Below are 72,089 nucleotides of genomic sequence, written 5' to 3'. Positions count from 1 at the left end.
GCTGCCATGAGAAAAACTGCGACTTTGTGGTCGCTATTCTGGCAAAAGCTCCAACAACCACAGCTGGTGCAGGCCATCAATCCGGCGGTTGTCCGGCTATCTAAGCAGTGATTGTGAAACTGTCAAGCAATTCGTCAAGATTCTAGGTTTTGATTTTAGGAAGAAGACTTGGGGGTATTTTTGTAGTCCAACGAAGATGAACTGTTTTCATTAGAATCCTCTATAATCAAAACTCTTTTTGCTCAATTGCTTCAAAATTTGCTGATTAGTGCATCCAATAACTGATATTATAGAAGAACCAAAACCAACTATTTTCATTATAACTGTTTTCATCGAACTAGGTGAAGAAGACTCAGGGTATTTTCATAATTTTACAATAATATTATAAGTTTTAAATTTAACAATTAAATTATAGGGGTAGTTTTGTCATTTTATACCGATTTGGGGGCAATGTGTTGACGTTTTATAATTCAGGGGGGTGTTTAATTGTAGTGGGGGCTTTTTGGACTAAAATAATAGTATGGGGGGGTTATGTGATTTTTTTCCCTTTTATTTATTCTTATTTATCATATTTGTATTCTGTATTCAATTATTACCAATTTGTTTTTGATATCCTTGGGTATTCGGGCGTGCGCCTGGCCAACCTGCATTCGAAAATTCGGGGGTATTACAATTGTTGACATGGAACCTTAGCCTCCATTGCTCATTTTCAATCCTTTTCCATTTGCCTTTTGATCTTCCACCCTGAAGACAAAAGCTTTCTCACATCCATCTCTACCACACCTTTACTTGGTTTCACATTTTGCTTCCATTTCTTTAAGGTTTCTAAAGATACAATTTTCTAGTGAGGTAGGGGTTGCCTTATGTTTGTATTTTTTGTGTATCTTGTGTTCTTTGAGGTTGATATAGATTGTATGCATGTTATATGAAGTTCTAGGGTTGTATTTAAATGAATGTTGTTATATCTAACCTAGGGTTTCATTTTGTGCAAGACTTGTATATGATTAATCTCTTGTGCAGTTGTTGTTTCATTTAGTAGAGAATTAAATTATAGTATTATTTTGTTGTTATAACTATAATATTCTAGGATTATTCTTGTTATTGATTATGTGTGAAATTAAACTATGTTGTTGTCTAAAATTAGGGGTTTGAGCTTACTTTGATTGCATGAATAAATTGCTTATGTTGACAACCTTGTAGTAGTGTAGTTGTATCCACATTGTAAACTTGATATTGCAAATGTCATTATAGCTTGAGGACTTAGGGCATGGCTTGTGTGGATTTCGAATTTGGGTATGCTTGGAAGGTGATTAAATGCATTGTATAACTATATAATTGTTGTGACACTATTGTTGGTTTTGGAAATACTTGGGGCAATGAAACATTGACATGGCTAGGGTAAGGCCCTAGTGCGGGAGGTACGAGTTCTCCCCAATATAGTCCGCATTTAGGTGGTTCCTTGTGGGCGAGTAGCCCAAAACAACTAATTATCTTGTGTTGTGAAGTTTATAACCAGACGCCGCTTCCAAGTTTTCCCTATTGTTGATTTTACATTTCAATTTACAAGTTGACATTACTTTGGATTGGTGACTTGTTGTATTTCATTGGAGATTCCAATATTATTAAGTATATTACCTATTGTGGATTGCTTTTAAAATGTTTCAAATATAGTTTAGGAAGATCCCTTAGCTCCTCCCTTGAAACTAGACATTAGGAGGCATGATCCACATGTATTTGGTTTATATTACACTTACAAAAATCATTGAAACTTTAGGGTATATGCATACGCTTCATCCTACTGAGTAACTCGTTTACTCACTGTGATACCTCTTGATTTTTGGATGCGGGTTGGCCACGCCCACACTCTAATACCCGAGGATATAAAAAATAAATCGGTAATAATCGAACACAGAATACAAATATGATAACTATGAATAGATAAATTGCTGAAAGAACTAAAATGATAATCCATTAATAAAATCTTCAGAATAAATTTTCATTAAATAATAAAATATTCTGATACATCCCATCCTCCAATATACAACTCGGGAATCTATACTATGTGGAACCCTAGAAAATTCCAAACTGAATAAGTAATAACGATAACTGTATATAACAGAAAATTAGAACATAAATAAATCTCTTATGCATAATCAGAAGAATGAAGTAGACTGATCCCTGCTCAGCACGAACAAACTTTACTCCTGATGAACCTGAAAAATAATGGTGGGTCAGGCTCACAAACAAGTTTTACTCTACTACAGTCCAAACAGAGATCCGATACACGTATACATCCTAGTCAACTTAACAATAACTAAGTAGTCCATATATATATATACACACACACATTATATGATGCTCATTAAACTATAGGTCTGTCTCAACCTGAATAGAAGGCAATATGCAAATCACACATAAAGCGGGCATGTGTACCTAGACCTACCAGGGCACCCAGATGTTTACTATATCCAGTTATCCATCCTAGGCAACATCCACACCCTAACCATAATCTTGAGACTCAAGCTCATATCATGGCAACATAAACACACACACACACACACACACACACACACACACACATAATCCTCCTATCTGAAAACAAATTAAAATATCCAGCCACAGTCTTTCAATGACATGTCATCCAACTAATTTCATTGACCTGACACGAATAAGAAGGACTTAACTCTATGGTTCATTCATTCCCTTATAAATAAATAGGTAGGATTTAACTTCTTTGGTTAATCCGTTCCTAGAATAACAGAGATAGGTAGGACTTAACTTCTTCGGTTAATCTGCCCCTAAAATGCCACCGTCCTATACCGGTGCATTAAACCATACAATCCATAAATATGTAGGACTTAACTTTTATTAGTTAATCCATCCTTAAGATGCCACCATCCCATACTGGTGCATCACATCCATACAGTCCAATAATTGATGAAATAATTAGAATAAAACATCAATTAATCCAGAATACGCATAATAAAAATCTGTAAGTAACATGATTATATTATACCGCTGATACATGATTAAAATTATATAATCATACATAGAAAATTGCTAGAATAAAAATAAGCAATTTAAATTATCCATATCCAACAACAACATGTAAATTTATTTTGAAATTTCATATTGTTCAAGTTCTTAGTATACTAGTGTTCATTATGCATTCTAGGATATTGCCATGTCAATATTAAACATTTAGAAAGTTCCACGAATATCCAAATCAACCCCAGAACTTCAGAAAACCAAAATAGAACCCGAGATTTGTTAAAATTCCAACTAGCAACAAGGGAGCCGCCTCTATTGGAAATGGAACAGCCTACATTGAAGATGGATATGATACCCCTCGTTTCTAGAGCCACGGGTGATCAAGTCCGAGCACAGATCCGAATGATATCAGACAATTAATATGTAAACAAGCAAGAATACAAAAGATTTAAAAATTGAATAATAAGCTGAAAAGAATTCTAAATACGAGAATCCTCCAAATATAAATATTAATATAATTTAATTTTCCCAATCCATACAACTTGGGAATCCATCCAGTGGACCCCTAATAATTCCAAATGAAAGTAAATTACATAACCAAAATCCCATCACTAAATACGAAAGGAAATCCTATGTAGTCGGAAGAATGAGTGTCTGTATCTGCATCATCACGATCAAACTCTATGCGTAGTACTGACTAACACCTGAAAAAAAAGAGAGTGGGTTAGGCCCACATGCAAGTTCCATCCTATTACAATCCATACATAAACCCGATATGCAGATACATCCTAGATAGCTCGGCAATAACTAAAATAGTTCATATATATATAGATACACACTATAGGATGCTCACTAGCCTATAGTGTAGTTTAGCCTGTATAGAAGGAAACATGTAAATCACACTTTCCAGTAACCATGTGCATCTCCTGTCAGGGAACATCAGGTATATCTAGTTACTCAACCTTTATGATATACGCACCCTAACCATGATCCTGAGACTCAAGCTCATATCACAATACCATAAGTATATATATAAATCCTTCCTAATGCAGAAAAAATAAAACAAACATCCGTTATATTGTTCAACTATTTTAGTTGACAGGACATGCATCCATGTAGGATTTAACTATTTTAGTTAATTCATTCCGTATGTATGAAGAGGTAGGACTTAACTTTTTGATCTAATCCATCTCTAATATGCCACCGTCCCATACCGGTGCATATAATGTATATGATTCATAAATGATGTACACTTAAATGAACATTAAGTATATCCAGAAACAAACATAATAGAAGTCAAATATATGCAAGGTTCTATTATGTATCCAGTATATAATTCTAACCATATATTCTCCATTTAAATTGCTTAAGTACAATAAACAATTTAAATCATCCATATCCATATAATTGAATGAACAGAAATTATAACAGTTCATCAATTTACATCCATAGCATGATATAATGATGGAGAGAATTATAACTGAGCACATTATATTAGAATGCCAAAAATACCTCCATATTAGTCCATTTGATTTGCTAAATTAAACCAGAAATCAAATCCTCCTCAACTCTTGACAGCATGCAGATTACTATTCAAATCTCACGATGTCCATTCAATCCTTAACTATAAAACCTGTGCATGATCTAATGACACTTAGAAGTCTAAATTGCACATTATGAAACCCTAATAGTATTTTGATACTAATCCATTTAAATTAGTTAAAAGACAACCAGCGAGTAAAACTTCTTTAACTTTTGATAACATGTAAATTAATATCTAAATTTCATGACGTCCCTTTCCAGATCACACACCCAAATTCCTGGGCCTTAATTACATGTTATATATCTTTGATATAACATACCTAAAATATCTTTCATTTTAGTCCATTCAATTGGCTAAACAATCAAGAAATTCCTCCTTCCTGGACAGCATGCACATTAATCTTTAAAAATTCATGATGTCCATTAATATTAACACACTAGCATATACTAACTATTTTAAGGTTTTAATAGGTTAATTTTAAACATTTAAAACCCCATATCACTTTCCAGAATTTACATTTAAGCCCCTGTAATAAAAAAAATCAACAAAGCGCACTTACTGTGCATTTACAAAAGAGGAGACGGCTCCACAAAAGTGTGGAGCCTGCTCTACCCTCTTGGAGCCACCTCCACAAGAGTGTGGAGCCTGCTCCACTTCAATGGAGCCTCCTCCATTGAAGGTTGGAGCCACCTCCACTCTCCCAGCCTCCGTCTTCTCCAATTCCGGACACTTTCTGACTTTCCGGTTGCCCCTGTTAAAGTTCCTAACCCTCTGTTTTAAGTTCCAGACTATCCCAACTAATTATAAGAAGTAATTTTGCATCACTACATGAATCAAAACAAGTGTACATTCAAGAGAAATCAAGGTTAAAATAGGAACATAATCGAACCGTAAAAGCAGTCTTAAAACAATTCAATTCCATGCAATTTAAATCCATTAAATTCAAGCATGCTAATTAAATAAATTTTAATGTCCGTTTAAGTCCTGGAGACTACCTAGGCATGCACAGAACATAAGTTTACTGGAAGGAGATAGAATGAAACTTGCCTTTAGGTTTCGGTTTGAAACCTTTCAACGATGTCTCTAAATTCTCCGACGAACTGACGACTACCGGCAACCCTCCTACTGCTCCAATTCCATCTCACAATCAACCTCTTCCTTTGTCTGTGGTACACCTTCAATCCATAGCTGAAAGCCTAATTGGCTCTCCCAGTATCCCTCTGTGTTTTCTCCTCAAACCCTCTCTATTTTCTCTCTACTTCTAGTTACGGGAAAAAGGGTTCTAAAACCCTTACAGACATATAACGTATATATATAGGCTCCTGTAAAACCCTAATCCTAATTCCAGCCTAACCATAAGTCGGTTAACCTAATTACATAAAATAAAACCTTAAACTTAATTCTAACGCAAATACTGTATTAAATAACCGACTAAACAATTACGTCACCATAAATATATCTGTAATTACAATTAAATACCTAATTAAATAATTACACTTAAAACAAATAAATAATTATAATTAAATAAATCATTCAAAACACATAAACAATCACAAATCAATAAATAATTAAATAAATACACAATTATTCAATTACGCAAATAAACACATAAGTCAAATAACCAAATAAAATGCACCAAAAATCAAACTTAAATTCCCATTTTATCTTTTTAAAAATTAGGGGTATTACATTCTTCCCTTTTGACAAAAGAAATACCGTCCTCGGAATTCACTAAACTTTGAATTAATGTCTTTTCAAAACTCATTGCCGTTTTCGTGTGGCACAACCTCTTTATATGAGCTCCACCAAATTCCAACACATCTAACAATATACAAGGTTTCTATGTATAAGAAATAGCATAAATGTACATGTAATGACCCGGTCATTTTCCTTCCTTTCCCTTTTCCTCAGAATTTTACGGATGAATTTTTTTCGTTGAAATCCCTTTTCTAAGTTATTTTTCTCGTCGTTTAGTGTCGTCTTGAGTGCTCGAAAATGGTTTCTGAGACTCTTTCCTTTGGATTGACAACTTCCTTCGTGGACCGAGTCATTTCCATATTATCACTTTTCGGACACTATTCACTTTTCGTTTTTTTTTTTTTTTCTGTTTTGTCCTCTTTCCTATTTTGTCCTTTCTCGTTTGTCACTTGGTTGGCATAACCTCACTCTTTGTGTTCGGAGTTGGCTTTTGAATTCACATATCTTTATCATAAGTAGTTTTCACGAAATACGTATCTTTACTTTTGTAGAAAGGTACTCTGGTTGCTCCGGTGTCCATAGGGGCATGGATGCACAGTTTTTTAGAATCTTTTTCTTTTTTTGGGGTATTTTTCATAAATATCTTTTGAAGATATTTTATTTTAGGGGTATCTAAGAAAATATCTTTTGGAAGATATTTTCATTCTGGGGCAGTTTTGCAATTAACCCTTTTTGTAGGGGCCATTGTGCAATTAACGAAAGTTATTGCAAAATACCTTATTTTGAGCGAGGATCCTCGTACGGGATTCATTTTCACATTTCGTCAAGTCGTGTACTCATAGAATTTTCTTCTGGTCATTTTTCTCCAGTTTCAGGGTTTCTGGACCCGGTTACCGCCGAACTTGTTTGGGGCATATCTCTCTACTCGGGACTCAGTTTTTGACACCATTTCTTTTGTTATTCATATTTTCTCATTTTGAATCCTTTTCATTCATAGAGTTTTGTCATTTGAGTGCGTCTGCTCAAATTTCACTTTTCCGGACCCAGCGGGGCCCTTTCAGGGCACTTTTAGGGTTTTTCTATAAATAGGGTGACTTAAGAAGAAAAATCAGATTTTTCTCTTCTGCTTCCTCTCTTGGCCGGCAGCCATGGAAGGCCATGGGGATTCCACATTCTCTCTCCTCTTTTGAACCATTTTTCCTTGATTAAAAGTCTTCGGCTTTAACGTTTAATGCTTGCCTTGGCGGCGCGCATCTTTCCCCCTTATTAGAACCCATTTCTGACCATTTTTTGAGTTGGGTTTAAGGTTAAGTTTGGATTTTCATGGTACCTCCTTGGTGTTTAATGATCACCTTGTTGTCCCCGACAAAACCTAAGAGTATCAAAGGATTCAGAGCACATTTCTTTCGGTGTGGATTTGAGATTTCATCTCAAAATGAGGTAGGGGATGTCTTAGGGTTATATTAATGTTGTATGGATTGTTATATGAGCATATACAATTTGTACGCATGCCTTTGTTCAAGTTTTAGAATTTAATTTAATTATTTTATATGATTAAGATTTAATTCACATGGATGTATGTTGCTTAGAATTAAATTATGGCATGCTAGTAATTTAGGTCTTGGTATACTTGTTGACATATATTAAATTGGGAGCATTTGAATAAGAATTGCAAAATTTATTTAATATTTATTTTTTGTGAAAGATTAATTTACATAGTTGTATCAAGTATGAAATTAACTTGTAATGTGATATTAAAGTAGGCCTTGGTGAGTTCTTTAACATATATTAAATTGAGGACATTTGGATATGTTTGAAAATCTAGAGAAAAATTAATTAATTAGCTTAATTAATTTTGTTTTAAGTGTTGTGGTCACTTAAATTGCTTTTGGGCATAATGTATGTGAAGACCATGTTATGACCTTTAACATATATTAATTTGAACCTAGTTGGAATTGACTTGAAATTTAGAGACTTTTCATGATTAGGTTGATAATCTCTTGAAATAGAATATGTTTAATTACCTTGTGAGCATGCTATTAACTTGTTGTAGAATTAGTATTTGTAGTCTCTAAAGATGGTAATTTGACTTAGCACGATAGGCGATATTGTTGTCTTGAATAGCTTGTTTAAATATATCTTGTGTAGGTATATAGCTTGTTAGAATATTACAATTGTTTACCTTGAAAGCTTGATACTAAATTGTAACCTACTTAGTACTTATGGCTTAGGATGGTAATGTGGCTCAATTGTTGTAAAATATTTTTATTTTGTGTATAAATTGCATATTGAGGACATGACATGTCATATGCTATATAGAGTTGAATTCTAGGACATAAATTGTGTGGATTCAACTTTACTTGTGCATGGAATGTGGTAACTTGTATTTAATTTTGTATAAGTTTTGAACTTATTGGTTTTGGAAAGCTTGTGAGGACATAATTATGTGATGGCTAGGGTTTGGTTTTAGTACGGAGACAAGAGTCTTCTAAGTCATAAGTACGCACTAGGTGGTACCTTGTGGGTCGTAATTACCCGAAAATACCTGCTTGGTTTAGTGACCACATGTCCTAGTTTTTCCACTATTTGTTTTTGCATTCAATTTCAAGTTGTTAATCATGGATTACTTGTAGCTTGAGAATTGATGCTTGCTTCGGATATTTGAATCTTACTTAGTATACTTGAACTTGTATACTTGCTTCGTGATTTAAACTTCATTTAGTATACTTGTGCTAGGTATACTTGTCATGTGCGAAATCCTATTGGCTTAGCCTACTTATGTTGTGTACTTAATTTACGAGATTTCCATCTAAAATGCATACTTGTGTAAATATGCTTAGACATTGCATGACTTGTCTTAAAAAGGTTTAATATACTTGGAAATGTATGCTTGTATGTTGTAGAACATGTTTTAACATTGCTTAGTATACTTGAGCATGTATACTTGTATGCCATTGTTCACTTTAAATTGCATGAGTAGCTTAGGATGATCCCTGAGTCTCACTTTAACATAGACGTTAGGTGGCATGAGCCCCTAATGTTTCACCTTAAGGTGATATAATTGTAAAATGCTAGGCCGATGCATGCTCATCTCCTACGAGTAGCTTTATGTTACTCACGCACGTAGTGGGGACATTTTTCAGGTATCGGGACTTTGATTTGGGATGCACACTATGCCATGGAGGTTTCGTACACTTGGAGTATCATTCTTATGAAGATGTTAGCATGAAGTGCCCTTTTGTAGTGTATATGTTAGAACTTGTATTTTTGTTCTAAATATGTAATGTGTACATAAGTACACTTTTTATAACGTATTTGACATGTATGACATGAGGTCAAAGGTCACAAACTTTAAAGTTCAAGTGTATATATGTAAACTTTAAGTTTTGCTTAAAAATGTATTTTTATCAACTTGGAGGTTTGGCATGTCAAATTTTGTAAATGAGATGTAATGAGGCCGTAGGCCATTAGAACATGTTTAAAATGTCATATTGCACTTGCGTGTATGTTCACACCATCACACATTGTATATAAATTGAACATGCCATGGGGGATTCAAATGAAGCTTAGGGACTTCTTTTCATTTCTAGTGCATAACAGGAAATTTTGCACTTTCTCGAGTCATTTCGGCCGACCTAAATGCTATTTTGGTCGACCGAAACCTTTTGGACTTCATTTGTACAGTAAAACATGCATTCTAGTAGTTAAAATCAAGTTTCAGGTCCATTTCGGTCGACCGATTCATTATTTTGGTCGACCTAAGTGATTTTTCTTCACTTCCAAGAGTTTTGGAGTTTTCCTGGTCATTTTAGTCGACCGAAATGGCTATTTCGGTCGACCTAAATAGCTTGCCTTCAGTTGCCTCCCAGTTTTGTATCAGCACTGTTGTTTCAACTTCAAACGGCTATATCTTCTTCATTTCTAACCCAAATGGGGTGATTCTTGAGCCTAAATTCATGGATTTTGAGTCAGATTTCCAATGGTACCAATTCCATTCTCAAATTCCAATTAAAGTGGGAGTTATTCATATTTTAGTGAGGTCGTGTCGGTTTTTGCTTAAACCGGGAAGGGGCGTTTTGTGGGATTCTTGTCCAAAGTTTTTAGAATCTCTTAGAATGTTGTGAAATGATTAGTATAGGTTGTATGGACCTTATTTGAATTGTTTGGAGTCAAATTTCTCGTCTTAGTTGCAAATTGACCAATTTGCCCTTGATTAACGGGTTTTCCTCATTTTTCTTCATCTTGTCATTTCTTCTTCGTTTGGACTCCGAATCTTGTGATTCTTGAGTCCATATTTATTAGTTTTTTGTTATCTTTTCAGTGGTGTGCTCAGTCACACTTAAATCCATACTTTTAGAAATAAATACTTTGACCCTGGGGGCTTAGTTGTTATTTATTTATTTATTTTTTATCTTTTGCTTTCACACTTTGTTCTTTTGGGTTCCATGAACTCATAAAAGGCCATTTTAGGGTCTTAGAGGTGTGTTGTGCCTTGGGAGACCATTGTCTTATTTCTTGCTTCCGCATCTGGATCTATTATCGGGTCAATATTTGGTTCATCACTGTTGCTCCGGGTCGAATAAAACCTGGGTCGTTACAGTATAACTCCTAGGTTGAATCTATCAACGATCCAATCTTACCCAATATCTAGTAAAGGATAATGATCCCTTTCCCTCTAAGTTTCATAGAACAGACACATAAAATTTCGATGCATCCAGTGCTAAGTAATTAGTAACGCTAAGCAATAGGTTACTGCCTAAATCGATAAACAAAATCCTTGAAAAGTCAGTGTAATACGTAAAACTGACCTTCCTCCAAAACACATTGCTTCCTACACGGAAGTCCTCCCAAACAACCATTTCCTGATAGAAAACTTCCATGTACGAGTTCAACTATTTACAAAATCTGACTGTCAACTCCGAACCACATGCAATCATTACAAAAGAGAGTATTTGTCTCCGATGTATCCTTAAATAAAGGCCAGGTCTTATTATATAACCTCGCTTCCATTCCAGACCAACGAGTGAGAGATCTGTCCTACGTAATAACCAAAACCCCAAGCGTTGTCGCACCACCCTCCTTGGCTATCAATCGCACAGAAAATAATTAAAAAGCGAAGTAACACTTTCAATTACCCATGCCAACCTAGGATATATATCGTAAGCATATTCGCCATGATCAAATATAATATCTCGATCAAATTTCCCATCTAGAGATGCGAAGCATAGTTATTGCTCCAACACCTTCAGAAAATTCCTTTGAGACAGCACTGTTAATCGACTAGACGAAATAAGCACATGCTATAACCCCGTTTTTAGTGCAATGTAGCACTGACATGAAACGCCAAGGTAAACACCACTAAAGTGACGTTCCCAAGCGAACTTGCTCTATCCACCACCCTTAATCCACATAAAATTAAAATTCCAAATAATGTCGGTAATTTCTGCCAACCCTCCCCTCCTGAGTAGTCCTACTCCCATTTTGAGACAAGAAGTGGCTACAACATCCAATAACATCCAAGTATCAAATTTTCACCTTTGCAAACAGGTGTTACCCTTGGAGACAGTGATATACATGTCTCTATCCGTACCGGCTCACCAAAATGAACCTAGTATGTCGTGCTGTAACTCCTAACCATTTGACTGCACCGTAAAATTTATGAATTTTACATCTCAGTCACTCCGACCTTCCTGGAATCAGTAAGACAACGACCAATCCTCCTTCAGTACCCTAAACTCATTTGAGTAAGGTACTACCTCCTGTGGGGTCAGCTCAAATATTCCAAGTTGACCGCCTCCACTTCCCTGCTAATAGCAAGTGTTATTATTTCCACACGCTAAAATGCAACGGATTGCGCAATAACTACCGAAAGTTCCAATTACCATATTGGTTGATAAGATCATCCTCCACCCAATTATTTCCACCAGACGAAACTTAATGCAAATTGTGAATCACCACATCTATCCATCTAAGCTATCTCGTGATCCGTGCTATTCATACTAGTTTCAAAATAGACAAAGTGAAGCTGATTTAATTTCATCAGTCAAATAATATTCCAACCAGAATCATGACCCTTGTGTAGAATCAGCAACCGCTCGTCAAAATCCGTGGAAACAACTCTATCATTCCCACTTTAATATGAGAAACGGCTGCAAGGATCTAACGATTCTGATGGTCCATCTAAGTTATTTAATAGATATCAGACTGTGTGACAAAAATCATTGTGTCCCTCCTCCTGCCTGTCCTCCAAACATCTGCTTCATTATGTGAAGCATCATGTTTCCTCCAGGATCAATAAAGAACTAAGAGTTGTGAACCTCAGTCCTTACATCTTCCTTCCAATTTGTCTAACGAAAGTATCGTTAGTCTGGTAGCACCAGCTTCCATATTTAGATGTTCGGCCACACCTACAAGTCTTTGACATCCTACTTCTCTAACACAAGTAAGTGTCTATTAGACTTCCTGTCTAACTGCAAAAGCATATGGAATCTTTCCATCCTCCAAATAGTCAACAATTTCCTAGCAACAACTGTTTGTTGCGAACTGTGACCTAAAAAAAAAAAATTCCATATTATTTGTGCCAGTGAAGAGACTTGCTTCCTTCTTGATATACAACTCCGGTAACTCCTCCTAATGACACCCCCTCATGAATAAAATTCTTGATTAAGAATTTACTAATAACTAGTTAGTCCGTCTATTATCCTCAGTCGGTGCCATTCTAAAAAGTTTTTAAACCGGTACAAAATCGTTCTGCAGACTTGGGAACCTTTTAAAATTTCCAAGAAGGTATTTAGCAAAGTTAGTTCTTCCGATAAATCATCGTGGTGTTAAGTATATCAAATGAATCTATATCATTTAACTCAAACTGCTGGTTTACTTATCCCATCCTGAAAACATACTATAACCACGCATGTCTAGGTTCATTAGATTGGCTAAAGGTAGGTATACTTACCAAATCCTATGACCACATGCTCAAAATCCTAGCGTAACTAATGCTATTCCTCCAAAACGGTAATTGGCTGATCACACACTTGAGTCCCCAACTAAACCGCATTCCCGATCCTGAATAATTTACGAAAATGAAACACATAATGCACACACTATAAAACACAATATAATCCTACGTAAAACATCGTTCCTCCCAGAAAAGAAAGTTTCTTTCGAAAATCAACTTTACTTGATTAGTTCACAATCTCCTTTTACAGTTTCGGAGGTAATCATCCAACCTCGAAACATAAGCTCAAACCATAGCTCAACAAAATCCATTTGCCTCAGCAAATTCCAAAGGCTTAACCTTCATCCTCCGTATACACGAAATACAAACCATCTAATGTAGCTTAATAAAGCCATCTAGACCGTCACAACCTAATCCCCATACTCCCCGGAACATGATACAAAATTATTGCTTCGTTCTGAGAAGAACTCCATTCGATCCTAATCTCCAGAAGTATATTTTTTTATCTACCTCTTTTAAAGGTAAAATGAAAGGTTAACTATATATAGGTCGATCCACACCACCTCTACAAGTTTCATTCACTATACTATTAACGAACCACATCACCCTCGTGTGATCTTTGATTTTCAAGACTCAATACCCTCTTTCTTGGGTATGTTGAAATCTCCTCCACTAGAATCCTCTTCGGACTCTTAATCCTCATTTGTCTCCTTTATGAGAACAACTACAATCGTATTGGTCCCTTTATGCGGTGACCTAAAACACGCTCCTAAATCCTTCCTTGGCTTATACTTCTAAAAGTAACGCTAACCGTAACTAAACCTTCGATCCCAAGTTATGCTTCTGACAAAGAACTCGATAACGTACTCCTTTACTCCTTTGGGTTTGTATCAATTTCGCTTTGGACCCTATCCTCCTCCTAGTGTCAACCATTCCATAATTATAAAATATAATTGACATCAGCTGCTCCTCCAAACGAACCGTAAATAGAGTACAACGAATCCTAACATAGCTCTAAGTTTTAAGAGACGCAATGCGGAAGCCATATAACGAAAGACACTCCTAAGGACACTAGAACCTAGAGCGCTCTGATACCAACTATGATATCCCTCGTTTCTAGAGCCACGGGTGATCAAGTCCGAGCACAAATCCGAGGGATATCAGACAATTAATATGTAAACAAGCAAGAATACAAAAGATTTAAAAATAGAATAATAAGCTGAAAAGAATTCTAAATACGATAATCCTCCAAATACAAATATTAATATAATTTAATTTTCCCAATCTGTACAACTCGGGAATCCATTCGGTGGACCCCTAATAATTCCAAATGAAAAATAAATTACATAACCAAAATGCCATCACTATATACGAAAGGAAATCCTATATAGTCGGAAGAGTGAGTGTCTATATCTGCATCATCACGATCAAGCTCTAAGCCTGGTATTGACGAACACCTGAAAAAAAAAAGTGGGTCAGGCCCACATGCAAGTTCCATCCTACTACAATCCATACATAAACCTGATACGCAGATATATCCTAGATAGCTCGGCAATAACTAAAATAGTCCATATATATATAGATACACATTATAGGATGCTCACTAGCCTATAGTGTAGTTCAGCCTGTATAGAAGGAAACATGTAAATCACACTTTCCAGTGACCATGTGCATCTCCTGTCAGGGAACATCAGCTATATCTAGTTACTCAACCTTTGTGATATACGCACCCTAACCATGATCCTGAGACTCAAGCTTATATCACAGTACCAAAAGTATATATATAAATCCTTCCTAATACAGAGAAAATAAAATAAGCATCCATTATGTCGTTCAACTGTTTTAATTGACAGGACATGCATCCATGTAGGATTTAACCGTTTTAGTTAATCCATTCCGTATGTATGAAGAGGTAGGACTTAGCTTTTTGATCTAATCCATCTCCAATATGCCACCATCTCATACCGGTGCATATAATGCATATAATCTATTAGTGATGCATCCTCAAATGAACATCAAGTATATCTAGAAACAAATATAATAGAATTCAAATATATGCAAGGTTCTATTATGTATCCAGTGTATAATTCTAACCATATATTCTCCATTTAAATTGCTCAAGTACAATAAACAATTTAAATCATCCATATCCATATAATTAACAGAACAAAAATTATAACAGTTCACCAATTTACATCCATAGCACGATATAATGATAAACAGAATTATAACTGAGCACATTATACTAGAATGCTAAAAATACCTCCATATTAGTCCATTTGATTTGCTAAATTAAACTAGAAATCAAATCCTCCTCAATTCTTGACAGCATGCAGATTACTATTCAAATCTCAGGACGTCCATTCAATCCTTAACTATAAATCCTGTGCATGATCTAATGACACTTAGAAGTCTAAACTGCACATTATGAAACCCCAATTGTATTTTGATACTAATCCATTTAAATTAGTTAAAACACAACCAGCGAGTAAAACTTCCTCAACTCCTGACAGCATGTAAATTAATTTCTAAATTTCATGACGTCCATTTCCAGATCACACACCCACATTCCTGGGCCTTAATCATGTGTTATATATCTCTGATATAACATCCCTAAAATATCTTTCATTTCAGTCCATTCAATTGGCTAAACAAACTAGAAATTTAAATCTTCCTCCTTCCTGGACAGCATGCACATTAATCTTTAAAAATTCATGATGTCCATTAATATTAACCCACTAGCACATACTAACTATTTTAAGGTTTTAATAGGTTAATTTTAAACATTTAAAACCCCACATCACTTTCCAGAATTTACATTTAAGCCCCTGTAATAAAAAAAAATCAATAAAACGCACTTACTGTGCATTTACAAAAGAATAGCCGGCTCCACAAAAGTGTGGAGCCTACTCCACCCTCTTGGAGCCACTTCCATAAGAGTGTGGAGCCTGATCCACTTCAATGGAGCCGCCTCCACTCTCCCAGCCTCCGTCTTCTCCAATTCCGGACACTTTCTGACTTTTCGGTTGCCCCTGTTAAAGTTCCTAACCTTCTGTTTTAAGTTCCAAACCATCCTAACTAATTATAAGAAGTAATTTTGCATCACTACATGAATCAAAACAAGTGTACATTCAAGAGAAATCAAGGTTAAAACAGGAACATAGTCCAACCGTAAAAGCAGTCTTAAAACAATTCAATTCCATGCAATTTAATTCCATTAAATTCAAGCATGCGAATTCAATAAATTTTACTGTCCGTTTAAGTCCTGGAGACTACCTAGGCATGCACAGAACACAAGTTTACAGGAAGGAGATAGAATGAAACTTGCCTTTAGGTTTCGGTTTAAAACCTTACAACGTCGTCTCTAAATTCTCTGATGAGCTGACGACTACCGGCAACCCTCCTACTGCTCTAGTTCCATCTCACAATCAACCTCTTCCTTCATCTGTGGTACACCTTCGGTCCATAGCTGAAAGCCTAATTGGCTCTCCCAGTATCCCTCTGTGTTTTCCCCTCAAACCCTCTCTGTTTTCTCTCTACTTCCAGTTACGGGAAAAAAGGTTCTAAAACCCTTGAAGACATATAGCGTATATATATGGGCTCCTGTAAAACCTAATCTTAATTCCAGCCTAATCATAAGTCGGCTAACCTAATTACATAAAATAAAACCCTAAACTTAATTCTAACGCAAATATTATATTAAACAATCGACTAAACAATTATGTCACCATAAAAATATCTTTAATTACAATTAAATACCTAATTAAATAATTACTCTTAAAACAAATAAATATAGTAATGCAAATAAATAATTATAATTAAATAAATCATTCAAACACATAAACAATCACAACTCAATAAATAATTAAATAAATACACAATTAGGCAATAACGCAAATAAACACATAAGTCAAATAACCAAATAAAATGCACCAGAAATCAATAAAATTCGCATTTTATCCTTTTGAAAACTAGGGGTATTACAATGGAGCCGGCTCTATTCCAATGGAGCCGCCTCTATTCGAATCGAGCCGCCTCCACTCCTGCTATTCTCCCTCTTTCCTGTCTCCGGCGAGTTCTAATCCCTTTATACCTCATTGCTAATGGTCCCAAGAGTCTAAACCTTATCCCATATTATCCCAGTAATATATATGAAATAGATATGCATCTTAAACACAGATTAAAACAACTATATTATAAATTATTTCAAGCTTAATCAAGAACACAAAATAGCACATAAAATCAATTTTAAATCAATTTAAGCATGTATAAATGATCAATTCATTCTCTATTTACTCCTGGAATTAACCTAAGCATGTATAGAAACACAAATCTAAGGTAAAGAGTTAGAGCAAAACTTTCCTTAAGGGTTTGAATAAACCCCAACTCCTTATTCTTCCTAAGCTTTTCCGGCGACCTTTGGCTGCCGTCAAAATCCACTATGTTGCTCCTTGTTCACCCACAAGCCTACCTCTTTCTCCCTCCTAGGGTTCGGCCCTAAGCCTTAGCCTAGTCCTCTTCTCTTTCCTCTCTTTCTCTCTTTGTTTATCTCTCTGTAAAACTCTCATTCTCTATGAATAATATATTGTTAGACCAAGAGGGGGAGGGGGTGAATTGGTCTAAGTAAATTCTTTCCTCTTTTCTAGAAAACTTCTGAATCAAAACACACTCTAGAGAAGACAAATAACCAAAGCACAACACAACATAAGATTTACAAGGAAACCTTCTTAATAGGGAAAAACCTTGGTTCTTGGCTCCTGCCAATAAAAGCTCCACTAGGTGATGTAAGTTGTTACATACTCAACTGTCTTACTCTCAGTACACTCTTTGTACAAGTAAGAACATTGACTTTCACACCCACTACACACACACTAGCTCTTCATCTTCACTTGTTGTATGTAATAGTTACTCACTCAGCTGCCCCACTTTCCACACACCTTGTACTAGCTAGGACACTGACTTTCACTCCCTTTACACACACAAGCTTTAACAATGTGCACAGAAGCACTCCCCCTGTCCTAAGCAACCCTGCTTGGACTCATAAACCCTCAACAACAAAGTCAATAATAGAATGAGGTGTCAATTCACCAAGTACAAGATACGTCAGCTGCACCACAAGATAAGATTGAATACACAGCACAAAGTACACAATAAGATGAAACCCTAGCTTTTACACTGCTGCAATTAGTGAGATAATGCTTCCAGAGTACAATGCAGCTTCAATGAAGATCACACTAGGTTTCCACAGCCTTGGATAAGCACAATAAACTTGCTTAAATTAAACTTGGACAGTGAGCTGCAAGTCTACAATAATTTCAGCACATAAAGCTTCAAACCCCTAGACAAGGGTAAATCTGTCAAATCACCCTGTAGGTTCAACACTGACTGTTCTTCTATATTCACAGCCTTGATATCACACAACAAACTTGCTCAATAGGTTACAACATTGAATAGAGCAAGGAATAACAATTTTAGTTCACATAGGCTTAGAGAACAATAAACCTTAGTTTCTAAGCTCTCAAGGGTAATTATGTCACAACACTTGAGCCTTGATCAAATACAGGTTCTTACAGCTTCATATAGTCACAATACACTTGCACAAACACAATCTTCAATAAGCTCAGTAAGATTGAGACATTTCAGTATAAATCAATTATAAATAGGCTCAACATATGATCTGTTTTGGTGCCACTTTGATGCCTCTGAACCGAGGGTATTAATGGTATTCTGGAAGGTTTCAAGCTGGAAAATGTTCTCTTATTGGTTCATTTTCTCACAAAAGTATAGAGTTTAAGTACTTCATTAGATAAATCAAATTCAACCCCAAAACTTGTTAGAAACCAGTTTCTGCAGAATAATTTCAACTAGCAGCAATAGGCAACACTGTCAATGTAGCCTTTCTATTCAATTCAAACCTTAGCAATCTCACCTCTCAAACAGTACTTTACACTTGATTACCATATTAGATTCAAGAACCAAGCAAGGTAAAACTATTTAATGCAAAATTCAGAATCTCACAGCACACACAAGATTTGTTTAATCTCAGGAGAGCAGCAACATGACTCTAAAGGCAGTTATGGAATTTTGACCCGGTTCAGTACTTGTTTAGCTTCTCACAGACTTATATAATCAATATACTCATGTTCAAATGAAAATAATAGATATTGAACCATGGTATCACAAATCAGTTCACCAATTTCAGCAAAAACAAGGATAAAACCTTAGTTAAGTGTGCTTCTTAAGGTCAATACTGAAACAAACCAACTTTCTGAAATAAATCCAATTTTAACAGCTCTAGATCAACAAATTAACTATACTCAGATGTTAAACAAAAGTCTTATAGCATATTAAATCAAGAAAGTAGACCACAACAGCTATTTCATCTCAAAATACTCAAATATCAAGCTCTAGGGTACCAAATTCCGAAGTTGTGTGTATTTGAGTTTATACCTGATCGCAGTAGATGTAAATAGGTGTATTAAAATTGCTTCAACCTTTACTAAGCACCTTAAGCCTCTTGAACCACACTTGACCCTCAAATCAGCCTTGACTGCAGATTCATTTCAGTTGTAACATCAGTGTTGCAGATCCTCACAAGTTTAGCTTAAACATGATAATTTCTGATATTAAAATGAGCTTACATAGATGAATTAACACTTAGAAACACTCATTTAACATCTCTTCACATTTCACTCAAGAGCAGCCTCACTCAAAACTTTAGAAATGTATTTTTTAGGCCCTAAACCTAGCAGCAGCTGTAGCATTGCTTTTATACTCAAACCCTTTGATGATGCAGCCCTAAAACAAATGGATAGGATTGAGCTGCGGTCCTCCAATCCGTGAGAAAAGGTATTCTGACATTGTAGTGATGATTGTACAATTTTGCCCCTTGCCAACTTACCTTGAATAACATGCATTTTACAGCTCACAATCTTGAGCCCCAGGAATTGTAAAGTTGACCCTAGTCTCTCACTCCAGGACCACGGTGCACGTGTCAGCAATGTGGAACCTAACATAGAATTACACAAATACCCTTGCATATTCCTTTTGACAGAAAGATTAAAAGCACACTACTGCAACTTCAATTGGTCTATCATATTGAATATTTGAGCTCACATACACAATGTAGCTTCTCAGACAATTGAAGTATGAATATTGAAATATGTATGAAGGCCATAATGCCCTTAACAAGTGATGTAGGCAGAATATAAGTGCTGTCACAAAATTCACAACATACAGGGGCTGCATTGACTTCTTTGAGAATTTCTGTGAGCAATGTACCTTTATCAATTGATAATTCATTGAGTAAACATCCACCACATGCTAATCTTCACTTGCACTTGACCATGCCCTAGCATATTAATGTACCATTATCAAATTGCTCATTAAACCATTTTACATGCATTTTGTCATTAAAAGAACAAAACTCAAGGTAAGTTTCTTAGGACCAACAATCTCCCCCTTTTGCCTTTTAATGACAAAAACCCTAACATTCTCCCCCTTTTTAACATTGAAAGTCAAAAAGATTAAGGGACCAACAATGAACAGTTGTGGCAAATAAGAAAACCCAATCCTCGAAGTGTCAATTTAATAAATAAAATTGCCCTTCCTCCAAAAATTATTTTGCTTCTTATATGGAAGACAACATGAGCAAACTACTTACTGATAGAAAACTTTAATTTACGAGTTTGACTACGTACAAAAAAAAAAAAAAAAAAAATCCGTTGTCGCTTCCAAACTGCACGTAAACCATTACAAAGAGTATTTCTCTTCGACATGTCTTTAAATGAAGTCAAGGTCTGATTGTACAATCCTTACTTCCATTTAAAACCAACCAATGAGAGGTCTGCACTATGTAATATACAAAACCTCAAACGTTGTCACACCAACTTTCTTGTGCTAACAATATCACAGACAAGATTTTAAAAAGCAAAGTAAATACTTCTAATTATCCGTGAAAACCTAGTATAGATATCCCAAGCATGTCCTCCATGATCAAATATAATTTCTCGATCAAATCCCCCATCTAGAGATATGAAGTAAAGTTACTGCTTTAATATCTTCAGAAAAATCCTCCTTCTAGATAGCACTTTTCATCCACTATAATGAATATCCACATGCTAAAACTCTATTATTAGTGCAGTATAGAACTGATACGAAGCTTTAAGATGAACACAACTTGAATTAATGTCTACAAGCGAACTTGCTCAATCCACCACTCTTAATCCATATGGAATTAAAATTCCAATCAATATCGATAATTTTTATCAATCATCCACTCCTGATTAGTCCACCAGGCAGAACGTGATGCAAAGTAGGAATCACCACTTCCATCCATCTAAGCCGTCTTGTGATCTATTCTATTCGTATGAACTAATGTCTCACTAGTTCAAAATGGACAAGAATTAAGCTGATTGAATTTATCAGTCAACCAATATCCTAACCAGAATCCTGACCCTTGTGTAAAATTAGCAATCCCTTAACTAAATCCGTGGAAAATACTCTGTCATTTCCACTTCAGTTTAAGAAATGGCTGTAAGGATCTAGTGATCTCCGATGATCCATCTCGATTATCTAATAAATATTAGAATGGGAGACAAAATCACTATGTCCCTCCTCCTGCCTGTCTTCCAAACATCTACTTCATACCGTGATGCATTATGTTTCCACCAGGATATATAAAGAACTAAGAGTTGTGAATCTCAGTCTTTACATCTTCCTTCCAATTTATCTATAGAAAGTACCGTTAGTCTTGTACCACCAGCTTTCGTCTACACCTATTGTTTAAATTGGAGCATCTTCAAAAGCTAACTCTACAACTGAATCCATGTACCACTAATTCGTCATAAACTTACCGATAAATAAAATCAACTAGCAATTCAATTCATCAAAAGGCAACTAGCTATAACTGTTCCACACACACCATGCACCTTTTCCTTATTATAGGTGATAGGTTAAACCATCTTGTTTTTGACACACCCTTCTTCTTTAACATAAGTAAGTGTCTATTAGACTTCTTGTTTAACTTCAAAAGAATATGGAACCTTTCCATCCTCCAAGTAGTCATCAATTTCCTAGCAAAAACTATTTGTTACGAACTGTTACAAAAAAAAAAAAAAAAAAATTCTCCATATTATTTATACAGTGTAGAGACTTTGGTTCCTCCTCCAAGTGCAACACCGGCAACTCCTCCAAATGACACGCCCTCATGAATAATGTAACGAACCGGTCATTTACCTCCCTTTCTATTTTCCTGAAATTTTACGGATAAATTTTTTCCATTTAATTTTCTTTTCTGAGTTTTGTTTCTCGTCGTTTAGTGTCATCTCGAGTGCTTGGAAATGGTTTCTGAGACTCTTTTTCAGGGATTGATAACTTCCTTTGAGGATCGAGTCATTTCCGCATTTTCATTTTTTTTTTTACACTATTCATCTTTCGTTTTTTTCTCGGTTGTCACTTTGTTGGCATAACCTCACCTTTCGTTTTCGGTTTTGCTTCCACTTTTGCATGCACTCATGATATATGATTTCTTAGAGATGTGTGTTTTTACTTTCCTAGAAATGCATGCCATTTGTGCACTTTCTTCTTTAGGGGCATGGATGCACACTTTCCTTAGAATTTTGCTTTCTTTTGGGGTCACTAGTGTAATTACTGAAAGTAATTATTTTTCATCTTAGGCACCATTTTGTAATTTAATTTGGAAGATATTTTCAAAGAGGACCTTTTTGCAATTTCCAGAAAGTGTGACAAGTGTCACACTCTCATTGGTCCACTTGTTGACATTTGTGTGGAGACACTTTGATGCCTTGGATGATGACATTTGGAGGGTGGAGATTCACCCACTTGTTGGCCTAGGATTGGTGCACTTGTTGGCTTAGATGGTTGACAAGTGTAGGCTTGAGATTAAGCCTAGAAAGGAGCCATTGATTTATAACAAGTGTATGCTCCAAATTAAGTCTTGCAAATTACTTTTTGGGCCACTTTGGGATTATGGTTTTAAAGAAAGGTTTTTGTGCAATTGACCAAACTAGTGTGTGTTGACCATGGTGTAAGACCACATAGTGAGTGGAGGATTTCTAATTCCTCCACTCATATTCCATCACTTTAATTTCTATCTCTTCCCTCTCTTATAAAGAAAGCCACCATTAGAGAAGCTTGATGCTTAAGTTTTGACCTTGATTTTGAGGGCCTTCCACTCACCTTAGACCATGAAGCTTGGAACATTTTTTTGCCATTTTGTGTTGATTTGCCTTGGATTCTAGGGAGACACTTCTTTAGTGAGGTAGGGGATGTTATAGGTTTATATTTTGTTGTCTTGCATGCTTTTGATACTTATACATGTTGTATGCATGTCTTTTATTAATTTGAGAAATTAATGATTGTTGTAACTTGCATATAACTCACTTTTGACTTGGTATATGGCATGGCCTTCACTTGATCTTTGTTATATATTTATTTGGGAGCATTTGAATGAGTTTTCAAATTTAGAGAATTAATGAATTTAATTTGATTTAAATTCTAGTTAATTGTACCTTGTTTGTTTTCCATTTTTGACTAGATATATGGCATGGCCATGACTTAATCCTTGATATATATTAATTTGAGATCATTTGAACAACTTTTGAAATCTAGAGATTTAATTAATTTAAATTAATTAAATCCCACATGATTATGTCTTGCTCCTTTTGTGAAATTAATGTGATATTTGCAATCACCATGGAATGGACATTCACATATATAAATTTGAGAATTTTTGGACAACTTTGATTTCTCGAGAAATTGATTAATTTGGTTAATTAATTTCCACTTAGTGTTCTAATGATATGGACATCTATTTCATGGGGCTTTTGCCTATTTATCATGTATCATGACTTGTTGCAACTTAGCTCCATTAATGTAGTTAATGAACTTGCACCCTTACATCAATGGATTCCATGTGCTATATATATCTTGGTTGTAGTTTACATAGATGCACACTATGATTTCTTGACATTTCACATGTCATGGTAGTTGATGAACTTAGGGCATGACTTGTGTATTCCAAAATCTTGGTTGTGCATGGAATGTGGCTTAATGCATTACTTGTATCTTGATACTATCTTGACTTGCACAACTTGTTGATTTTGGAACTTGGGATATCAATCAAGAATTGACATGGCTAGGACTTGGTTCTAGTATGGGGGAACGTCCTTCTACAACTATAGTGCGCACTAGGGGAAAGGTACCCATAGGTTAGTAGCCCTAAAGTGATCTCAAGAGTACGGTTTTAATCCGGGCGATATCCAAGTTTTCACATTGGTTGATTTCACTCTTTAAATTTCAAGTTGTTATTCCTTGAAGATTTAAACTTGTCATGCATGTGAAATGCTCCAATCTTATTTCATTGCATAGATTTTATGCTTCATTCGTGATTTAACTCCTTAAATTTCAAGTGTTGTATTCTTTGAAGATTTAAAACTCTTTTCGTGTTGTATGGAGTATTTCATTCTTGTTTAGTTGCATAGATTTTATGCCTTGTTCTTGATTCCACGTGTGACTCTTTCGTGTTTCAAGTAACATCCCATTCTTGTTTAGTTGCATAGATATTATGCCTTATTCTTGATTTCACGTATGACTCTTTTCGTGTTTCATGGAATGTTCCATCCTTGTTAATTGCATAGACATTATGCCTTGTTCTTGAATCCTTGTTTACTTGTATAGATATTATGCCTTGTGTTCTTGAATCCGTGTTTAGTTTGCATAGATACTATGCCTTGTTCTTGAACCCTTGTATAACTCTTATCGTGTTAATCAGAATATCCTAATCTTGTTAATTGCATAGATATTGTGCCATATTCTTGATTTCGTGTATTAAACTTTTCGTGTCATGTGGAATGATCTAACTTGCTTAAATTGCATTGATAATGTGATTCTTGTTTTCTAGTATCATCTTGTCGTGTTGAATGAATATTTCTAAACCTTGCTTAATTCTATTGAAAATGCAAATCATGTTAATCCATGTTCAAGCATTCTTCTTGTCATGTTCCTTGGATTATCCCAAACTTGACTCGTTTCATATTTGTATATATATCATGATTCTTGTTGATTAGACTCTAAGATAGCTTAGGATGCTCCCTGAGTCTCATTTTGATATAGACATTAGGTGGTATGAGCCCTTTAACATGTTTCACCTTAAGGTGATAAATTTGTAAAATGCTAGGTCGATGCATGCTCATCTGCTACGAGTAGCTTCATGTTGCTCACCCCTACGATACTAGGGCATATTTCAGGTACGAAGACTTGGTTCGTGACATTTAGCATTCCTTGGGTGGTGTGGAGATTTGAAGTCATTTTAAATGCATTCTTGATCACATGCAAGTGTTAGCATCCTTAAGTCCAGTTTTTGAATTGTATTGTGTAAGTAGGCCAAAATGTCATTTTTTTGCCTTTGACTTGTAATTTGTGCTTAAGAACACTTTTTGGCACTCATTCTATGTGTATGATATATGGCCGAGAGCCAAACTTCATTTGAAATCCTTGCGTATTGAAAAATGTATAAATTTGTCTCTAATGTGAATGCTATGAAAACCATGTGAATTACCATGTCATTTTTGCACTGGAGTGTACATCGAGTGTGTAATTCATCCTTTAGTATCCATTTACCATGTATGAGGTGTGGCCAAGGGCCAAACACCAATTTGTCTTCACTTTTGCATTTTAGTCTCATACATTGCATTTTGGGCCAAAATAGTTAAAACCGAGCCTTTAAGGGTTCATTTTCAAATCAGGAGGTACAAAGTGTGTTCTGGCACCTCCACTAGGTCTCACTAGTCATGTTTGAAGTATGGCCAAGGGCCAAATGGTCATTTGAAATCATTTCCTAATTTTGGATTTCAAAATTTTCCATTCCAAGTTCATTTTCGCCTTTTTGGTCGTCGGGGGGGTCGGATTTTGACTCGGCCATTTCCGGGAGCCGCAGACCGTTCCCGCGGGCTTAAAGTCACTTATTACGTTTGCGTGCATATTCGTTTCAGCTTAGAAGTGCATTTGGGGTAAAATGTATGTTTGGTGCCAATTCACATTTTTGTCGTTTTGAGCCTAAACTGAGCATAAGGGCATTTTGGGGTTTTCAATTGAAAAATAAAGTTTTCTTTTGGCATGATTGGCTAGAAAACATGATTTTGAGGGTAGTTTCTTCTTTGTGTTTTTCTCAAAAAGGTCCGAAATGTCCTCAAAATCACATTTCAAACTCAGATTTCTGCTAAGCTTTTAGCAGTTCGAGCGCTCTAAAGGGGGTTCGAGCGCTCTAACTTTGGGCAGAACTCTCGGGGCAATTTTTGAGCACTCGAAGCCCTTGCTCGAGCGCTCAAGGTACTATTCACGGGTGTATGTGTGTCTTGGTTCAGCACTGCACCTCCGATTTCGAATTATCATATCTTCTTTGTTTTAACTCCGAATCAAGCGATTCTTGAGTCTAAATTGACCGCGTTGAAGTAAGCTTTCCAATGGTACCAATTTCAGATTCAGATTATTCTTGTAGCTCAAGATATTCAAGTTTTAGTAAGGTAGTGTCTGTTTTTGGTTCGAACTGGGATATGGTTTCCCCTCCTTCAACTTCAGAACTTGATATCTTTGCCGTCCGGACTCCAAATCAAGTTGTCTTTCCAATGGTGTGCATGGTGGTACCCATTTCAGTGTGGAATGACCATTTTGCCCCTAGGTTCATTCTTATCCATTTTTGAAACGTTGCTTCCGCATTTTCTTCTTTTGGGTTTCGTGACCTCGTTGAGGGTCACATTGGTGTCTTAGAGGAGTGTTGTATCTCTAGAGACCATTGTTCTACCTTTTGCTTCCGCATTTTGGATCCGTTTTGGGTCATCACAGGACACACTGGGTTGAAAAATTCAGGGTCATCACAAATAAAATTCTTGATTAAAAATAGACTAATGAAGATTTATTTAGTCAGCTATCCTTAAGTGGCATCATTCCAATTGGTACCAAAACCAGTACGAAATCCTCCTTCTTACTTGCTGACAACTTTTAGAATTTTCATGAAGATGTTCTGCAATTCTGACACCCTTGATAAACCATCGTAGCGTTATAGTGGTCTTTATTTACCACAACCTCATGAATACCGAAGTATAAACAACCACCATTATCAAGGCGTTGTAAAATGATACGAATCCATACCTAGCGTAAAGTATATCAAACTAATCGTTCTAGATTATTTGACTTGTAGTGATGGTTTAACTATCCCATCCCAAACAACATACCATAATGACGTATGTCTAGGTCTAATAGATTGGCTAAATTTATGTGTATCTACCAAATCCCACGACCGCATGCTTACAAATCTAGCGTAAATAGCGCTAGTACTCCATGTTATTAAAAAACAATAGTTGGCTGATTACATACTTGTGTCCCCAACTAAATCACATACCAAATTCTGAATATTAAATGAAAATAAAACACGTATAACAAACACAATAACACAAAATATACTCCTACTTAAGACATCGTTAAATCTACAAAAGAAAGTCTCATTTGAAAATCAACCTTACCAGATTGTTTCACAATTTCCTTTTATAATTTCGTAGGTAATCATCCAACCTCGAAACATATCCTTTAAACATAGCTTAAAAGCAACATATTTTTGCCTATGCAAATACCAAGGGCTCAACCCTAAGCCTCTTTATACGTGGAATGTAGACTGTCTAACTTGGCTTTATAAAGCGAATTAGAACGTCACAACATAATCCCCTTATTCTCCTAAATGTGATATAAAATCATATATTTCATTTTGATAAGAACTTCATCAGATACCCAAACTCCTGAAGAGTACCCCTTATATATCTCTTTTAGAGATGATAATAAAATAATTAACTATATGTAGATTGGTCAACACCAATTCTACCAATATCATTCCATATACTACTAGTAAAAAAGATCACCTTCGCGCGATCAATGATCAACAAGATTTAGTACCCTCTTTATTCGATACTCTAAAATCTCTTCCATTTGGATCCTCTTCGGACTCCTCCTCTTCGCTGTTCTCTTTTTTAAGAATAATTAAAGTCATGTTGGTCCTGATATGCAGTGACCTAAAACACACACTTAAATCATTCCTTAGCTTATATATATATATATATATATATATATATATATATATATATATAGCGCAATCCAGAACTAAACCTTCGATCCTTAATTCTGCCTTCTAGCAAAGAATCGATAACGTACTCCTTTACTTCTTTGAGTCTTTATCGCTTTCGTCTTGGACCCCATCCTCTTCCTAGTGTCAACCATTCCGTAACTATGAAATATAATTGACATCAGCTCCTCCTAATAAACCGTAAATAGAGTACAACGAATCATAATATGGGTTCTAAGTTTTAAAAGACGTAACGCGAAAGTCATATAACGAAAGACACTTCTAAGGACACTTGAACCTGGAGTGCTCTGATACCAACTGTGATATCCCCTAATTTATGGATGCGGGTTGGCCAGACCCACGCCCCAATACCCAAGGATATAAAAAACAAATCAGTAATAATCGAATACAGAATACAATTATGATAATTAAGAATAAATAAATTGCTGAAAGAATTAAAATGATAATCCATTTATAAAATCCTCAGAATAAATTTTTATTAAATAATAAAATATTATGATTCATCCCATCCTCCAATATACAACTCGGAAATCCATACTATGTGGACCCCTAGAAAATTCCAAACTGAATAAGTGATAGCGATAACTGTCTATAACAGAAACTGGAACATAAATAAATCTCCTGTGTAGAATTAGAAGAATGAAGTAGACTGATCCCTGTTCTGCACAAACAAACTCTACTTTTGACGAACACCTGAAAAATAATGGTGGGTCAGGCTCACAAACAAGTTCTACTCTACTACAGTCCAAGCAGAGATCTGATATACATATACATCCTAGTCAACTCAACAATAGTTAAGTAGTCCACATATATATACACACACACTATAGGACGGTCACTGGATTATAGGTTTGTCTCAACCTGAATAGAAGGCAACATGCAAATCGCACATAAAGTGGGCATGTGTACCTAGACCTACTAGGGCACCCAGATGTCTACTATATCCAGTTATCCATCCTAGGCAATATACGCACCTTAACCATGATCCTGAGACTCAAGCTCATTGATAAACGCCGAATATTGCATATTCAAGCGCCTTTATTTGCATTAGTTAAGTCCATTAGTTGATTATACTGTATATATTAGCTTTATTTGCATGCTGTTGTCTATTTCCAGGTTGGTTCCCTAAAGAGAGTTAAAAGTGACGCTTTGATAAGTTTTGAAGATTAAAGTACGCCGTTGCCAGGGACCGTTTTTTTAACCAAGTCAGGTAATCCATGGAACTCATAACACTCTATGCAATGTTCTAGGAAGAAGAGTTGTGTCATCAGTCCGCGTAAAAGAGCAGTTCAAGAGTAAAACTCAGAGTAAGAACTCCAAGTTGCAGGTGCTTGCCTATAAGCCGCGGGCTCCCGCCGTTTTGGGCCGATAGTCTGCGAAGGTGCGGGTGCCCGCAGGGATGCCGCAGGCGCCCACCGTTTTGACTAGGGGCATCATGCTTTCGCGGGTGCCTGCCCATTCGGGTAGAAACTTCGAGCTTCCGCGGGCACCCGCCCTGTGCATGTAGACGCTCGCCAATTTGCAGACAAGTGGGCATGGTCTGCATTGTTTCATTCAAGGCTATCCCCTTGACCCATTTGTGTGGTTCTGCACTCTCCTAGAGATTATGGACCACAAAATTGGAGTGGTTAGGAGTCTATGGTGGCTTATAGAAGGCTAGGAGGGTTGTATTATGGGATATCTCACATTTTTGTAAGGTTTAGAGAGAGAAATATTGGGTTCTTGAATATTTGGGCTGTTCTTGAGCTCTAGCTGCGAAAATGGAAGGGTTCTTCATCATTTCTCCTTCCTCCATTGCTCATATGGGTAACTAACTCCCTTTCTAAGGAGGTGATAAAGCCCTACTTTGTAAGCATACTCTAGTTTTTGGTTTATTTTGGGGGAATGATGTATATATATGGTTATTCCACAATCTAGAGCATTCATTTTGATGTAATGAATTCTAATCTCTATAAATGATTATGTTGAACCTATTGTCTTGTCTTAAATTATAATTTCTTATGATTATATGGCTTGCTTTTTCATAGCGACAATGAAAATAAGATTGTGGAATGGTTTTAATGGCATGATGTTTAGGAAGGTTGATAGTCTATAGCTTAGGGCCTTCCTTTGTAGACTATTCCTAATTTCTAAGTTCATGTGCTTTTATCATTTGATTAAGGGCTTGATAATCTCTAGCTTAATGAGCATATCTAAGGCTACACCCTAGTTTAGGTAGTCAAAGCATGTAAAACTTTGATAGGTTCATCTTGCCTATTGATTTCATGAATTTCTTGAAGGTAATGTAGCAACTGTGTGTCGTTGCATTCCATGGTCATATATATATGTTGTTTCCCCAAGTTAATCATATTTTAGCATGTTTAGAAGGTTGGTAGTGGATTCACTTTCCTAGTCCTCTCTACCTATATTTATGTCCTCTTTAATTTCCTTGCAATTATTGTTTGTGCACATTTTCAATTCTAGTTTCAAGTGACAAACCAAACAAAACTTTATACCCTATTTCATTAAACTAAAAGTGAATTTAAAGACCTTGGTAGCCATAAACTAGCAATCCCAGTGGTTCGACTTACCCGTTCAATAGCCCTATTTTACAATGATTTGTGCTATTGCAAAGGGTTGATTATTATTGATAGTCGACGAGATCCATCACTCATATCATGGCAGCATAAACACACATATATAAAATTCACCTATTTGAAAACAAATTAAATATCCAGTCATAGTCTTTCAATGGCGTGTCATCCAACTAATTTCATTGGCCTAACACGAATAAAGAGGACTTAACTCTATGGTTAATCCATTCCCTTATAAATAAATAGGTAGGACTTAACTTCTTTGGTTAATCCGTCCCTAGAATAACAGAGATATGTAGGACTTAACTTCATTGGTTAATCCATCCCTAGAATAATAGAGATAGATAGAACTTAACTTCTTTGGTTAATCTGTCCCTAAAATGCCACTGTCCCATACCGATGCATTAAACCATACAATCCATAAATAGGTAGGACTTAACTTTTATTAGTTAATTCATCCTTAAGATGCCACCATCCCATACTGGTGCATCACATCCATACAGTCTAATAATTTATGAAATAATTAGAATAAAACATCAATTAATCCATAATATGCATAATAAAAATATGTAAGTAACATGATTATATTATACCGTTGATACATGATTAGAAATATATTATCATACATAGAAAATTGTTAGAACAAAAATAAGCAATTTAAATTATCCATATCCAACAACAACATGTAAATTTATTTTGAAATTTCATTTTGTTCAAGTTCTTAGTATACTAGTGTTCATTATGCATTATGGGATATTACCATGTCAATATTAAACATTTAGAAAGTCCCATGAATATCTAAATCAACCCCAAAACTTCAGAAAACCAAAACAGAACCCAAAATTTGTCAAAATTCCAACTAGGAGCAAGGAAGCCGCCTCCATTCCAATGGAGCCGCCTCCACTCCTGATATTCTCCATCTTTCCCGTCTCCGGCGAGTTCTAATCCCTCTGTACCTCATTGCTAATGGTCCCAAGAGTCTAAACCTTGTCCCACATCATCCCAGTAATATATATGAAATAGATAAGCATCTTAAACACAGATTAAAACAACTATTGTATAAATTAATTCAAGCTTAATCAAGAACACAAAATAACACATAAAATTAGTTTTAAATCAATTTAACCATGCATAAATGATCAATTCATTCTCTATTTACTACTGGAATTAATCTAGGCATGTATAGAAACACAAATCTAAGGGAAAGAGTAAGAGCAAAACTTGACTTAAGGGTTTGAATAAACCCCAACTCCTTCTTCTTCCTAAGCTTTTCCAGCGACCTTTGGCCACCGTCAAAATCCACTCAGTTGCTCCTTATTCACCCACAAGCCAACCTATTTCTCCCTCCTAGGGTTTTGTGATACCCCTCGGATCCGAGACACGGGTTGATCAGGCCCAAGCCCAAACTCGGGGGAATATCAAACAATTAATACTTTAAAACAAACACAGAATATAAAAAGATTTAAGAATTTAAATAATGAAGCTGAAAGAAATAATAAATATAAAATCCTCCAAACTTAAAAATTTATAAAATCCAATTCTCCAAAACCTCCAAGAGTACAACTCAGGAACTTATCTAGTGGACCCCTAAATTAAATCCCTACTAAATATAAAATAACTAGAAGTAAAACCAAATCTAAAACATGGAATGAAATCCTACGTTGTCAGTAGAGTGAATGATAGTCTCTACTCAGCATGATCAAGCCTAAGACTGGAACCGTCCGATACCTGAAAAATATAAGAGTGGGTCAGGCCCACGAACAAGTTCTAATCTAACTACAATCCATTCAGTGACCCGATACGCAGATACATCCTAGATATCTCACAATATCTATCTAGTCCATAAATATATATGTATATATATATATATATATATATATCCACACTAAGAGAAATTCACTGGACTACGAAGGGGTCTTAACCTAAATAGAAGGCAACATTCAAAAATGCACCCGAAAGTGGCATGAGTACCTTGTCTTAACAGGGTACACCTCAACCTATCATAGCCAGCTACGCATCCACTGCATATATGCGCCTTAACCAACAACTTTGAGACTCAAGCTCATATCGTGGTACCATAATCATATATCTAAAGTCTGTTTGAAACCAGAGTATGTCATTTAATTATTCATTGATCTGATATACGATTTATAATCCAGTTAGTCACTCAACTTATTCAGTTGATATGACTTAACTACAAATAATAATTAATCCATGTAGTCACTCAACTTACTCAATTGATCTGACCTAAATATAAGTAGGATTCAATTTTTACAATCCATTCCCTTATTCCAATAGGTTAGGTCTTAGCGTTTTGAGCTAAGCCATCCTCGGTATGCCACCGTCCCATATCGGTGCATATGATGCACAATATCCAGATAATTGACAGAATTTAATATATTAATTCAACAATTAAAAATCTCACATATAAATCCACGTAATTGATAGAATATAAACCATTAATTCATCAATTAAACATCCAAGTTAACTCCCATGTAAATTACAGAACCTGTGTAACAGTTCAGCAATTTAAGTCCAAAACCATGTAAACTACAGACTCATAAATCACAGTTCAACATCTAAAATCCCAAAACCATAATCCAAATAATTGCAAAATAGTGTATAATATCTCAGCAATCAATTCCAATCCTTAACTCATGCAAATTGTAAAAAAAAAGACAGATATTTCATCAATTTAAAATCCAGAGCATGCATAGGTCAAATCTGTTAAATCAATGACCCTATTGTGCATCTAAAACAAGATTTAAAATCATGTTATAATTCATTAAATTGCCAAAACTTAACTAGGCAACTCATTTCCTTCCAATCGTTAACAGTATGCAAAGTTGTTAAATTTTACACTGTTCATTCCATTAATATAACGGAGAACTTAGGCAATTAGAGGTCTTAATAACATCTAAATTTAACCATTTAAATCCTCTGGGAAGTCCCAAAACCCATCAGAACAATCCAAATGCTCAAACAGTATCAAATAGTACTGTCGAAAAAGTTCCAGATCGCACAAAAATGAAAGAGCTTGCTCCATGAACTTGGGAATAGGCTCCCTAATGCATGGATCCAGCTCCATGCCTCTTGGAGCTGGCTCTAAGGGTGTGGGAGCCGGCTCCCACTTCCATGGAGCCAGCTTTCTCCGTATCTAAGAGCCTCTGATCCAGTTCTCCTTCGTTTCCGACCATCCGCTTCGTCTCCGGCCTCTTCTAACTTTACTGTTCTTCATTATTACTGATTCTAACAGTCTATTATATGTCTAGTATCATCCCAGTCCTTTATTTATAACAGTGAGAGTTAATACCACAATTAAAACAATACAAATTTGTAAGCTTTAAAACTGCCGACGAACACCAAAGTTGCAAGAATTATTTCAGACAAAAGAAACACATACAGATGGTCAAGTTGACATATAATAATCATTCAAGATTTAGTTAATGATCAATTAAAACCCTAGAGACTATCTAGGTATGCACAGAACACAGGCCAACGGGAGAAAGAAAGAAAAGAACTTACCTGTGATTTTAGTTATGAAATCTTGGCGTCGTCTCTAAATTTTCGGCAAGTACTGAATACTGTCAAGCCTCCCACTGCTCCGGCTTTAACCCACAATCAACCTCCTTGGTCCTCTCTGTTTTCCTCCTTGACAGCCCTTATGGTGCCTCTGTTTTCTCAACCCTCTCTTACGTGAACACAGCTATGTTTATGTTTTTGTTTTAAAACCCTAAACCACCGTAATGACATATTTATAGGCTTAGAACAATAAAACCCTAGGCCATATATAATTAGAGACAAAACCCTAACTAAACCCTAGTCGGCCCATAGAACAACCTAAGTTATAATATATGCCAGATGCACATACGTGACGTCTCAAAGAAAACCCTAAATAATTAACATATTTAAAATACTCATTTAACTTATTTACATAATTAAACCATTATAATAAATCAATTAAGGACACATAATAAACAAAAATAATTTACCAATTAAATCAAATAATTCAATTAAATCAAATAATCTAAATAATTCAAATAACCAAGCAACAAAACAATTAAATAATTAAAAATACAGCAAAATACTTAATTAAAGTACCAGGACTATCTTTTAAAATTAGGGGTATTACAGGTTCGGCCCTAAGCCTTGGCCGAGTCCTTTTCTCTTTCCTCTCTTTCTCTCTCGGTTTATATCTTTGTTCCCTCTCTGTAAAACTCTCATTCTCTATGAATAATATATCACGTAAATAATTCCAGCCCCTCTCACAGACCTAATACTTACATATATATAGGCGAACACAATTCAACCCTAATCCTATTTTATCTCCAATTCCTTCCTTAAAACTAATTAAAAGAAAAAGGAAAATAAAAGAAATACATATATATAAATAGTAGTTTGATATGTGATGCATATATATAAATATACAATTTATAATTATATAAATATATTAACCATCCTAATATTATTATTATTACCATTAATAATAATATTACTCTATCCTTATATACTCAATTAATCACATAAATCACATTACATAAATACACATCAATAGGACACACAATACACATCAAACAATTCAATCTACTAAGTAAATAAGCACATACACATAGTCACGTAAACAAATAGCCACACAATCAATTAAAATATACTAAAATAAATAATTAAATTCCCTTTATATCCTTTTGAAAACTAGGAGTATTATTTGTTTTTCAGGCAAGGAGACTCTCTTTTTGGATGCACAATATCCTTAGCTTGGCTTGAGTTTCATTTAGATACCTTTTGTATATTTTTGACATGCAAGTGTTAGCATGATTTTGCTCTTTTGAAGTTGTTAATGTATAACTTGTTTAGAAGCATGCCTTACTTCCTTTTGGATGTGTAAAATGAACTTAAATACTCTATTTTTATGCTACTTTAATTTGTATGTAATGAGGCTAAGAGCCAAGAACTTTTTATGTATATAAAGGATGTCATTTTTCAGCATGTTTTTATCTTCGACATACCTTTCACTCGGGGGCATTTAGGTCATTTTATATTGCTTTTTATTTCTGGTTTGGATCATAGTTGATCAGATAACTCATTTTTAGGAGGAGGGGGGGGGGGGGGGGGTTACTTCACAAACTTGTTCCAAAAAGTCCCAATTTAGCCCTGAAAATCAAGCGTTTTCAAAAAATGACTACTTGCACCCAAATGCTTTTTCTTCTTGATATACCTTGCATTTGGGGGCACTTTGGTCATTTTATGTTACTTTTTATTTTTGGTTTGGACCATGTTTGATCATAGGACTCATTTTTAGGGGAGGTTTCTTCATAAACTTTTTCGATAAAGTCCCGTTTCAGCCTTAAAAATCACGTGTTTTCAAACAAATGACTGCTTGCAGCCAAATCGATTGTACCAGGCACATTTTGGCAACGTTTTTGTAAAATTTCATAAATTCATATATTTTTCGTTTTAACTCCAAATCAATTGATTTTTGAGTCAAAGTTTATTAATTTTTCGTTGTCTATCCAATGGTATGCATAATAATATCCATTTCTATTTGAAATGACCATTTTACCCCTAGTGCATTCCTTGACCGTTCTAAACCATAGTTTCCGCATTTATTTCTTTTAGAGTTCCGTGACTTCTTGGGAAGTCATTTTAGAGGAGGTGGTGTCCATATCTTGTGATACCACTTGCGATGGGTTTGGGTTCATTTCATCCTTCTTGTTAACATGCTTTGATGTGTTCACATGTTTACGTGCATAAAGTGCTTAAGTGTTTAATACTTATACTACATAACTTAATATGATTTAAGTGCTTATGTGCTAACTTGTTTGGTGCTTTTACTATGTGACTTAACATGATTGGAATACTTATTTTAAAGCATTGATTATGTGATGTCGTATGATTTATGCGTCTTTATGTGTATTTTCATATTTCATTCATACTTTCATTTGATGGGGTTGCACTGGGTTGCATTTTGGTCTTTATGTATTGTTAAGTGCATTTTGTAAAAGAGCATGCTAGTTGCAACTTGTATATGCTATGTGCGTATGCTAATTGTCTCACGTTTTTTGATTTTAAAGTATTAAGCATGACATATGATGTATGGTAAATTTGACTTGTATATACATGATTGTTGTTGCATGTTTGGCATGACATGGGATTGGTCATAGAAGTCATAAGACGAGGTTGTGGTGCGTGGTAAGTTAGGCACTTAGCATGATGGCATAGGTGTTTGGTTATTGCTTCAGCACTGTTCCTTGAAGTTTGGTAGTGATTGTTGTCACAGTTTCATAGTAGTGTAGGTTGTTGTTGACCTAGCATTGGTTTTGGGTTAGGTGGAGAGACACCTTTCATTTAGGCTCTTGTGAGATGAGTTCTTTTCTTAACTTTAGTGCTTTATGGATTGTTTACATGATTGATGGTTTTGGACTCGCGATATCGGAAGATATTGTCGGTTTTGGGCCATTACGAGGTATGGATGTTTTGGGTTCATTGTTGTTGCTAGCTACGGGTGCAGTTTGAATGGAATCAGTGTTGACCTTTGTTTTGATAGGCGTATTCCCTTTGATTGATGAAGATATGAGTTTGAGGTTGTTAGAGGTATGAGATCTCTTGAGTTTTGTTTCCAGTGTCCTATGTTAAGGCGATGATTGATGGTTGTCTTGAGGTCAGTCATAGTGATCGATTTGATTGTTTGATGGTATAGCAAGGGTTGCCATTTCTTTTGAGTTCTTTTTGCGTAAAGATGCTTTTGGGATTGAGTCGATTGATAGATGTTCCGGGTAGTGAGATCATTAATTGCATTGTTAGTATCACTTATAGTGTCGCCTTGAAGTTTAGAGATTGATTGTCTGGGTCTTACCATTGTGGTAAGGACTTATGTCAGTCCCTATTCTTAAAAAATATGCAAATACCCACCACTGACCACTTTTAGCGAAAAGTAAACTTTAAAATTCAATTTTGCCCTTTTTGCCTCCCCATATTGCCCCTCCCACATTCTGTGTATAAAACCCCCTCCCTACCCTACACCCCTCTCTCTCTCTCAAATGCACATGCTGCTTGTTACTCCATTTTTTAAGTTTATATCAATTGAAACTTGTCATGGGACTAGAATATTGTACATACTAGTAAAGTAGTAAGGACTTGAAAGGGTAATTGGCTTTAACTGTTTCAAGCATGTGTCAAAGAGATGTTAAAAACGTTAGTAACTTATTCCTGCCCATTAGAAACTAATGGTAGAGTTTTGCTCACAGAAATACTTCAGATTTAGATGGACGAGTTACAACACCATCGAGTGGTGGTTTGCACTGTTTTTTTTTTTTTTTTTTTAAAAAAAAAAAAATGTTGAAGCAATTGATTCAAAAATTATTGGAGATAACCAGACCTTCTCAAGCACACTGATGTTAAACAAAATACAGACTTTGAGGCGTGTATTCACTTTCCTTAAAGTGTTATTTGCCCCCACTCAAATTGAGTTTGCTAACGGGTTCTGTAGCAAAACACCCCCAGGATACAACAAAGTCTGAATTCCTGCAGTTAGCAATACTGAAGGAATTCCCTAAACACTCGTTGAAATTGTTATGACTAGAAAACACAAGAAAGAGAACAGAAAAGTGTATATAGAATGTGTGGCACCATCACTATTTATAAACTTTCAAAAGTTGCAAACCAAAAGTCACATATCTTCTGAATAGTTGTAACCTATTCAAGAGTTGTACCCAAAAGTCACATATCTTCTGAATAGTTGTAACCTATTCAAGAGTTGTAAACTAAAAGTCATATACCATCTCAATAGTTGTAACCTATTCAAAAGGTGTAAACCAAAAGCCATGTATTATCTGAATAACCTAAAATCAAAAGTCACACATACACACACACACACACACACACACATATATATATTATAATATATTTAACAATCCCCCACTATATTGTAATATATTGGTATCCAGTGGATGTGATATTATCATACATACAAGAAGGTATCTATCGATTTAAACCTTCAATTAGTGTAAGCAATTCAAAGTTTTAATGAAGAACAATGGTGGCCTTAGCTTAAACCAAGTCTCCTTTTATTAAAACCAGAAATACCACACACATTATTCTATCCAGTTTCTATGAGATGTCTATATTTTCTTTAGCACTATTATGGCCATGTGCTCATCCTTGTTTCATGAACATTTACAAGAGTAAACCCTAATAACCCTTGCTAGAAGTGGCACCACTTCTTATGTTCATATAGGAGAAGTTCCAATATGTGTCCCTGCTACTATAGACACTTCAAAATTTTGAACTTGTTTAAGAGTATATAACTCATCCTCAAAACGTAGTAGTCTGCACTGAACATCCTGGAAGGGGCATAAATATATATATTTTTTCAGTGCTTATACAACCATATATCAGTAACTTGTTATTACGCATTAAACTTTGGACTAGTGGTATTCTAGTACAAAGTCGAGTTACCATTACTGGTGATTTTTAACAAAGGGTTTCAGCCCCATTCCACTAGACGTAATTTTTACCGAATCACTTGAGAGTCCTTTAGTAAGAGGATCTGCTAAGTTATTACTTGACTTAACATATATTATGTTAATAACTCCATCATTTATTAATTGTCTAACATACTCAAGTCTCAAACTGATATGTCTAGACTTTCCATTATATATTTTATTATATGCTCTAGACATAGTTGCCTCACCATCGCAGTGCAAAGAAATAGATGGCATCGGTTATGGCCACAACTCTATATCTAATAATAAATTTCTTAACCATTCTGCTTCCTTGCCGGCTGCCGCTAATGCAATAAACTCAGATTTCATTGTTGAATGTGTTATGGACGTCTGTTTCTTAGATACCCAAGAAATAGCTCCTCCACCAATTGTAAATATCCATCCAGACGTGGACTTATTATCACTTGCACTAGTAATCCAACTAGCATCTGAGTATCCTTCTAGTACTGCTGGAAAACATTATAAAACAGTCCTTGGTCCACTGTTCCCTTAAGATATCTAAGGATTCTAATAATTTCTTTCCAATGAACTATACTAGGATTACTTGTGTACCTAGAAAGTTTACACACAGCAAATGCTATATCAGCCTTGTAGAATGCATAGCATACATCATATTCCCTATAACACTAGCATACTCAAGCTGTGCAATTGCTCTGCCAGAATTTTTAAGCATTTTAGTACTTGAATCATAAGGGGTACTAGTTTCTTTAATTCCTAAATAATTATATTTAAGAAGCATCTTTTAAATATAATGAGATTGACACAATGCATACCCCTTTTCATGTTTCTTTACTTTAATTCCTAAAATAGTATCTACTTCATTAAGATCTTTCATTTTAAAGTATGAAGTTAGATACTTCTTAATTTCAGAAATACCTCTCATATTTGTTCTAAAAATTAGCAAGTCATCAACGTAAAGACAAATAATAGCACTATAATTGATGAGCGCTGAAAAATGCGCATTTAAACCTCTTAAGCTTAGGTATTCTAGAACCTTTATCTATCTTATTTTTTCGCTTTGTATTGATTTCATATTATTTCCATTTGTAGGTACTTATCCTTAAAATAAGCTAACTCAGCTAAATAAGAGCAGAAATGAAGCAATTCTGGGATTAATCAAAGAAAGAAACAAAGTAGAGCAAAAGGAAGCAAAGGGTGGAATTTCAGCAACTTCGATCGATCTCAATAAAAGTTCGATCGATCCAACTTTCATCGATCTCAGCACTTCAAGATGGATCTGAGCTATGTTTGTCCCTATTCAAAGATCTCAAAGTTCGATCGATCTAACTTGATTCTCCAATCGATCGAACTTTCTTATCCTTATCCACATGCTAGATCTTATCCAGCTGTACCACCCTACCAACCACTTTTGTCCTTTTCCCAAAAATATCTTCAAAATATCTCAGATTTGTTTTTATCCAAAAAGGCGCCGCTGTAGAGGATCGATCCAGCTTCAATTCGATAGATATCAGCCAAGTTCGATCGATCTCACCACAAGTTCGATTGATCGAACTTTCTAAATCTCGAGAAAATCCAAATTCTAGCTCATTAAAAGTTGTCTCATATCTAATCATTGGAGGATGATTGGTGTACGAGCCCAGCTCATTTGGGGTGATATTTGACCTACCTATATAAGGAATATGAGCTACTTTTTGAGAGAGACTTAGAGGAGAAGAATTAGAGACTTTGGATACACTGGAGAGGTATAATTTTCATATCTTAGCAAGGGAAGAAGAAAAGAAAGGAGGAGGCTAGAGACACAAGCTTGGAGTTCTTCCATCAACCAAGAAGAGGAGCAATCTCTACCATGGAGTTAGCCCTTGAGGGTTGGAGGACACTATCTATGAGTGGCTAGACATCTTCTTGGGGCTAGAGTTAGCCCTAAGCATGCTTTCTACATCTTGATTTATGTATTTTTGAGGGGATTTGTATTGTGATACATGTTTTAACACTTATATATATATAGATCTTGTTTATTAAATGATTTATGTGGTTTAATGCTTCCAATTGATCATTTCATTCTATCCATATGTCTATGTATGCTAGAATAGATGTTCATGTGTTTGTCTCTATTTCTTGTGTTATTGATGCATGTCTATGTGTATTAATGCTATAGACTTAAAGATTGTCAAGACATAGTGCTTAATGAAATGTTCTTGAGTTTTATTTGATGGTTCATACTCATTTCTTGATAGATTGTACCTCTCCCTTAGTTTAATTAGTTTAATTTCATGTCATTAGCTTAATTATAGTGTAGTTGTAGTTTAGATGTTAAATGGGAGGACAATCCATGCTTGTTTTTTGATGTTCCATACTTATGAAAGTAAGTTACATATATCTCTAACCTTGTGATGTGTTTGGTTGTGAGCTTAAAGAGAGGATTAATGGCTTAATTTGATATGTTGTGTTATCCACCATGTTGCTTAGACAATATATGCTTAATTTGTCATCCATGCTTGTTGAAACAACCACACACACATACTTTGTTGCAATATATGTTTTTCCCCCTCATTAATCATTCATTAAGGGTGTAAAAAAGCTATGCTTAGTGGTGATCTGTAAACCCCAGGATCTCTCTCTTATTTTCTCTCATTTACATTTAATTGCCTACTTTAGTTTAAATTACATCTTAGTGTAATTCAACCACCAACCAATCTTTTGATCACTCGACCTACTAATCCTAATCTTGATTCCTTAACCTAGTATAACCCACCAATCCCTTGGGACGATCCCTACTTGCCCTAGCTATATTTTTAGTGAAAGGTAGCAGTGGCAATTTCTAAATGTAAAACTTGGCCACATTCATCATAGTTCTACACCACTATCTTTTGGTATCACAGACTGTTGGGGTTTGGAGTGATGACCCAAAACCCACTAAGTTTTTGGCGCCATTGCCAGGGATTGATTGGCAACGTCGTATTTGTGGAATCAATTAGGAATTAGTACTCTTTTGATCATGTCTTTACTTTGTTTTCATTTTTATTTTGATTACTTATTGTGTTGGTTCTTGTTTGACTAGGTGCATTGAGTAAGAAGGTGAGCAAATGAGCATTTCAAGCAAAGAAGCTAAGCAAAAGTTAAGGAAAAAGGCAAAATTCTAAAAATTTGCACGGCCAAAAATTGAAATTAAATTGAAGTGGTAAAGGATCCTTTGTGAGCTCTTTCTGAACTCAATCTCTAGTTAAATCGTCGGCCCGCGTGTAGTCTTGTATTTCAATTCCTAGATAAATCATGAGCCCATGTGGAGGTAATTTACTTTTCTTGCATATTGTTGATAGCATGGGAGTATGGGAACATTGTGTGTGGAGGAAGTTTGTTGATTGTTGATTTGTTGTGAAGGTGAAGTGTTTGTCATTATTGCTTGTTGTGTTGCATTGTGCATGCATGGTCGTAAATCATTGAGACCCACTCTTGTCCCTTTAAATTTTCATCTTGAATCCGTTGTTTGAAACCCTAGGGGAAGAGGAAGTTCTAGTCAATCCATTTCATCAATGGAAGGATATAATGAGGACCATGTGGAGGACCTTGGTCACATAGACCAACAAGGTATCCTCCATCCCAATGTGCATCATGATAACATGCAAGTACCATTAGGCATGCCAAGGCCATTCGTTCATCCACCATAACAACAAGGCCAAGTTCCATTAGGAATACCAAGGCCAATCTATGCTCCACCACCTCCCATCATTCAAGGCAATCAAGGTGTCTATGTTGCACATCCAATTGCTAATCATCCCCTTACTTTAAGAGATCACTATGTGCCTATTGAATATAATGCACCCACATACATTCAATTGCCACCATTTAGAGCACACCACTATGAGATCAAACCACAAACCATTCAAATGCTTTCTAACTATCATGGACTTCAAAGTGAAAAACCTTACAAGCATTTGGATGAGTTTCTTGAAGTATGTTCCACCGTGAGATACAGGGACATGCTGGAAGAGGTCTTAAGGCCTAAACTTTTTCCATTCACCCTTAAAGATAAGACAAAATATTGGTTTAACAATCTTAGGCCTTTTTCAACAACTTCTTGGGCAGAAATGCAACAAGAGTTCTTGAAGAAGTATTATCCGTTTTCTAAGACTAATGCCATGAGAACCTCAATTCGAGAGTTTTCACAGGGGGATGAGGAAACGTTCCATGAGGCATGGGAATTCTTTAATGAATTGCTTAGGAAATGTCCACATTATGACATGCCCAAATCGCAATTAGTTCAATATTTCTTTGAGAGCTTATCGGACAATTACAAGGGCATGGTTGATGCTTCCATGGGTGGCTCTTACATTGATAGGCATGAGGATGACGTGTGGCGTCTTTATGAGAGCATGAGTGAGAATTCTTTGCATCGAACTTTATCTTCCAAGAAGAGTATGAATTTAAGTGGAAGGAAAAGTGTTGGCTTACATCAAGTCGACCATTCTAATAAAATAGCCGCCGAGATGAAATCATTATCTCAAAGGTTTGATCAATTTTTGATCAACCAAAACTCGGCAAATCAAATATCTTCTATCCCTAACCATTCCCATCATGCATCCAATGAGATATGTATGACTTGTTCAAGTGTTTTACATTCTACTTCCAATTGTCCCCATGGACATGTGCAAAATGAGCATCATAAACAAGTCAATGCAACTTTTGTTAAGGGAACAATCCTTATGCCAATCATTATAATCCTAGTTGGAGGAATCACCCGAATTTCTCTTGGAAAAACCAAGGGGAAGGCTCGAACCTTCCCCAAGGTGGTTTCCAAGGGAAATATATTCCACTTCCGATGCAAAGCCAAGGTTCCTAATGATATAGACCATTTCAATCATGTAATACCCCGAATTTTTTTAAAAGGATAGTCCTGGTATTTTAATTAATTGTTTTGGTTGTATTTCTAAGTTTTTAATTGTTTTGTTGCTTGGGTAATTAACTTGTTTGGATTATTTGATTTAATATTTGATTTAATTGCATTATTTGTTTTTCTTGTATTACTTAGTTTAATTAAATTATTTGAATTGTTTTTATTATTTATGTATCCTTAATTAATTAGTATAAAAGTTTAATTATGTAATTAGGTTAAATGAGTATTTTTATTACGTTAATAAATTCTTTAGGGTTTCTGTTAGAAGTCCCGTGGGTGGAAGCCGACAAAGTTTATAACGAGGGTTGTTTGTCGGCCGAGTTAGGGCTCTATCTCTAATATTACAAGGAGTAAGGTTTTAAAGTTATGCCTATAAATAGAACCATTATGCTATAGCCTAGGGTTTTATGATCATAACTCATAGCACAAAAACGTGAAGTAAGTTCTGTAAAAACAGAGAGATACAAAGTGAGGTTTTGAGAAAACGGAGCACGTTTGGTGTGGGATTCGACTGAGGCTTCAAGGCCAGACCTAGGAGAAGGGAAGAGCAGAAGTAAGAGGAGGATAGACAGTAGTTCAATGTTGCCGGACAGTAGACACGACGCCGAGATTTCAAAACTGAAATCACAGGCAAGTTCTTTTCTTCCTCCTTCCCGTTGGCCTGTGTTCTGTGCACCTAGATAGTCTCTAGGGTCTAATTAATCATTAACTGAGTTTTACATGTATATTAGATACTATATTGATGATACATATATGTGTTGTAATCTGTTAAATTACAGTTCGTGCATGTCTGTTTTCAGTTGTATTCTTAAAGCATGCTTAGTCTGTAGAACTGGTAGTTTTTGTATTTAATTTCAACTGTTGTAAACACATCATGGGGATTATACTGGACACAGTTAGAACTCTTAGGAATAGTTTAAAACCAAATAGACAGGTTGGGAACGACCGGAGACGAAGCAGAAGGTCGCAAAAGTTGCAGCGGTTGAAGACGGTTCTCAGAGGGGGTGAGAGCCGGCTCCATAGAAGTGGGAGCTAGCTCCAAGGTTATTGGAGCTGGCTCCAGGCTGATTGGAGCCTGCTCCCAAAGTTTTGGAGCGAGCTTTACCTCAAAATTGTTTCCTGATGTTGTTTTTGACGCACAGTTTTGAATTATGCGAGGATTGAACTGTTCTAAAAATTTTGGGACTTCACAGAGGGATTAAATGGTTTATTTTAGGTGTTATTAAGACCTTAGATTGGGCCTTTGAGTCAGTGGGACAAACAGTATTAAGTTAGTAAATTTTCTATGCTGCTAACGGATGAAAGACGGATTAATTGCATAACTAAATTTTAGCAATTTAATGGGATTTAGGATGTTTATAAAACTTATTTTAAATGCATGATAGGGTCATCTATGTATTTGTTTAGATCTATACATGCTTTGGGAGGCTAATTATCAAAATATCAAACATTTTCTGCAATTACTTGGATTACTGTTGGATTGCAATTGCTAGAATAATAAAACATTTTCTGCAACTACTTGGATAATGGTTTGGACTGTAAATTACTAAATTATGAATTATATATTGTAATTTACATGGATATGGAGGATTGTATACACCGGTACGGGACGGTGGCATACTAGGGAAGGCTTAGCTTCAAAATGCTAAGACCTAACCTATCGGATTAAAGGAATGGATTGTAAAACATTGAATCCTATTTGTGTTTGAGTCAGACCAACTGACTAAATTGAGTGACTTCTTGGATTAGTTGGTTGTGGTTACGTCATATCAGCTGAATAAGTTGAATGACTAACTGGACTGTGTTTTATATATCACCTCAATGAATAATTGAATGACATACTCTGGATTTGGATGGACTTTAAATATATGGTTATGGTACCACGAGAGGAGCTTGAGTCTCAGGATCGTTGGTTATGGTGTGTATATGCAGTGGATGCGTAGCTGGATATAGTAGGTAGGTGTACCCTGTTAGGTATAGCTACTCATGCCTACCTTTGGTTGCGTTTTCGCATGTTGCCTTCTATTCAGATTGAGACGCCTATTATAGTCTAATGAATGTCCTTTAGTGTGGATATATATAAGTATGGACTACATAGATATTGTGAGGTATCTAGGGTGTATCTGCGTATCGGGTCAGTGTATGGATTGCAGTCAGATTAGAACTTGCTCGTGGGCCTGACCCACCATTTTATTCTTTTCAGGTACAGGACAGTTCCAGCCTTAGAGCTTGATTGTGCTGTTCGAGGATAGTTTTTCATTTGTCAGATTACGTAGGAATTCTCTCGAAGTTTCAGTTTTATTTACTTCCAGTTGTTTCAATTCAGTTGGGATTTTGTTTAGGGGTCCACTAGATGGATTCCCGAGTTGTAATCATGAAGGTTTTGGAAGTTTGACTTTATTAAGTTTTATCAGTTGAGGATTTTATATTAGTATTCTTTTCAGCATTAAATATTGATTCTTATTTCATTTAATCATCTGTATTCATTTTAAAATATTTTGGGCCTGGGCTTACTCAACCCGTGTCTCGGATTTGAGGGGAGGGAGGGTATCACAGTTGGTATTAAAGCACTCCAGGTTCAAGTGTCTCTAGGATATTTCGTATTAAGACTTCCGCGTAGCGTTTTCTCTTGATTAGAGCATAAATTTAGGATTCATCGTATTCCTTTACGGTTCATTTAGAAATTACCGATGTCAAGTTTATTCTGTATTTTTTAGAATGTTTGGCACTAGGAAAAGGATATGGTCCCCGATAAAAGTAAAGAAGGACCCAAAGAGGAAGAAGGTTACTCCGACGATTCCCCTACGAAGGCTGACCAAGAAGGCAGAGTTGGAGGCTAAGGAATTGATTCCAATGGGTGTTGCTTTGAAGTACAAGGCAAGGAAAGTTTCTGCTGTGCGAGATTGGCCACCATACTATGGACCTAACACAACTTCGGTGGTGCTCAAAGTTTAACTAAGCGGAGAGAAAGACCCTGAAGAAGATCAGGATGGAGGAGAAACAGGAGCATCCAAGATGGAGGGCACCGGAGGTCAAGGATGACTGCTCTTTTAAGAGTACTTTTAATTACTGGTCATAGAAGAGGTACTAGTAAAATTATAGTACGGGTTTAATCAAGTACACTTAGATTCTATTAAAGAATATTTTATGATTATTCGTTTGACAGTTTATGGTTTGGAAAAGTTCTTAATAAAGTGAATTCGCGGTTTTGGCTATCTTTATTGTGTTGTGTGATAGCATTTTTGTGATATATATGATTTTATTAAACTATATTGGGATGACTATATTGCATAAATAGATGATTATCCCAGCGGAGTGATTGGGGTTTGTGGAACCAGTAAGCAAATAGTTGCTTGTAAATACATGGTGTGGAGACATGTTGAACTTATGTAAATCAATATGGTAGGTTTGGCTTAGAAGGAGGCATTCCCAGGATAGAACCATAATCTAAAAATGGGACGATTGCGGAGCATTTCGTTTTACCTTATGTGTTTTGCTCTACGGAGTATTTAGAAATATGGGATTTTCATGGATTGGTTGGTGACACACGTATGTAGTAGTCCTAAGGATATTTCTACACTGTTGGACAATATTGCCATTTTTTATAAGAGTGATGTGCCTATGACACTAGATATTGGTAGACTCGGATTTCTAGCCAATCTTTTGTCCTGGACATGCACACTTATGACGTGATACTTGGGATGGGTTAGTTATCACTACCATGCTCAAGTTATTTATTTTGGATAGGTCTATTGTTTTCACCATACCTGGTTAGGATATTTACGTCATTGCTATGCCACGTTTTAACGGGGACACTAGCACTTATTTGTTTTGTATGGAGGAGGGGACTACTGTATCATTGGATAACATGCCAATTGTATAGGATTTCCCGGATGTATTTCAGGAGATTCCAGGGTTGCCGCCTAGTCGAGAGATTGACTTTGTGATAGACTTAGCTCTAGGCACTACGCCTATTGCTAGGGCACCATATAGGATGGCACCAGTGGAGATGCGAGAGCTGAGGGATCAAATTCAGCAATTACTCAGTCAGGGTTTTATTCGTAGGAGTACTTCACCCTGGGAAGCACCGGTGTTATTTGTGAAGAAGAAGGATGGTTCGCTCCGCCTGTGTATAGGTTACAGGTAGTTGAACAATGTTACTATTAGTAACAAATACCCGTTACCTAGGATTGATGATATTTTTGATCAATTGAAGGGAGCTACGTACTTCTCTAAAATTGATCTGTGGTCTAGATATCATCAGCTTTGGGTTCGGGAGCAGGATGTTCTGAGGATAGCGTTTCTCACTAGATATGGATCTTATGAGTTTCGTGTGATGCCGTTCAGATTGACTAATGCACCAGCGGTTTTCATGGATTTAATAAACAGAGTCTTCATGGCTTACTTGGATTAATTTGTCATTGTCTTCATAGATGACATTTTGATTTACTCGAGGTCAGAGGACGATCATATTAGACATCTTTGGATAGTCTTATAGACGCTTCATGAGCACTAGTTGTATGCCAAGTTTGAGAAATGTGAATTTTGGCAGCAGGAGGTGAAATTTATAGGTCACGTGATGTTCGAAAGGGGAATAGCAGTGGATTCGGCCAAATTTTTAGCGGTGGTTGAGTGGGGACAGCCTACATCACCTATCGAGATTCGGAGTTTTCTCGAATTGGCAGGATATTACAGGAGGTTCATCCAGGGGTTCTCAAATATGGCCGGACCACTCACTCATCTGACTAAGAAGGGTGTACGGTTCGTGTGGGATGAAAATTGTCTGAAAGCTTTTGATGAGCTGAAGACTAAGTTGACGTCTGCACCGGTTTTGTCTACCCCACAAAGTAGGATAGAGTATCTTATGTACACAAATGCTTCGTTACAGGGTCTGGGATGTGTGTTGATGCAGGAGGAGCGACTGATTGCGTTTGGATCTCGGAAGCTTAAGCCTCACAAGCTTAATTATCCAACACATGATTTGGAGTTGGCAGCTGTGGTCTTTACCTTACGTATTTAGAGGCATTATCTGTTGGGTGAGTCCTTCAAATTATTCAGTGATCACAAGAGTCTGCAGTATTTGTTCACTCAGTGGGAGCTGAACATGAGACTGCGCAGGTGGTTGGAGTTTGTGAAAGACTATCATTTTTCTATACAATACCATACAGGGAAAGCGAATGTGGTGGCGGATAAACTCAGTCACCGACCTATTGGTAGTCTTTCTGCTCTATTCGCTATTGAGTGGAATGCTTTGAGGACGGTGGATGAGTTGTCGGATGCTTTCATGGCTTGTATAGTAGTTACACCTTCTATCATTCACAAGGTTTTGAAGGCATAACTAACGGATCAGCAGTGCATTGACAAAGTTGCAGAAATAGCTTCCGGAGAGGTTCCATTCTACCATGTTGGGGCTGATGGAGGTTTGCAGTACAAGGGACGGTTAGTGGTACCTTCTGCTGATGATTTGAGGAATGATGTGATGACTGAGACTCATCACTCTGAGTTCTCTGTTCATCCAGAATGGGACAAGATGTATCAGTATATGAAGCGGCAGTTTTGGTGGGCAGGTATGAAGAGGGACATTGCTCTTTTTGTTTCTCAGTGTAGTACTTGTCAGATGGTCAAGATTGATCATCAAAGGCCACTAAGAGCTCTACAGCCATTGCCAATACCGGAGTGGAAATGGGAGAGCATTTTTATGGATTTTGTGGAAGGGTTGCCAAATTCGTTCAAGGATTACAATTATATTTGGGTCATCGTGGATAGATTGACGAAATCAGCTCATTTCTTGCCTATTCGCATTGACTTCACTTCGGAGTAGTTGGCGAGATTTTACATTTCAGAGATTGTGAAGTTGCATGGCATTCAATTGTTTATTCTATCAGATAGGGATTCGAGCTTTGGGTCAGGATTCTGGAAGAGTTTTTAGCAGGCTTTGGGTACAGAATTACACCTTAGTACTGCTTATCATCCTCAGACTGATAGATAGACTGAGAGGGTGAATCAGATTATAGAGGATATGCTTCGGTCTTGTGTTCTTGATTTCAAGGGTTACTGGGAGGATTACTTACCGCTTGTGGAGTTTGCGTATAACAATAGTTTCCAGAAGACTATTGGGATGGCAACATTTGAGGCGTTATATGACTAACCGTGCCGATCGCCTATTTGTTGGATGGAGGTTGGCGGGAGCATAATTTTGGGTCCGGAGTTCATCAAGGATACTTCGGAGAAAATTGCTCTTATTAAGGATCGCATGCGCACTGCTCAAAGTAGGCAGAAAAGTTATGCGGATCGTCGCACACGCGCTTTGGAGTTTCAGGTTGGGGATCAAGTTCTCCTCAAAGTGTCTCCTATGAAGGGTGTAATGCGCTTTGGGAAGAAAGGGAAGTTGTCTCCGTGGTTTGTCAGTCCATTTATGATTACGGATCAAGTTGGAGCTGTCGTTTATCGGTTGGCACTTCCGGATAATTTGGATCGCATTCATAACGTGTTTCATGTTTCCATGTTGCGAAAATTTCTGCGAGATGAGGATCGGTATCAGCATATCAATGTTGGGGAGATTGAGTTGCAGCTAGATGCAACTTATTTGGAACCACCGTGTCGTATTATCGACCGTCGGGATCAAATCCTTCGTAATAAAGTTCTCCCTTTTGTGCGTGTTCGGTGGAGTCATCAAAATGAGGCTAAGTCTACTTGGGAATGGGAGGATGTCATTCGCTCGCAGTTTCCTGAAATATTGGAAGAAGGTAAGAGCGAATTTCGAGGACGGAATTTCTTTTGTTAGGGGGGAAGAATGTAATACCCCTAATTTTAATAGGATAGTCCTGGTATTTTAATTAATTGTTTTGGTTGTATTTTTAAGTTTTTAATTGTTTTGTTGCTTGGTTAATTAACTTGTTTGGATTATTTGATTTAATTACTTTATTTGTTTTTCTTGTATTATTTAGTTTAATTAAATTATCTGAATTTTTATTATTATTTATGTGTCCTAAATTAATTAGTATAAAGGTTTAATTATGTAATTAGGTTAAATGAGTATTTTTATTACGTTAATAAATTCTTTAGGGTTTCTGTTAGAAGTCCCGTGGGTGGAAGCCGACAAAGTTTATAACGAAGGTTGTTTGTCAGCCGAGTTAGGGCTCTGTCTCTAATATTACAAGGAGTAGGGTTTTAGAGTTATGCCTATAAATACAACCATTATGCTGTAGCCTAGGGTTTTACGATCATAACTCATAGCACAAAAACATGAAGTAAGTTCTATAAAAACAGAGAGATACAGAGTGAGGTTTTTAGAGAATAAAGCACGCTCGGTGTGGGATTCGACTGAAGCTTCAAGGTCGGACCTAGGAGAAGGGAAGAGCAGAAGTAAGAGGAGGATAGACAGTAGTTTAGTGTTGCCGGACAGTGGACACGACACTGAGATTTCAAAATTGAAATCACAGGCAAGTTCTTTTCTTCTTCCTTCCCGTTGGCCTGTGTTCTGTGCACCTAGATAGTCTCTAGGGTCTAATTAATCATTGAATGAGTTTTACATGTATATTAGATGCTATATTGATGATATATATGTGTTGCAATCTGTTAAATTACAGTTCGTGCATGTCTATTTTCAGTTGTATTCTTAAAGCATGCTCAGTCTGTAGAACTGGTAGTTTTCGTATTTAATTTCAACTACTGTAAACACATCGTGGGGATTATACTGGACATAGTTAGAACTCTTAGGAATAGTTTAAAACCAAATAGATAAGTTGGGAGCGACCGGAGACGAAGCAGAAGGTCGCAGAAGTTGCAGCGGTTGAAGACGGCGCTCAAAGGAGGTGAGAGTCGGCTCCATAGAAGTGGGAGCCGGCTCCCACACTTGTAGATCTAGCTCCAAGGTTATTGGAGCCAGTTCTAGGCTGATTGGAGCCTGCTCCCAAAGTTTTGGAGCAGACTTTACCTTAAAATTGTTTCATGATGTTGTTTTTGACGCACTGTTTTGAATTATGTGAGGATTGAACTGTTCTAAAAATTTTGGGACTTCACAGAGGGATTAAATGGTTTATTTTGGGTGTTATTAAGACCTTGGATTAATCAAAGTTTGCTTCTGAGTTAGTGGGACAAACAGTATTAAATTAGTAAATTTTCTATACTGTTAACGGATGAAAGACGGATTAATTGCATAACTAAATTTTAGCAATTAAATGGGATTTAGGATGTTTATAAAACTTATTTTAAATACATGATAGGGTCATCTATGTATTTGTTCTGATCTATACATGCTTTGGGATGCTAATTGTCGAAATATCAAACATTTTCTACAATTACTTGGATTACTGTTGGATTGCAATTGCTAGAATAATGAAACGTTTTCTGCAATTAATGGCTTGGACTATAAATTACTAAATTATGAATTATATATAGTAATTTACATGGATATGGAGGATTGTATGCACCGGTATGGGATGGTGGCATATTAGAGACGGTTTAGCTTCAAAATGCTAAGACCTAACCTATCGGATTAAAGGAATGGATTATAAAATATTGAATCCTATTTGTGTTTGAGTTAGACCAACTAACTAAGTTGAGTGACTTCCTGGATTAGTTGGTTATAGTTAAGTCATATCAGCTAAATAAGTTGAATGACTAACTGGACTGTGTTTTGTATGTCACCTCAATGAATAATTGAATGAAATACTCTGGATTTGGACGGACTTTAGATATATGGTTATGGTACCATGAGATGAGCTTGAGTCTCAAGCTCATTGGTTATGGTGCGTATATGCAGTGGATGTGTAGCTGGATATAGTACGTATGTGTACCCTGTTAGGTCTAGGTACTCATGCCCATCTTTGGGTGCGTTTGCGCATGTTGCCTTCTATTCAGGTTGAGACCCCTATTATAGTCTAGTGAATATCCTTTAGTGTGGATATATATATGTATGGACTACATAGATATTGTGAGGTATCTAGGGTGTATCTGCGTATTGGGTCACTGTATGGATTGTAGTTAGATTAGAACTTGCTCGTGGGCCTGACCCACTCTTTTATTCTTTTCAGGTACAGGACGGTTCCAACCTTAGAGCTTGATCGTGCTGTTCGAGGACAGTTCTCCATTTTTCAAATTACGTAGGACTTCTCTTGATGTTTCAGTTTTATTTACTTCCAGTTATTTCTATTCAGTTGGGATTTTGTTTAGGGTTGCACTGGATGGATTCCCGAGTTGTAATCATGGAGGTTTTGGAAGTTGAATTTTATTAAGTTTTATCAGTTGAGGATTTTATATTAGTATTTTTTTTAGCTTTTAATATTTATTCTTATTTCATTTTGTCATCTGTGCTCGTTTTAAAATATTAATTGTTTGATATTTCCCTCAGGTTTGGGCCTGGGCCTGATCAACCTATGTCTCGGATCCGAGGGGTATCACAGTTGGTATCAGAGCACTCCAGGTTTAAGTGTCTCTAGGATGTTTCGTATTAAAACTTCCGCGTAGCGTTTTCTCTTGATTAGAGCTTAAGTTTAGGATTCATCGTATTCCTTTACTAATCATTTAGAAAGTACTAATGTCAAGTTTATTCTATAAGTTCAGAATATTTGGCACTAGGGAATGGATGTGGTCCACGATGAAAGCAAAGAAGGACCCAAGGAGGAAGAAGGTTACTCCAACGATTCCCCTACGAAGGCCGACCAAGAAGGCAAAGTTGGAGACTAAGGAATTGATTCCAATGGGTGTTGTTTCGGAGTATAAGGCAAGGAAGGTTTCTGTTGTGCGAGATTGGCCACCACACTGTAGATATAACACAACTTCGGTGGTGCTCAAAGCTGAACCAAGCGGAGGGGAAGACCCCGAAGAAGATCAGGAAGGAGGAGATACCGGAGCATCCAAGATGGAGGGCACCGGAGGTCAAGGATGACTGCTCTTTTAAGAGTACTTTTAATTATTGGTGGTAGAGGAGGTACTAGTAAAAGTGTAGTACGGGTTTAATCAAGTACACTAGGATTCTGCTAAAAAATATTTTATAATTATTCGTTTGACAGTTTATGGTTTGGAAAAGTTCTTAATAAATTGAACTAGCGGTTTTGGCTATCTTTATTGTGTTGTGTGATAGCATTTTTGTAATATATATGGTTTTATTAAACTATATTGGGATGATTATGTTGCATAAATAGATGATTATCCCAGTGGAGTGATTGGGGTTTGTGGAACCAGCAAGCAAATAGTTGCTTGTAAATACACGGTGTGAAGACAAGTTAATTACCAAGAAGTTTATAAGAGAACTTGTGTAAATCAATATGGTAGGTTTGGTTTAGAACGAGGCATTCCCAGGATAGAACCATAATCTAAAAATGGGATGATTGCAGAGTATTTCGTTTTACCTTACATGTTTTGCTCTATGGAGTATTTAGAAATATGGGATTTTTCATGGATTGGTTGGTGACACACGTATGTAGTAGTCCTCATGATATTTCTACACTGTTGGGCAATACTGCCATTTTTCATAAGAGTGATGTGTCTATGATACTAGATATTGGTAGACTCGGATTTTTAGCCAATCTTTTGTCCTGAACATGCACACTTATGACGTGATACTTGGGATGGGTTGGTTATCACTACCATGCTCAAGTTATTTGTTTTGGATAGGTCTATTGTGTTCACCATACCTGGTCAGGATATTTACGTCGTTGCTATGCCACGTTTTAACCGGGACACTAGCACTTATTTGTTTTGTATAAAGGAGGAGACGGAGGAGGGGACTGCTGTATCATTGGATAACATGCCAATTGTATAGGATTTCGCAGATGTATTTTAGGAGATTCAAGGGTTGCCGCCTAGTCGAGAGATTGACTTTGTGATAGACTTAGCTCCAGGCATTACGCCTATTGCTAGGGCACCATATAGGATGGCACCAGTGGAGATGCAAGAGCTGAGGGATCAGATTCAGCAATTACTCAGTCAGGGTTTTATTCGTAGGAGTACTTCACCCTGGGGAGCACCGGTGTTATTTGCGAAGAAGAAGGATGGTTCGCTCCACCTGTGTATAGGTTACAGGGAGTTGATCAAGCTTACTATTAGTAACAAGTACCTGTTACCTAGGATTAATGATCTTTTTGATCAATTGAAGGGAGCTACGTACTTCTCTAAAATTGATCTGCGGTCTGGATATCATCAGTTTTGGGTTCGGGAGTAGGATGTTCTGAGGATAGCGTTTCTCACTAGATATGGATCTTATGAGTTTCATGTGATGACGTTCAGAATGACTAATGCACCAGCGGTTTTCATAGATTTAATGAACAGAGTCTTCAGGGCTTACTTGGATCAATTTGTCATTGTCTTCATAGATGACATTTTGATTTACTCGAGGTCAAAGGACAATCATGCTAGACGTCTTCGGATAGTCTTATAGACGCTTCGTAAGCACCAGTTGTATGCCAAGTTCGAGAAATGTGAATTTTGGCAGCGGTATATGAAATTTCTGGGTCACATGGTGTTCGAAAGGGAATAACAGTGGATTCGGCCTAAGTTTTAGCGGTGGTTGAGTGGGGACAGCCTACATCACCTACCGAGATTCGAAGTTTTCTTGGATTGGCAGGATATTATAGGAGGTTCATCCAGGGGTTCTCAAACATAGTCGGACCATTCACTCATCTGACTAAGAAGGGTGTACGGTTCGTGTGAAATGAAAATTGTCAGAAAGCTTTTGATGAGCTGAAGACTAAGTTGACTTCTGCACCAGTTTTGTCTACCCCACAGAGCAAGATAGAGTATCTTGTGTACACAGATGCTTCGTTGCAGGGTCTGGGATGTGTGTTGATACAGGAGGAGCGACTAATTTCGTATGGATCTCGAAAGCTTAAGCCTCACAAGCTTAATTATCCAACACATGATTTAGAGTTGGCAGCTGTGGTCTTTGCCTTTCATATTTGGAGGCATTATCTGTTGGGTGAGTCCTTCAGATTATTCAGCGATCACAAGAGTCTGCAGTATTTTGTTCACTCAGTGGGAGCTGAATATGATACAGCACAGGTAGTTGGAGTTTGTGAAAGACTATCACTTTTCTATACAGCACCATCCAGGGAAAGCGAATGTGGTGGCGGATACACTCAGTCGCCGACCTTTGGTAGTCTTTCTGCTCTATTCGCTACTGAGTGGAATGCTTTGAGGACGGTGGACGAGTTGTCGGATGCTTTCATGGCTTGTATGGTAGTTACACCTTCTATCATTCACAAGGTTTTGGAGGCACAACTAACGGATCAGCAGTGCATTGACAAAGTTACAGAAATAACTTCCGGAAAGGTTCCATTCTACCATGTTAGGGCTGATGGAGGTTTGCGGTACAAGGGACGGTTAGTGGTACCATCTGCTGATGATTTGAGGAAGGATGTGATGACTGAGACTTATCACTCTGAGTTATCTGTTCATCCAGGAGGGGACAAGATGTATCAGGAAATGAAGCGACAGTTTTGGTGGGCAGGTATGAAGAGGGACATTGCTCTTTTTGTTTTTCAGTGTAGTACTTGTCAGATGGTTAAGATTGATCATCAAAGGCCGCTTGGAGCTCTACAGCCACTGCCGATACCGGAGTGGAAATGGGAGAGCATTTCTGTGGATTTTGTGGAAGGGTTGTCAAATTCCTTCAAGGATCACAATTACATTTGGGTCATCGTGGATAGATTGACGAAATCAGCTCATTTCTTGCCTATTTGCACTGACTTCATTTCGGAGCAGTTGGCGAGACTTTACATTTCAGAGATTGTGAAGTTGCACGGCATTCCGTTATCTATTCTATCAGACAGGGATTCGAGCTTTGGGTCAGGATTCTGGAAGAGTTTTCAGCAGGCTTTGGGTCCAGAATTTCACTTTAGTACTACTTATCATCCTCAGACTGATGGACAGACTGAGAGGGTGAATCAGATTATAGATGATACGCTTCGGTTTTGTGTTCTTGATTTCGAGGGTCACTGGGAGGATTACTTACCTCTTGTAGAGTTTGAGTATAATAATAGTTTCTAGAAGACTATTGGGATGGCACCATTTAAGGCGTTATATAGCCGACCATGCCGATCGCCTGTTTGTTAGATGGAGGTTGGCGAGAGCAAATTTTTGGGTCCTGAGTTCAACAAGGATACTTTGGAGAAAATTACACTTATTAAGGATCGCATTCGTACTGCTCAGAGTAGGCAGAAGAGTTATGTGGATCATCGCACACGCGCTTTAGAGTTTCAGGTTGGGGATCAAGTTCTCCTCAAAATGTATCCTGTGAAGGGTGTAATGTGCTTTGGGAAGAAAGAGAAGTTGTCTCCGCGGTTTGTCGGTCCATTTATGATTACAGATCGAGTTGGAGTTGTCGCTTATCGGTTGGCACTTTCGGATAATTTGGATCACGTTCACAACGTGTTTCATGTTTCCAAGTTGCGAAAATTTCTGCGAGATGAAGATCGGTATCAGCATATCGATGTTAAGGAGATTGAGTTACAGTCGAACGCAATTTATTTGGAGCCATCGTGTGGTATTGTCGACCGTCGGGATCAAATCCTTCGTAATAAAGTTGTCCCTTTGGTGCGTGTTCAGTGGAGTCATCAAAATGAGGCTGAGTCTACTTGGGAACGGGAGGATGACATTTGCTCGCAGTTTTCTGAAATATTGAAAGAAGGTAAGAGCGAATTCCGAGGACGAAATTCCTTTTGTTAGGGGGGAAGAATGCAATACCCCTAATTTTAAAAGGATAGTCCTGGTATTTTAATTAATTGTTTTGGTTGTATTTTTAAGTTTTTAATTATTTTGTTACTTGGTTAATTAACTTGTTTGGATTATTTGATTTAATTGCATTATTTGTTTTTCTTGTATTACTTAGTTTAATTAAATTATCTGAATTGTTTTTATTATTTATGTGTCCTTAATTAATTAGTATAAAGGTTTAATTATGTAATTAGGTTAAATGAATATTTTTATTACGTTAATAAATTCTTTAGGGTTTTTGTTAGAAGTCCCGTGGGTGGAAGCCGACAAAGTTTATAACGAGGGTTGTTTGTCGGCTGAGTTAGGGCTCTATCTTAAATATTACGAGGAGTAGGGTTTTAGAGTTATGCCTATAAATATAACCATTATGCTGTAGCCTAGGGTTTTACGATCATAACTCATAGCACAAAAATGTGAAGTAAGTTCTGTAAAAACAGAGAGATACAAAGTGAGGTTTTGAGAGAACAGAGCACGTTCGGTGTGGGATTCGACTAAGGCTTCAAGGTCAGACCTAGGAGAAGGGAAGAGCAGAAGTAAGAGGAGGATAGACAGTAGTTCAGTGTTGCTGGACAGTGGACACGACACCGAGATTTCAAAACTGAAATCATAAGCAAGTTCTTTTCTTCCTCCTTCCCGTTGGCCTGTGTTCTGTGCACCTAGATAGTCTCTAGGGTCTAATTAATCATTAACTGAGTTTTACATGTATTTTAGATGCTATATTGATGATATATATGTGTTGTAATATGTTAAATTACAGTTCGTGCATGTCTGTTTTCAGTTATTTTCTTAAAGCCTGCTTAGTCTGTAGAACTGGTAGTTTTTGTATTTAATTTTAAATACTGTAAACACATTATGGGGATTGTACTGGACACAGTTAGAACTCTTAGGAACAGTTTAAAACCAAATAGACAGGTTGGGAGCGACCGGAGACAAAGCAGAAGGTTGCAGAAGTTGCAGCGGTTGAAGACGGCTCTTAGAGGAGGTGAGAGCCAGCTCCATAGAAGTGGGAGTCGGCTCCCACACATGTATAGCCGGCTCTAAGGTTATTGGAGCCAGCTCCAGGCTGATTGGAGCCTGCTCCCAAAGTTTTGGAGCAGGCTCTACCTCAAAATTGTTTCCTGTTGTTGTTTTTGACGCACTGTTTTTAATTGTGCGAGGATTGAACTGTTCTGAAAATTTTAGGACTTCACAGAGGGATTAAATGGTTTTTTTTGGGTGTCATTAAGACCTTAGATTGATCAAGGTTGGCCTCTGAGTCAGTGGGACAAATAGAATTAAATTAGTAAATTTTCTATACTGTTAATGGATGAAAGACGGATTAATTACATAACTAAATTTTAGCAATTTAATGAGATTTAGGATGTTTATAAAACTTATTTTAAATGCATGATAGGGTCATCTATGTATTTGTTCAGATCTATACATGCTTTGGGATGCTAATTGTCGAAATATCAAACCTTTTCTGCAATTACTTGGATTACTGTTGGGTTGTAATTGCTAGAATAATGAAACGTTTTCTGCAACTACTTGGATAATGGTTTGGACTATAAATTACTAAATTATGAATTATATATTGTAATATACATGGATATGGAGGATTGTATGCACCGGTATAGGACGGTGGCATACTAGGGACGGTTTAGCTTCAAAATGCTAAGACCTAACCTATCGGATTAAAGGAATGGATTGTAAAATATTTGTGTTTGAGTCAGACCAACTGACTAAGTTGAGTGACTTCTTGGATTAGTTGGTTGTAGTTAAGTCATATCAGCTAAATAAGTTGAATAACTAACTGGACTGTGTTTTGTATGTCACCTCATTGAATAATTGAATGACATACTCTGGATTTGGACGGACTTTAGATATATGGTTATGGTACAATGAGATGAGCTTGAGTCTTAGGCTTGCTGGTTAGGGTGCATATATACAGTGGATGCGTAGCTGGATATAGTAGGTAGGTGTACCCTGTTAGGTCTAGGTACTTATGTCCACCTTTGGGTGCGTTTTTGCATCTTGCCTTCTATTCAGGTTGAGATCCCTATTATAGTCTAGTGAATGTCCTTTAGTGTCGATATATATATGTATGGACTACATAGATATTGTGAGGTATCTAGGGTGTATCTGTGTATTGGGTCAGTGTATGGATTGTAGTTAGATTAGAACTTGCTCATGGGCCTGTCCCACTCTTTTATTCTTTTCAGGTACAGGACGGTTCCAACCTTAGAGCTTGATCGTGCTGTTCGAGGACAGTTTTCCATTCGTTAGATTACATAGTACTTCTTTTGATGCTTCAGTTTTATTTACTTCCAGTTATTTCAGTTCAGTTGGGATTTTATTTAGGGTCCACTAGATGGATTTCCGAGTTGTAATCATGGAGGTTTTGGAAGCTAGATTTTATTAAGTTTTATCAGTTAAGGATTTTATATTAGTATTCTTTTCAGCTTTTAATATTTATTCTTATTTAATTTTCTCATCTGTGTTCGTTTTTAAATATTAATTATTTGATATTTCCCTCGGGTTTGGGCCTGGGCCTGGGCCTGGGCCTGATCAACCCGTGTCTTGGATCCGAGAGGTATCACAAATCACAAGGAAATCAATTCTCTAATTCTCATTTTCTTAATTAACCATTATATTCTCAAGGAAATTCTAGGAGTTATGCTTTCGAAGAGAAAGTTTTGACCGCTCTAGGCACTCTAGAGGCTAACACACAATTACTTCATTCTCATTCTGAATCCATTGCTAAGCTAGAAACCCAAGTAGGGCAAATAGCTAGTACTTTGAATGCTAGAGAGAAAAGGAAAATGCCTTTGAATGCCCCACAAAAGTAAAAATGTGTTGTGGAGACTCATTCCTCATCGGAAGGTCACACAATAGAACATGTCAATGCGGTGAGTACCTTGAGAAGTGAGAAGATTGTGGATAACCAAGTGGGTATGTCCAATGAAGAGAGTGAACCGGTGCAACCACAAGTGGACATCAGTCCCGTTTCACATCCTATTCCTCCTTCATTGTATATACATGATTTTTCAAATGAGAATGTGTTGAAAAATGATTTGAAAAGTGATTTTGAAAAGAAAGATTTACAACATGATTTCAAAACTTCTTGTGTTGAAGAGACTTCAAAGAAAATTTCTGAAAAGGTTTTTGAGCCAAGAGCTCAATTCCCGGATGCCTTAAAAAGATCTATTTCAAATGACAAGCAAAAGGCCAAAGCAAATGAAATTATGGATGTGTTTAGGCAAGTGAAAGTCAATCTTCCACTTTTGGATGCAATCAAGAAAATTCGGGCTTATGCCAAGTTTCTAAAAGACTTATGCACACAAAAGAGGAAGAACAAAAGCCAAGCACCTAGGAAATTGGTCTTAACCGAGCAAGTAAGCTCAATTTTGCAGCATAACACTCTTCCGAAGTTTAAGGACCCCGGTTCACCTACCACTTCATGCATCATTGGAGATCATATCATTAATCGGGCTTTTTTTGACTTAGGGGCAAGGGTTAATATTCTTCCATACTCGGTATATGTCAAATTAGGCTTAGGAGACTTGAAACCGACGTCGGTGGTTTTGCAACTTGCCGATCTATCCATCCAAAAGCCTAGGGGTATCATTGAGGATGTATTGATTAAGATTAATAAATTCTTCTTTCCCGTTGATTTCGTTGTCATTGACACGGAACCGGTCCCGAATCCTAAGAGCCAAATTCCCATTATCCTTGGCCGTCCTTTCTTGGCAACCGCGAATGCCAACATTAATTGCAGGACAGGGATAATGAAGATTTCATTTGGCCACATGAAGGTAAAATGGAATATTTTTAATCCAACCCCCAATTCATTTGACAAGCATGAAGAAGTTAATGTTGTGGAGAAATGTCATGACCTTAAATGTGAAGGAATTGAGTTTTTGTGTGAGACCAACAATTCAAAAAGTCCATCTTCAACCTTGAACCAAAGAAAATTGTTTCAAAGTCTTGTTTTGAAAGGGCGTGGAAGCCCAAAGATTGCTTTAACTAAGGAACCATTTGTTGGGTGGAGTTCAAAACACTTATCACCCCATCAAGGAGGGGATGCACTACAAGATGTTTGATCCGGGCTAAAAGAGCCCAACGTCTTGCTAGAAATGTTAAAGACTAGCAAGACATTTCGTAGGGTGTCAAAACCCTATTCCTCCCTCATTTCTATCTTTAATTTCATTTCTTGCGAAGTCTAGATATTGGCTTTGGGTTCATATGCATTGCTGGGAACTGTGATTAGGATTGCATGCACTTTTATGTTGAAATTGAGCATTTTGCATAAGTTCGATCATTTTCAAAATGAGTTCGATCGATCGAACTTCCCACCTGTGTCAAACCTGCATCCAAATCACTCTATGTCCAATCGTTCGAATAAAACCTGCATATTTCAGCTTTCTATCCCATCGTTCAAACTTGTTCCTAGATCGATCTTTAGTTCTTCGATCAATCCAACTTTATCTTGGATCGATCTGCAGTTCCAACACTTTGAAATTTTTTGAACCTGCATCACCTGCATCCAAAAGCCTCTCTGTCTCATCGATCGAACATTTCTTCAAATCTTTACATTCTCGATTAATCAAAAATATTCTGAGATCGATCTTGGAGAAATCGATCTTTGTTCTTTGATTTTCAATTTTGACTTTGTTTTGACTTTGTTTTAAATTCTTAATTTCAAAAATTCCAAAAAAATATATATTTTTTATTTATTGTCATTTTTATTTTTATTTTCATTTGCAAATATATATATATATATATATATATATATATATATATATATATAAATCCTAAAAATATGTTTACTTTTTATTTTTCAAATATCCCAAAAATATTTTGTCACTTAAGAGGAGAGATCGATGTCAGTTCGATCGATCTGAGGATTCAGTTCGATCAATCGAACCGGCAAGGGAATGTTTTTAAAAATTGATTTAGGGTCATTCGATCGATTTCACAAGAATTGATCTCAAACCCTCGTTTCACCCTTCGCCGCTGCATCCCAACTCTTCTCCATCTCCGGCGAGACTCCGGTGACCATCCTAGGCGTCGATCCTCTCTCTTCCATCGTAGATCTTATTCGCATCTCACCCCCTTCGCATCTCCACTTCTCTCTTGATTCCGGTGAGATCCGAATCCTACTCTTGTGATTTCAAGCTTCGATTTGATGCATATATGTTTTACATGTTAGATCTAAGTTGTTATGATGATAAATATCTCCATTGATGTAGCTTTGAGCTCTGTGTATATATGTTTTCGAATTGTTCTTGATTTGACTTAATTTTGAGGTTATGGGCCGAACCAAGTGACCCAATATGTTGATTTGTAGTGTAGATGGGCCCACGACCATGTTCGTGAAGGCCCCGTGCCATCTACGTCATAGATCTGTGACTTTTCGAGTTTCACTTCACAGTTCGATCGATCGAACTTTTTACTCGATCGATCTGTAACAGATCGATCTCACTTATTCTCGATCGATCGAACTTGAATCGATCTCACATTTTTGTGATCGATCGAACTTCACAGATATATTTCACACATTTCACACACCATCTCTTGTGTTTCATGCTATCTCATACATGCCCAATGCCTGTGTTTTCCACATTGGATGCATTCTATACTTATACTGTCTAGTATGCTTTACATCATGCCACTCATTTCTTGTCACTTGCATAGATTCATGTTCCTTATATGTTTTGTCTATCCTATTTGACATACATGATTCTATAAACTGTTCTTTAATTCTTTATGCTAGCACTGACTCCCATTTTGCAAGTTCTTCTTTTTTGCAATCCACGGCAAGGGTCAAGACTGTTGTACGTGGACACTATCACTACCAGGCCAAGCAGAGTTTGGATGATGAGGCAGGTCCATCTCACGCCCAGGACCCCATTCAGGAGGAGCGAGCATAGCCCACTCCACCTCAGTCTCCAGTTGACAGTCGACTACAGTCTTCCGCCGAGGCATCTTCTTCACAGGCTGACGCTGAGGCTGAGCACATACCATCTCCATCACCACCGCCATTTCAGCCAGCCCAGCACTTAGACCGGCCATTACATAGATACTCACGCCTTCGAGTGGCGTATGAGTCGGTCTTTGACATGAACTACTTATCCCGGTCTGTTCTTACTAGAGCAGCTTATCATGATATATACCGGAGGGGCATCTCAGCTATACTACCCCCTATCACATACCCAGTGTACCCGAGGTTAGTCTGGATGTTCTTCCAGAACCTCCGACCTGCCCCGAGTAACCTGGCAGAGCTGCGGACTACCATCGACGGCCATCCTATCACTATCACGGTGGACACTCTTTCCAGATCCTGCCGTTGTCCACACGTCTGCCCTCCCGATCTCCAGGATACCTATCCTACTCTATGGAGGCCTACACATGCAGACATAGCCGTTTTACTCACAGGTCACTATGCCAGTGGCGAGACCTTCGCCACCCAGACTTATCTGCTAGATGACCTGTGGTTTTTCTATTCGGTGCTATACCAAAATATTTTCATGGCCGGCCACAAGACACAGAGGCGAGGTGACTATCTTACAGCTCTATACGCCTTCTATACAGGGCACTGGCTGTCCATTCCTGCGCTCATCTGGAGCGTCATGATGAAGCTGTATGTCAACCACATCAGCAAGGCCAAGCCCAAAAAGGCTAAGTATCTCCCATTTGGCCATCTCATCACACAGATTCTGAGAGACCAGCGCTATCCCTTCTAGCCACAGGAGCAGACTGAGTCTGGGGCCTATTCATTCAAGAAGAAAGACTGGGATAAGAGCTACAACGTTCTTATCAAGAGTCTGCGGGACGACGCTGCCGAGGTAGTCGAGGAGCTAGAGAGAGAGGAAATGGAGTAAGCAGCGGCAGCAGCAGCACAAGCGGCGGACGATATACCAGTCGATCCACCTGCCATGCACATAGATATTGATTTGGAACAACGCGCAGAGGACCAGGAACATCACTCTCTGGCTGGTTCGCCCATTCATGATGAGGAGCAGGCTCAGGATCATTATTCTCCCGCTCCAGCTGTACCTCAGGCTCCAACACAGACACCCAGCTTTGGAGAGCGACTCTAGGCTTTGGAGGATGTTGTAGTATCCATTCGCGCCGACACGGTCTCTATCCGAGAGGATGTCGTCTCCATCCGAGTTGTCATTACATCTCTCCGTACCGATATCATGGCTGCATTGCGAGGCTTATCTCGAGATATCCGCGGAGCACGCCCTACCCGTCCTACCTCATCTTCCTGATCTCTCTATCCCTTTACTCCTATCGTTTTATATATCTGTGATACATTATTACTGTTACTCTATTTTTGTAGCCAGTCTATTGGCCCTGATAGTGTGTTATGATGTATATTATTTCTGTTTATACATACTATATGTTGGATGTCATACCTTATATTGATATATCTGTTTGTGATTGACTCCATCAGGTGCATCCCCGTGACATCAGTGAGAGAGAGTACAGCCCAAAATTTTCAGTACCACCCTTATACCTCTCTCTATTTTCGGTTGCTATCCAATTTACACTTGCATGTCCACTATGCATTATTATTATCCCTTTTGTTATCTGATGAGTTTTATCCAAGTGCCAAATTTTCAGGACCACAGTTAATCCCAAGTTTGGGGGGGCTATGCCACCCACTTTGGATACTTCTGTCCCGGCCAATCTTTGCTATAGTTGCACTGGTATACTCTTTCCCTTTTGTTCTCTTTGCACATTGAGGACACTGTGCCATTTATGTTTGGGGGTAATGGTGCTTTGCAGTGTTTGTTTTTAAATTCAAAATTTTGAGCATAACTTGTGTATTTGAGGGATTTTCTATAATTGGTCCATGATTACCTATGATTTTGATCTTTTGAGGACTATATTGCTTAAAATTTAAAAATTTCTTGACTTGAGAGTCTAATACTCCTTCTATGCCTTGTGGATGCCATTTAGGAGTAAATTTTTCAAAAGATTGATATCATGCTTGCACTTGTGGTCCGCATCATCCTGATTTTGTGATTGTTTTGAGATTCACTCTAGTATTCTACACTAGCACAGGCGCACACTAGCATTCATTTTTGGGTACATGCTTTGTTGATTATTGAATTAGTTATATCCCAATTGGGCTAGTAGTGTATTGAAAGCTTTCATTCTTGATAAAGGTGGATACCAACCCCTTTTCACTAAGTAGCTGGGATTCTAGCCTCATCAAGCACTGAACTTCTCGTGCCGAAAGGTGGAGGGCCCAAACTCTAGGTTAAAAATTTAAAAAAAAAAAAAAAGTTACAAAAGTAATAAAAAGTGAGGACTTCTCTCAAAAGGTGAGAAATAGGAAATGATTAAATGGAGGTTGTCTTGATTTGTAGCTTAGTTGATTTGAGCTTGTAAGTCCTTAGGGGTGTTTGAACACCTAGTGCCCTAAAGCCGTCTGGTTTGGGAGTCATTGACCTAACGCTCGACCTCATGAATCGCTAGAAAACTTAATAGATCAACACATTGTACCATGCTTCCATCTTTGATCCTATTAAAAAAAAAAATCGAGTGAAAAGAATAAGCGCACCTAGAACAATAAAGCTTTAATAAAAGGTCTACTTTTTTTTTTTGATGATCGGTACTAGATTTGTGTGCTAGTTTGAGGGTAAGGATGTGATCATTTTTTTAGTTGGCTAAGATAGCAACATATTTGATGCCGGTCCACTCAAAAAGGATTCTAGAGTTGTTTTGATTTTCATGATCATTTTCTTGATGTGTGGAGGACCATACTTGCTTGCTTGATGTTGAAATTTTGGGAGATTGCTTGGAAAGGGTTGAAACATTGCATACTTAAGGTAGTTTTCTCTCAATGCTTGTTCGCAATATTGGTACCTCTTTTGAAAGAATGAGCTTAATGTTTGTGGGTATCATTTCTGGAAACCCTCACGAGATTTCACTCGTCCACTAGGGGTAACCTAGGGGCTTAAAAGGCTTGTTGCATATGCTAAATGTAATCGTGTAACCTACGAAAGTAGCGTTATCCATTTATTGATTTTTAATTCAGAGTTGTATAGTTGTTCATTTCATTCCTTTACTTTCTAATTCATTGCTAGGGACTAGCAATATTTAAGTTTAGAGATGTGATGAGCGCTGAAAGGTGTGTATTTAAACCCCTTAAACTTAGGTATTCTAAAATCCGTATCTATCTTATTTTCCCGCTTTGTATTGATTTTATGTTATTTCCATTTTTAGGTACTTATCCCTAAAATAAGCTAACTCAGCCAAATAAGAGCAGAAATGAAGCAATTCTGGGATGAATAAAAAAAAGAAGCAAAGTAGAGCAAAAGGAAGCAAATGGTGGATTTCAGCAACTTCGATCGATCTCAATAATAGTTTGATCGATCCAACTTTCATCGATCTCAGCACTTTAAGATGGATCTGAGCCATGTTTGTCCCTATTCAAATATCTCAAAGTTCGATTGATCCAACTTGATTCTCTGATCGATCAAACTTTCTTGTCCTTATCCACATGCTAGATCTTATCCAGCTGTACCATCCTACCAACCACTTTTGTCATTTTCCCAAAAATATCTTCAAAATATCTCAGATTTGTTTTTATCCAAAAAGGCGCCGCCATAGAGGATCGATCCAGCTTCAATTCGATAGATCTCAGCCAAGTTCGATGGATCTCACCACAAGTTCGATCGATAGAACTTCCCAAATCCCGAGAAAATCCAAATTCCAGCTCATTAAAAGTTGTCTCATATCTAATCATTGGAGGATGATTGGTGTACGAGCCCAGCTCATTTAGGGTGATATTTGACCTACCTATATAAGGAATATGAGCCACTTTTTTAGAGAGACTTAGAGGAGAAGAATTAGAGACTTTGGATACACTGGAGAGGCACAATTTTCATATCTTAGCAAGGGAAGAAGAAAAGAAATGAGGAGGCAAGAGACACAAGCTTGGAGTTCTTCCATCAAACAAGAAGATGAGTAATCTCTACCATGGAGGCCCTTGAGGGTTGGAGGACACCATCCATGAGTGGCTAGACATCCTCTTGGGGCTAAAGTTAGCCTTAAGCATGCTTTTTACATCTTGATTTATGTATTTTTGAGGGAATTTGTATTGTGATACATGTTTTGACACTTATATATATATAGATCTTGTTTATTCAATGATTTATGTGGTTTAATGCTTCCAATTGATCATTTCATTCTATCCATATGTCTATGTATGCTAGAATAGATGTTCATGTGTTTGTCTCTATTTCTTGTGTTATTGATGCATGTCTATGTGTATTAATGCTATAGATCTAAAGATTGTCAAGACATAGTGCTTAATGAAATGTTCTTGTGTTTTATTTGATGGTTCATACTCATTTCTTGATGGATTGTACCTCTTCCTTAGTTTAATTAGTTTAATTTCATGTCATTAGCTTAATTGTAGTGTAGTTGTAGTTTAAATGTTAAATGGGAGGACAATCCATGCTTGTTGTTTGATGTTCCATACTTATGAAAGCAAGTTACATATATCTCTAACCTTGTGATGTGTTTGGTTGTGAGCTTAAATAAAGGATTAATGGCTTAATTTGATATGTTGTATTATCCACCATGTTGCTTAGACAATATATGCTTAATTTGTCATCCACGCTTATTGAAACAACCACACACACACACACTTTGTTGCAATACATGTTTTTCCCCCTCATTAATCATTCATTAAGGGTATAGAAAAGTTATCCTTAGTGGTGATCTCTAAACGCCAAGATCTCTCTCTTATTTTCTCTCATTTATATTTAATTGCCTACTTTAGTTTAAATTGTATCTTAGTGTAATTCAACCACCAACCAATCTTTTGATCACTCAACCTACTAACCCTAATCTTGATTCCTCAACCTAGTACAACCCACCAATCCCTTGGGACGATCCCTACTTGCCCTAACTATATTTTTAGTGAAAGGTAGTAGTGGCAATTTCTAAATGTAAAACTTGGCCACATTCATCATAGTTTTACACCACTATCTTTTAGTGCACAAACTTTGAGTCGGTGTGTGGCAAACCACCAATAATCATTTGTGAATTTAGAATAAATGCATTTATCAGCATTATTATACTTAAAGTTAAATGATAGTATCACTGAATCAAATTTCTCATGCCATTGTTTTGGTGCTTGTTTTAAACCATATAATGACTTTACTAATTTGCAAACTTTCCTTTCATTTCCAGGTAGGACAAAACCTTCTTGTTGTTCCATAGATACTTCTTCCTCAAGATCACCATTTAAAAATGTAGTTTTTACATCCATTTGATGCACATGTAAATAATAAATAGAAGCCAAAGCCATAATAACTCTAATAGATGCAATTCTAGCCACGGGTGCATAAGTATTGAAATAATCAATACCTTTCTTCTGTTTAAAACCCTTGGCTACTAATCTGGCTTTAAAGGGTTGAATAGATCTATCGGTGTTATACTTTCTCCTAAATACACATTTACAACTCACAGGTTTTTATCCTTGTGGTAATTCACCCAAAATCTAAGTTTGGTTTGACAACAATGAATCCATTTCATCATTTATAGCCTTTTTCCAAAAAACTGCATCTCTTGAAGCCATTGTTTCAGAAAATGTTTTAGGATCATCTTCTATATTCAATAAAATGAGTATTTTATTAAGAACTTTATTTCTATCTCCTTCTACTAGAAATATTATAGCTTGAGATGAAATAAAATCAGGATCCAAAGTCTTTTCTTTTCTAATTCTTTGACTTTTCCTAGGTACAGTCATTTCATCATTTATTTTCTTTTTGTCTCTAAGAGATGTATTAGATTCCAAATCATTAGATTTCCTTTGAATATTCGAACAAAAAATCATAACAAAACTTATTTTATATAAATTCAACATCTCAAGATTCAACAATGACATTAGAATTTAAGTCTAATAGTCTATAGGATTTAGAATTTTCAACATAACCTACAAAAACACTTTTTATTCCTCTTGGACCTAATTTAGTTCTCTTTGGATCAAGAATTCTATAAAAGGCTAAACACCCCCACACTCTAAGATATTCTAAGTTTGGTTTTCTTCCTTTCCAAATCTCATAAGGTGAAATATGTGTTTTTCTAGATGGAATTCTATTATGCACATGACAAGTAGTAAGTAAAGCTTCACCCCATAGATTTATAGGTAATTTAGTATTCAACAACATAGAATTAACCATATCAATAAGAGTCCTATTTTTTCTTTCAGCCAAACCATTCTATTGTGGAGTGTAAGGTGCACTTTTCTGATGTATTACTCCATATTCTTCATAATAAGCAAAAAAAGCATTAGAAAAATATTCACTACCCCTATTATTACGAAATTTTTTATTTTCTTTTCCTTTTGATTTTCAATCTCAGCCTTATAACGTTTAAACATGTCAAAAGCTTGATCTTTACTAGCCATTAGATATACATAGAACAATCATCAATAAAAGTTATAAAATATCTTTTTCCTCCTCTAGTTAATTTTCCATTTAATTCACAAATGTCAGAATGAATTATTTCTAATAGTTGTGAATTTCGATTGGCTTTAGGAAAAGATTTCTTAGTCATTTTTGATTCAATGCAAATTTCACATTTATCATTGCAATCATCACTACAAGAAATAAAACCATGCTTTGACATATATTTTAAAGATCTAAAATTTAAATGTGCTAAAAGTGCATGCCAAATAGAAGAAGAACAAACAATATAAGCAGAATGACTTATTTTATTAATACTTAGTTTAATCATTCCATCACAAGCATAACCCTTCCCAACAAAAATTTCATTCTTAGACAGAATTAACTTATCAGCCTCTAACACAGCTTTAATGCCACTCTTGCACAATAAATTTGCAGATACAAGATTCTTTCTAATTTCTGGGACATGAAGAACATTCTGCAATGTCAACTTCTTTCCTGAAGTAAATTGAATTTCAACAATCCCTTTTCCCAAAACTTTGGTAAAGTTGTGATTTCCCATCAGAATTTCTTGATCATCTACAGATTTATAAGTTTTGTAATGTGATTTATCATTACAAACATGGATAGTAGCCCTAGAATCAAGCCACCAATCTGAAGACTTAGTTGCTGTTGCCATGTTCAATTCAGTTATCATGCCAATTTGCATTGCAGACACCATAGCAGCAAGATCTAAAATCTTCTCTTCCATTACATTAGCATTGTTTGAATTATTGGCGTTCTCTTTCTTTTCGTACTTTTTGTACCTGCAATCACGAATAAAATGTCCGTTCTTTCCACAATAGAAACATGGTCCAGAAGGATTTTTATTCTTATAAGGATGATTCCTCTTGAATGTCCCTTTATTTTTCAACTTGAGGCTTTTCTAATATTTATTTGATTTGCCTCCATCCACATAATTCACTTTGGAAGAATCTTCAATATAATATTTCTTATCACGAATTTGAGTTTCTTCTTCAATTTGCAAATATTTTTGTATTTCTTCTAAAGTAAATTCTTCTGTCTTATGCAGAAGTTTCTTTCTATAATCATTCCAACTAGGAGGCAACTTTGAAATGATAGCCCCCACTTAGAAGGATTCTGGAAGTACAATTTTCACTTTCCCAAGCTCTGTGACTAGAACTTGCAATTTATGAACTTAATCTAAAACTAATAGATTATCAACCATTGAAAATTCAAAGTACTTAAATATTAAAAATTTATCCGTACCTAGTTTCTTAGTTTTGTACTTGAATTCTAGTACATTCCAAATTTCCCAAGGAGACTTCATAGGAGTATAAAGATTATAGAGTCGGTTTGAAAGTGTGTTCAGAATGTGACCTCTGCAAACCAATTCATCTTCATCTCATTTCTTCCTTTCTTCAATCATTTTCTCTGTATCTTTATCTATTGGCTTTGGGAATAGTTGGAGATTTGGATCCAGAACATATGAGATTTTAAGAACAGTGAGTAGGAACATTAATTTATTCTTCTAACGAGTAAAGTTAGATCCATCAAATTGATCTAACTTAACAAAGTCTTGATTCATAGCCTTAAACGTAGTATTGTCTTATATAGTCTCCATCCAAATAACACTTTAAGATTGTTGAAGCAATTGATTCAGAAATTGTTGGAGATAACTAGACCTTCTCAAGTA

At 36.6% G+C, this 72,089-nt stretch overlaps 1 pseudogene; it reads right to left on the bottom strand.

The window, feature by feature from the left end:
* Positions 1–43,514: 43,514 nt before the first annotated feature.
* LOC132287549 (small nucleolar RNA R71) lies at positions 43,515–43,613 on the bottom strand (annotated as a pseudogene).
* Between the last annotated feature and the right edge of the window lie 28,476 nt (positions 43,614–72,089).

The sequence above is a fragment of the Cornus florida genome, unplaced genomic scaffold (genome assembly GCF_030987335.1).
Source record: "Cornus florida cultivar Cherokee Brave unplaced genomic scaffold, ASM3098733v1 CherokeeBrave_3.0.0_Hap2_Chr11, whole genome shotgun sequence".
Lineage (NCBI taxonomy): Eukaryota > Viridiplantae > Streptophyta > Magnoliopsida > Cornales > Cornaceae > Cornus > Cornus florida.
The sequence above is the reverse complement of the archived record's forward strand: the minus strand, read 5'-3'. Positions and strand labels throughout refer to the sequence as shown.